Source organism: Diadema antillarum, unplaced genomic scaffold (genome assembly GCF_040938485.1).
Source record: "Diadema antillarum isolate AM-2024a unplaced genomic scaffold, OU_Dant_1.0 seq00001259_RagTag, whole genome shotgun sequence".
In the NCBI taxonomy this organism is placed as follows: domain Eukaryota; kingdom Metazoa; phylum Echinodermata; class Echinoidea; order Diadematoida; family Diadematidae; genus Diadema; species Diadema antillarum.
In genome coordinates this window covers 523,994-586,241 of record NW_027272042.1, presented here as the reverse complement: position 1 = coordinate 586,241, position 62,248 = coordinate 523,994, and the positions used below count along the sequence as shown (strand labels likewise).

Sequence of the window (62,248 nt, the reverse complement as noted above, 5' to 3'; positions counted from 1 at the left end):
AACGGGCAGGAGAGTGTGTTTTTTTAGCAGTTTATCTCGAACATTTTTGGTAGAATAGTGTGATTAGGTGTGTCTTTAGAATCACTTTTTCATTTCTGAAAAACCTTGTCCACACTCTTCACTTTCAACTCTAATAACTTTTGAAAGGATAGCACTACTGCTTTGAAAGTTGCTATTAATTATGGACAGAATGTGTTAATGAGGCATATTTAATTTCAGTTTAATCTGGTAATCCCTTCATTGTTGTTACTCTGGTGGTTTACTTCCTGTTTTTTGTCCCTTTTATCCCACTGCCAGCACGGTTTGGTAAAGATTAAACGCTTGAATAGACACTGTACTTCAGAGCCTCTTTTCTCAGTTCACACTTTTCCTGAGTTTGTGCTTTCTTTCCAATATTTAGATAGGTTAGGAGAGTCCATTTGATTTGAGTTATACATCATTTTAAAGCTTAAAGTCTGCTCTTTCAGAATATGGTCTTAACGAAAAATTCATTACTACTGTATAGATTGAAGCCAGTCACTTTACAGATTTCCATATAGGTGAGATAGATACTAGGTTAGTTAACATACTTTCTCACACTTATTAATCTAATATTTTATTGCTCATTGAGCAAGATCCTTTGGATAACACACAATTCACAGCATTTTTCATTTTGGGGGTTGTACTTTTATGGCATATATCCATGCTCATATGGGGGGGGGGGGGGTTCGACCCTACTCTTTTCCTTAGAATGAAAATTTAGATGTATGCAGGAATGATGTGTAGGGATAGTATTTTTTTCTTTTGATGTTAGCATTTATTTTGCCAATATCATGAGTTGAAAGCATTTTTTTAGGGGGAAGGGGAGGGGGGCAGTGATGGGGATGGGAATGGAGCTGCCAAAATGTTCTGTGCACCCAGACAAGGCTTGGTGATGAATGGATGAAGGCAGCTGCACAATAAATCAATTTTGGAATACACAGTTCATACTCTGTCATCAATGCAGAAGATTACTTTTTCTTTTTTTACTTTGCGACTGCAGCAGATGTTAAAGAAGATTTTTTTTTTTTTATCCGTCAACTCCTTTCAACGTGATATGTCTATCCAACCTTGCTCCTGGAACGAGGATAATGTCTTTTGTTTGGTTTCTCCATCACGGCCTCCTGGTGATAACCATATGCCATCAGAACATGCTCTCATTCTCAAATAAATGTGATCAATGGAAAAAGCTGATGCCCGAATTTATTGATTTAATTTGAACCTGGTTCAGCCATCATATACTGTATAAGTGGTTTCTTTCGCGTACAGAAACTTTCGCGGTTTCCATCGGTGCCGACTTTTTCGCGTGTGGTTAAATTCGCGGTCGGTAATGACAGCGTTGTACAAGCGACGAGTTCAAAACATTTTCGCGTGTGGTTAAATTCGCGGTTCAACCTCCAAGCGCGAAAAGCGCGAAAATTAAACCACCGCGAAAGAAACCACTTATACAGTACCTTGAGCAGCTCTCAGCCCATTCTCAGTACATGCCCTTGATCATGGAAAAGTAGATTTTTGAGCACTCATTTAAAGATAATAAAAAGTTTTGGTACCTCAAAAGTTTCCTTGAATTTCCTTCTCTTAGTTTGTGTTTCAGGTTAAAGTACCTTTCATATAACTAACACTGTGAGACTTACTCGCCCCAAAGTGCTCTCATGTCTTAGTAATCATGCAATTAACTGTGACCAGCAGCCCCATACGCATAGCGACCAGCAGTCCCATACGCATAGCGTAATCTGGCTTCGCATTGTAGCATTCAGGATCATGACAGAATCAAGTATCGCAGGGTAAATGTCAACTTAAAATCCCAAAAATTCTTCAATATGAAGACTTACCAATTAAGTTGAAGTATTGAAAACAGGCTTCGGGCAACGTTTGGTTCTGCCTATAGTCCCTTTTTGTTCGAATTGATGACTGAATGTGACTCGGTCGACAGGACCTTGGGAGAGCTACATACACTGAATACTACAGCCAGTGCATGCGAACACATCACATGCGCACAAATTTCAAATCCATGAACGGATAAGATGTTTGTGTGCGCATGCGCTGGCCATAGTATTCAGTGTATGTAGCTCTCCCAAGGTCCTCTCGACCGAGTCACATTCAGTCATCAATTCGAATAGAAAGGGACTATTGGCAGAACCACACGTTGTTCGAAGCCTGTTTTCAATACTTCAACTTAATTGGTAAGTCTTCAAATCGAAGAAATCTTTGGATTTTAAGTTGACATTTACTTGCGATACTAATTCTGTCATGATCCTGAATGCTACAATGCGAAGCCCCATTACGCTATGCGTACAATGGGCTGCACGCCGCTGGTCGCAGTCAGTGGTTTCGTACAATAGTTATCAACGCGGTACCACGACGGCTCTGGTACGAAACCATTATTGCATGATTACTAAGACATGAGAGCACTTTGGGGCGAGTAATTCTCACAGACAACGTACTTTAACCTGAAACACAAACCAAGACAAGGAAATTCAGGGAAGCTTTTGAGGTACCAAAACTTTTTATTATCTTTAACTCTTTATGTGCCATGGTGGAAACCCCCCGTGTGCCACGTTATTCTGAGACACGAAGGTAGTCAGAATTGAGAAAGAATTTTGCTTTTCCGATTTGTATAACTTCTACAAATTTCTGTTCAGATGGGCATAATAGTAGGCAAAGTCAAGGAGGAATGCCAAACTTTGTTACGTTATAAATTGTATGACGAATCTATTTTCAATTTTTCGTTTTAATGACCAGTTGTTACATTACTGTAAAGACATGACTTTTGCACACAAAACTGTGACAGAAACTTAGAATGTACGAGCAAATCTTGTTGGGAACATCGATTGATAGTCGACCACCACATAGAATACAAGTCGTATACGAGAGGAACAAAAGCACAAGAAACGTTTCATTGTGCCGCGGGATTAGCAGTATTTAGCGGTTTATCGATCGGTCTTGGCGGCTTTGTTTGTTGAGCAGAATATGCGAAGTTGGCACGCCGTCGACTGAGTCGGACGTGCGAACGTGGCACATAAAGAGTTAACAAACACACACACACACACACATACACACACACACACATACACAAAAATCAAACTAAAGCAGAACAAAATATCTGAATCCACTTTGATGCAGAGGAATTCCTCGAAGTTTTGTCATTAAAGATTTGAAGGAAAGAAATTCAACATGTGATCCAAATGAAATACTCTTTTGTAGTTCCCAAATATTGATTTTCTTTCTGTTCTGTTTGCATTCTTTATTTACCAGACTCATAGCTACAATGTACCCTTTCCTGAGACTTTAGACTTTTGACAGAGCATAGGCCTATAGTTACAATTTGAAACTTATTGGACAAATATTGGACAATCCACTCAAACGCTAAAAAGTTTTCAAATGTAGGCACTGCCAGTACTGAATACCAAGACCACAAATAGTTTATGTGATGTCAGAGTATAAAACGAGCATTTCTGCAAACATAGTATGAGGAGAATTTCACAGCTGGAGTAGTTTTCCTAGCATAATAAAAGAGTTTATAAAATGGGTTCAAGAATGTAACCAATTGGAAGCGCTGAAATGAGTCACGTGTGCTTGTATTAATTTCTCACTGATATCCACAGCCGACGTCACAATGTTTGCACTAGCAGTGCGCACTCAAATCAGTTGTTACAAGTGCGTCGCGTGCTACTGTACGCACTGTCAATCCTGTAAACAACTTCTAGTTCGGGCTGCCGGTCGGCCTTTCTTGTGTGCATAACATGTGTGGCGTACGTGTACTCTTATACGTACAGTACTTATATGTGCGGGATTTCCGAGTGCGACGTGCGTAAATGTTTGGGACGAACATCTTCAGACATCTTGATCAACAAAGGTACGTGAAAAATGCTGTTAGATTTCGACCCATTTTATAAAACAAATGATGCACATGATTATTTCGTGCTCTATCCTGTGCATCATTTGTATAATAGGCCTACTTGACATACCTCCTCTGAAAGCAGGGGGAGTGATATGTCCCTTGAAGTAATGTCAGAGATACTTAAAGGGAGCATTCAAATTCATTAAAAGAATTTATATTTTGTGGAATTCTCTCTACATATTCTTCATATTGTGCTGTGACATAAATCATTTTCAGCCTTATATCCATTGATAATGTTGCATGTCAAAAGTTTTTGTTATTGCATTATTGTTGAATGAATGGTTCCACTTTTCCTCTATGTTTGCTAATGTGTTCTCCTATTTCTGCATTACGTGAATACACGGGTTGGACTATGTTTGGGGATGAATTCCTTAACATGTGAATTTGCAATTTTCTGTGTCTGCATCTTCAATGAAAGTAACATAATCATGGACCTCAAATTCCAACATGTAATCTCTGAACTGCTGATGTTGTCGTACAAAGCTCTGTCTTGCTTGTTCCAGAGGTTTTCAGAACCTGCACTTTTCTGATATCTTAATATGCTGTCTACTCAGCATCATTGCTGGTCCAATTTGTAGTCATGACAGACCTGGTCAAAAGTTCAACAGAAAAAAAAATACACCTGGCGTAAAGTCAGACTCGAAGAGCTTTAAGTGCAACAGGAAAAAACACTCATCAGCAATCAAACCGGCAAGGAAACAAACATTTCTCAATGGATGAATCACTAATTGTGACCCTGCACCACAAAACCAACAAAAAAGTCACCAGACAAGGATTTTTAGTTGGGCAGATTCTGAAATAGCAGACTCTAAGCTTTAAAATGATGTATAATGCAATTCAAATGGATTCTTTTAACATATATAGATATTGAAAAGAAAGCACTCACTCTGTAAAAGTTTGAACTGAGAAAAGAGGCTCTGAAGCACAGGGCTCAAGTCAAGCGCTCAATCTTTACTAAGCCGTGCTACCTGTGCCATGAATGGAACAAAAAAAAACATGATGTAAACCACTGAAGCAACAACAATGAAGGGATTATCAAATTAAGTTGAAATTGAGCATGCTCTATAAACACATTCTGTCCATGATATGCTAAATCTCAAAGCAGAAGCATTATCCTTTCAAGAGTTATTAGAGTTGAAAGTAAAGAGTGTGCAAAGGATTTTCAAGACATGAAAATGGGCTTCTAAGAAAAACCTGATCACACTACTCTACAAAAAAAAATGGTTTAGAAAAAATGTTAAAAACCCACTTTCCCATTCAATTTATGAACCCAAATTCAAGAAAAATGTAGGAGAAGAATTATAGCTCTTTCAGAAAATATGGAAAACTCAAAATTGACTCTGTTGACCCATTTCACCTTTCTTGAGTCCTTACATAAAATCAAAAGGTGCGACTTTTTGTTTGTTCTGTGATGCACGGTCACAGTTGGTTGTGAGATATTAGGATTGTTGCATGAAACAGATCAATAGGCACAATGAAAATCAAGTGTTTGTGAGAGAGAATATTCATATCAATTTAGTAGGGAGAAAATGACAACAAATATGTAACTCATTGAAGTAACAACACTACAGATTTACTTTTTTATATATATCAAGATATGGAATTGGGCATGGAGGGTATTAGATACTTGATGAAAGGTGTACAGCAATCACACTTCGATGTAAAAAAAAACAAACAGAAATACCGCAACTTAAGTAAAAAAAAGGCAGTCCTTTTTTATTTTGCTGAATGTTAGTAGCTAAATTTGTCATGCAGTATCAGTTCTTTTTGCCTTTATAAATAATTGACAATGACGGAATATTCTAACTTTGATAGATAAAAGCTGACGTATGAATTTAAGGGCAAACAGACGGGTCCTATATAGCCACAAGCCGTGGCCTGGAATTTCAAAGGGAGACCCACTGAATCTACGTCACAGCTGCTCATCTCTTAAGATTTGAGTACCGTGATGATTGTTCTCTTTCAACATATTTGACAATGCAGTACTGCCTCGAGGGCCCGAGATCTTTCAGTGTCGCAGTAATGACTTTGCATTGGTCACGTGTGAATGGAGCCGACTGCCAGAAACCCACCTCCAGACTGACGTGGAGTGTGAATTCACAACAGAGTAAGCAAAACTCAGGAAGTATGAGGGAGGGGATGGATGTGGTTCACCAGTTTTAGGGACGGCTGCAAAGTTTCAAGAACCAAGAATTTTTTCTTTAGTCTTTGCTGAAGAAACAAACAGTCACGTCAACCGTCATTTCTTTGTCTATTAAGCATGACATGATACATTATGTCTTGTGGAGACGGAAATGGCATGAAATTTGTGTAGAGTTAGAGATTTAGCATTAGAGTAGAAAACATTTATAGGGCTGTTCCTTCTCCTTCTCTCCCTCCCCCTCTCTATTTCTCTCTCTGAATATGGAGCATGTACCAGTGAAATGTTTCTATTAAGTCTTTCTGGGTATATAGCATAAAGACACATTTGATGTAACATACAGTCAAACCTGTCTTAGTGGTCACTTCTCTGTAACAACCACCTGCTGTATGTAGTCACCTATCCCCCTTGAGAGAAATATCGTACTGTGTAAAGACCCTGAACATGGGGACCACCTGCTGAATGTGACCAGATGCCACAAATTTGCATTCTGTGGTGGCTATTTGATTGTCTCACTTTTTCAGTACAGCCAAAAAAAAAAAAAACTAGATAAACAATAGTGCAACAGAAATGCTTACTTTTATTTTCGTCTGTTAAATTGTTTAAATGAAAATGTAAGGACTGTTTAAATAACAGACACTACATTTATTTTTTATTCAACACTTCCTGTCCATGAGTGCATGCAAAATTGAAATGGCCACTAGTGCCTGTCTGCAGTGGCCAACTGCAGTGTCTAGTGTTGCATAGTATGAAGATACAAAACGGGCACTTCTTTATCACAATCCTTCACATCTTTGATGTGAAAGTTGTGATCTTATTGCTCTTGTTTGTTTGTTTGTTTTTTTGCTTTTGATTCAAATGAAATCAGGGCTTCCTTCTGTGTTTATTTCAGCATGAGAATTGATAACAATTTAGTCACTATTGCAAAAGTTAAAGAGATCAAAATTTGACTTGGATTACAGAATTTCAATAATGCATCTTTGTGTGATATAAAATTGATGGCACTTGATGACAGACGAATTGCTTTTGGCTGTTTGGTACAGTCATTAGATATACCAGAAAAAAAAAAATCTTGGGAAAAGCTTAGGAGCTGTCATTATTTGAATAAAAAAAAATGTGATGAAATACTTCTCTGTATTATATTAACAGACGTGACATCACAAACAACACCACTTGGACCAAGTGCCTTCATTTCAATGCGAGCAGGGGACTGCAAGAGTTTCATGACCTGCCCCGGTTCCACGTGCGGCTTGTCCTGAAGAATGCTCTGGGAGTGTTGGTCCATACCCCGGAAGATGGCGAGTTTAGGATTAAAGACCATAGTAAGTCAGCAGCTATCTATTCAGCTAGGGAATGTGATATTAAGGACATTCCTCACTTAAAGTGAAGTCCATGTCATTTTCTTGTACAGGGAACTTTCCATACCGTAACCTTGACCCATCCGAAGCCCAAATATGTAAATAAAACCATAATATGTTCATGTGCTTGTTTTTCTTGTACAGGACTTTGAAGAATATGACAATCTGCCGTCCAGTACCAAAGTGATAGCGTTACAGGATTAAGACCGTGATTGGCAACAAAATCTGCAATGACAAACTTAAATCCCCATAATTCTTTCTAAATCCACGTTATTTTCTCCAAATTTGCAAGAATTGCAGAAAACGGTACCCAAAACAAGGAAAAGGTTTTAAAGTTAGGGTTTACACTCTCATTCTTGAGCAAGCAGTGCCCTCATGCGGCAGAAAACACCGAAATCTCTCAAATCTTTCTCATCGACATTTTCTGTTAGGGGTGAGCTAAAGGACAAGGTTCATATTAAATGTCTTGTGTGCTTTGTACTGTTTGTATTGTGATTGAATTTGGGTGCACCCATTTTGCGTTGCTTGGTTATTGGGTCTGAAGGAGATGAAGGATTGATTACTAGTATGTAACACACAATGATATAAAGAAAATATAAAGAAAATTCGCAACCTATTTTCACTTTTCTTACATAATAAAAGAGCACTTCACTTGCCTCTTTCAGAAGGCAGGGGAAATAATATGGCTCTCAACTTATATCAGTAACAAGTTATGGGAATGAATGTGTATTTGTGACCCACTACAACAAAAGGATCCTAAAGTCGCTGACGGCTGAGCCGAGAAAACGAAGTTTGAAGTCACATCATCAGAATTGGTCATAACAATCGGATTTCCGTTACTTTGCTTAGTTTTGTAGTCTAATGTTTTGTCTATCATCTGCCGAAATTTCAAAGCTAAATGATCAAAGGAAAGGAAAGAAATCAGCATTTTTCTGGACCATGATTTTCTGACTTTCAACGTTACAGAAATGTGTCCGAAGATTTGGATTTAGCGCCGCAGCTAGGCTCTGCCCCTAGCAACGATAGAGTGATCTTATCGGTCAGTAGGTCGCATCCTGATTACCGATTTGTTGTGCCTGGCGCTAAGCTTGAATGAACATCGTGGAGGTCGCTAAGAGCATACCTTCTATTGTTAAATGGTGAAAACTGTCTCGCCTCCCCTTTATCATGATAGCATCGCAAGGATAACTTTGAAGGCGTTTTTCTCGAAACTCAGATTTCATCAACCACTTGACATGCGCTAATAAAATCTTCGATATCTCCGCAACCCAGTACTTTTATGAGTTTTGCTACATATGAAATTAGAATATAAGAGTAAGCGAATAATGTCATGCTTTTTCAGAAAATTGTCCTCCCCTGACTTTCGGATCCTTTTGTTGTAGCGGGTCACATTTTTTTCCCCCCAAAAAAGAATTTTTGTGGTATTCTTGTTTTAAATATGAAACATCATAAAGTGCTGCAGCCTTCCCATCCAGCAGTGACTGGGCAGAAATTTGGGAAATTCATAACTTTTGATTGGATTCTCCGATTTTCCTCAAACTTTCACTTATTGCTGCATTCACTCAATCCTCATGAATATCAACCCTTTGAGGACGGGTTGATATTGCTACAATGCACATTTTTTTCATAGAAACTCGCCTGTGTATACTTGCAACTAGTCCTCAACAGGTTAAGGTAAACTTGTCCTTTAAAGGGATGTGTAAATCCCAAATGCACTTTTGTTCATTTGTTGTTGTTTTTTAAAGGTTTTGTGTAGAGATGCAAGACAGAAATTTAGTTATGCAGCCAAAGTCATACACAAACACACAAACACAGATATGATCAACCATTGCCTCTAATCCCCAGCAGTTTATACCAGCTTTTGATTAATGTACCCCACACAGAAACCACCTGTTCACAGGTCTCCTGGTCTTTGGGGCTGGGTGCACTTTTTATTGGCAATAGTGATGTATGTGAAATTCAGTTGGTTTTACTCCATTATCATTCATGTTAGCCACGCCTCATCCACCCAGAAATGTGGAGATCAAGGCGACAGCAAACTGCCATGGGAAATCACTCCTGAACGTGACTTGGCAGAACCCAACAGACATCACAGAAAACTTCAGCAACAAGCATTTCGGTCATTTTGAAGTGGAGCTCACACCAGGATCTGCCATACCCTGGAATTTGGTACTTGTATATCAATGTGGTTGCTGTAGGCCTACTTATCAATTGCTGTACTAACCAGCACCTAATATGGTTGCTGTATCCTCCAAATTTGCATAAAAATCAGAAACTGGACTTGAAACTTATGTTGTGCGATGTTTCTTCTGGCATCCTTCCAGTATGGAAGAATGGTCCTTTATATACAAATGTATATGTGAAGTTGGGCAGGAATATTACACACTGTTGCGCTTTCAGTGCGTAAAAGATGGCTCAGAATCTCTCAGATCACCTGGGAGGCGTTTCATCAACGAGTTCGTCGGAGGTTTTCAACGACGAATTTGCTATCAGCCAATCAGACGCAAGGATTTCAGTAGCTTTTAACAGTTGTCAGTGTAAATCACTGACAAAAAGTTTCATGAAATGGTCCCCTGGTCCCATTAGGCATGTGATTGGATGAATCAGAAGCCCCCCTTCCTGTTGAGACTGGGTTCCTCCACACGTTCCCAAATAGATTCCTTTACGCCTCGTTCGAACCAACGTGCCTCTCTGACCAGCACCACCATGTCTTTGTTGTTATCAAATCGATGGTTGGTCTTTTTTAAGAGTGAGTAAACAGCTGATTCTGGGATGCTGTGGGTCTTCTGTGTTGGCTCATATGATCCATCAGGGATTATTGAGTTTATTGCGTTGACTCATAGCCATCAGAGATTGTTGAGTTTATTGCATTGACTCATATCAGCCGTCAGGGATGGTTGAGCTTATTGTGTTGACTCATATAAGCCAGCAGGAATTGTTGAGTTTATTGTGTTGACTCACATGAGCCATCGGGATTGTTGAGTGTATTGCATTGACTCATATCAGCATCAGGGATTGTTGAGTTTATTGCGTTGACTCATACGAGCCATCAGAGATTGTTGAGTTTATTGCGTTGACTCATATGAGCCATCAGAGATTGTTGAGTTTATTGCGTTGACTCATATCAGCCATCAGGGATTGTTGAGTTCATTGCGTTGACTCATATGAGCCATCAGAGATTGTTGAGTTTATTGCGTTGACTCATATGAGCCATCAGTGACTGTTGAGTTTGTTGTGTTGACTCATATGAGCCATCAGTGACTGTTGAGTTTATTGTGTTGACTCATATGAGCCTTTAGGGATTGCTGAGTTTATTGCATTGACTCATATGAGCCATCAGCGACTGTTGAGTTTATTGTGTTGACTCATATGAGCCATCAGCGACTGTTGAGTTTATTGTGTTGACTCATATGAGCCATCAGTGACTGTTGAGTTTATTGTGTTGACTCATATGAGCCATCAGTGACTGTTGAGTTTATTGTATTGACTCATATGAGCCATCAGTGACTGTTGAGTTTATTGTATTGACTCATATGAGCCATCAGTGACTGTTGAGTTTATTGTGTTGACTCATATGAGCCATCAGGGTTTCTCCAATGTAGAATTCCTTGCACAATTTTCTTCTTGGTATCTGAAACTATTTACTATATTTGTCTTTTTCTCCTTTGTTGTTTTGTTTTTGAAATGGATGAGTCTCTGTCTTAATGAATTGTGAGGTCTGAATGCTGCGGAGACACCATGTTTAGCCAATTTTCTCCTGATCTTCTAGAAGAGGTCAGATATGTAAGGGATGGTGATGGTGATCTTCCTGCTCGGGCTGGTTGTTGGTTTGACCGTTTCTTGCTCAATTTTGTCTGAGTCTTGTTAAAGGCATTCAGCTTTGGTGAATGACCAATCTGGATACCCACGTTTGGCCCGAATGTCATACCAACATTCAAACATACGTCAAAGAATCCATTGGGGAATTAGGGAAGGAACCTAGTATATAGCCTCAACAGGAAGGGGCCTCTGTTTCAACCACATGCTTGGGGCTGGAAGATCAGAGAGATTCCGAGCTGTCTTTCACGCACTGAAAACACAGGACCATTCTTCCACTGGAAGGAAGGCGAAACATCACATATTGTCTGCACTTTGCTTTGTCTGCACTTCAGTGGAACACTAATTTTTGTCGACAGTGTAATAGGGCCTAGTTTATATCACACTCTTCAGTGTTGACACCTGGGGCCCGTTGCATAAAAGTTACAATTATGGTAACTTTGCCATCCAATGGTAACTTCCATGGAATTCTTGATTTTGATTGGCTGTTGAGTATTGTTGCCATGGTAATTACCATTGAATGGCAAAGTTACCATAATTGTAACTTTTATGCAACGGGCTTACAGGGTTCTGAATTGTAATGTTTAGCAACTCATGATGAATATAAGGATAATCTTTCATCATCTGACTGTTTGTCTCTCAGTGTTGTGATCATATTAATGTACACTCTATTCTTATATTTCTATAAATATTTGACACTTGTGCCTATATTCTAGTATTTGTAGACACCTTTTTTTCAACTGAGAAAATGAACCAGAGAATTGCATAACATTGAATTGAAATGGATTGATTTAGATTTTATTTTATTGAATTGAGTGTTTAACACATGCCAGATATATTGACGGTGCAATAAAAACTTCATGTTTCCTCCATTTAGAATCACCTTTGAAAGGTACTTGACAAGAGTTAGCTTCAAACAGAGAACTTAGAGGAGTACATTATGCTTTTCTGTTTGTTTGTTTTTTCAATCTAGACTCACAAGAACATGTCACCAACGCAGTGTATGATGTGGTACCCAAACATGCCGATGAATGAGACTTATTGTGTTCGAGTGAGATTCGTAAGTCCCAAGAATGGGTCCTGGTCTGAGAGAGCATGTTCCCTTCGTTCACCTGATGGTGAGTATTTGATTCTGTTTATCTCTTAACCAATTGCATACTGAATTCTCATATACCATTAGATTTAATACACAGGTCAGTAGGTTCCCGTACGGAACAGATTAACTCACGTACGTACCTTTAAAGGCTGATACACTCACCAGACATCTATCTATCTATATATCTGTCTATCTATCTATATATATATATATATATCTGTCTATTTACTGTCTATCTATCTATCTATTCATGTATCTATAGCTATACCTATCTCTTTCTCTCTCTCTCTCTTTCTCTCTTGTATATATATCTGGAGAGAGAGAGAGAGAGTGTGTGTGTGTGTGTGTGTTTGGTGAATTTATCAGGCTTTGAAGGTATGCAGGCTTACTTTATACATTGTTTTGTAGTTTGAGGTATGTTTACATTCTCTAGACGAAGGGTATGTGATATGTCCTACTTTAAAAAAAATGCTTTTGTAGATGTGAGTCTTGCCAATGAATGGCTCCTATCATTGATTCTTTGTGATAGAAAATAGTAAATATTTAGACTAAAATGCTGAACACAACAAATCTGTTACATGTGAGGATGAGAAACTACTAACATATTTTATTCAACCTGACATGATGTTAGAACCATAGTTTAACCTCATCCCAGCCAAAGTAAGATCATCCTGTATAAAATCAATCGAAACCTGCAAAGGCCATCTTGACAGTGTTTAAGGAATGCTACAGTTTTGGTTGAGATGGGGCTTCATGTTTCCAACATTTTTTGATGATGATTTTTTTTGATATAATGAGAAACCTCTTATGAATTATAAAACAGCCTACAATTCTAGGAGGAATTCAAAGATTATTTGATGAAAATTGGTTCTGAAATGGCTGAGGTATCCAAACAAAGGGATTGTAATAAAAGGTGGGAGCTACCTTTTATTAGGATCACTTTGTTGTACTTTGTTTTTGGATATCTCAGCCATGTCGAAACCGATCTTCACCAAAGAAACTTTGAACTCCTTTTAGAATTGTATGCTCTTTAACATTTCATAAAATAGTTTCTGAGCATGTCGCAAAAAGTTAAAAGCGAAATCCTCACCTCTCCCAATACTATACCACCCCTTTAATCTTTTGAATAAGGTACTTCAGCTACTGGACAAAAAATAACAGCTTACAAGTGCATTTAACAGGTTGTCTGTTTGTTTTTCGTGGTAATTTTGCAGAGATTGCCTGTGAGAGAGGTGGTAGAGTACAGCTGGCATGTCCCGACGTCGGTCAATCTAGTGCCGCCGCAAACGAAACTGCTGTGGCGTGGTACCACAATGGCATCTTGATGCCAGAGGAGACGGATACACTCTTGTCCATAACAAACATATCTTTAGAGGAAGGAGGAAACTACTCATGCATGCCAGGAGGCGGTGCACAAGTTGCTTCATACAATGTGATGATTGGCTGTGAGTGTGACTGTTTAGATTTGTTTCCAACCAATAGGGAGCTTTAGATTTTCGCGCCGGGGATGTTCAGAGGGAAAAAGCATATTCTGAGCATGTGCAGAATTGCGTATCAAAGTCCATCTATTTATAGATCGCGTCGTCTGAGGTTTCACTGCGGGTTCTGCGCTAATTTTATGTCCGCTCAATTCACAACGTAGAGAGCTACTTGATGCACCTATCATATGGGGGCGCTATTTTATTTTTTATCGGTTGCGTCTCGGCTTAATCTAAAGCTACTTTTCAACATGACGCAGGGAAGAGGAGAATGTCCAGCTTTGTCTCAAACGTCCGCACTGCAAATCTAAAGCTCCCTAATGAATCATTCAAGTCGAAGAGTATCATAATTTTGATATGAGCAGTTATTACTTGTGAATGGAACACTGTATATAAGGAGAGCAGTAGGCCCTGTAAAGAAATGATCTAGAATATGGTCAACCGTCACATCCTTTAGATGAGCCCAGAGCTAGCAATCATACAGAGTTTCCTCTATATTACCAAGAGCATGTTTGTTTGTTTGTTTCTTTGTTTGTTTGTTTGTATGCTTCTTTCTTCCTCCCATTTTTTCTTTCAGTGTTGTCTGTCTGAAAGGATATTATATACTAGGGAATGGAGAACTTTGCATATACATTAATTTGATATTCAATTTGTGGAATACAGGACTGTAAATGATAACCCCATTGTCTTTTTAAAAGCACTTATGATGATATTTGTGAATCAAATTTTTACCTGATGGATACAATAGGTAGTTCCTTTCATATCACAAACATGAATGTTGACATCATACAAAACATATTATATTTTCCTTAACCTGAATATGAGTATGTTTCTAACATGCATAGTTTTTTCATTCTTAATATGGTTTTCCATTTTTGGGCATTTGTAAACTAGTTTTCAGAAAGATAGTATGCAATGAAAACTTTTTAAATACAGTTTTGCCATATTTTGCTCGAATAAAGATTTACATGAATTTAATAGTATTATTACATCATTATGAACTACACTGCCTGTTGAGATGATTATGGAAATTGCTCACATTTGTGAAAGAAAATGTAAGAGCATCGCAGTATATGTATGGAAAGAAAATGATGTTGCAATGGTTGCATTTCACCATGCATCTTACAGCAAAACCTCAGGGAATATCTCTGGAATGCAGCAGCAATGACTTTGTGAATATTATCTGCAAATGGGATCCTATACCAGACACCAACCTGCCAACAAATATTTTGTGCGAGTATGCTGAGGGGTAAGCATAATAATTGGCAGCGTTGCAATTTTCTGCCCCCAATCCTTTCTTCATGGCCAGTAGAACCACACATTCACAGCTTGTTGGTGCAGTTAATGGAATCATTATCATGTTGCTTGCCTACGGTTTGTAGTTATTTTCTGGAGGCAATGTTCTGCTCCATCTTAACCTTCAAAAATAACTCTATAATATTGTGGCAGTAAATTTCAGATATTTTTTGACTTACTTTGTGATGATGTCCAAATGCATCATAAAATCCTCTGGTATACAAAAGTTTTGAGAACTATGTTGTCATAATGAAGAGATCTATGAACTAATACCACCATACTAATGGTCCATTTACTGAATGCTTTATTTTGGCACTGCTGTGTGAAATTTTGGTTACAGTTCATTATCAACGAACCTTATGTAATAACAAACATCAACCCAGATATCAAGTATGTTGAGTGTGATATATGCAGTAATTCACTGGTTTTATTTTTCTGATGCACTAAGCATTTAATTTCATTTTCAAATTTGTAACTCATTTTTTTTTTTTACATTAGATGTCAGGTACTCTGGTTCCATGCAGAAATATGCAGCTTAAATTTTTCAAACTCAAAATTTTGTTCAGCAACACCCTTGTTATGAAATGAATTTCTTCATTATGGGCAGGATTTACCCTTGAGTGGTCCATGGAGCTACGTTTGTAGCTCCATGAGTGGTCTAACACTATATGTTGCTGCGACATAATGTGACTGCCCAACTCAAGGCCCAAAAATTGTAGGTGAAAATGAATATTCACTTTTCTATTCTATACATAGTTAAAGTTGAAAAGAAAAAAAAACAACCACCTGCTAATATATCAATATCTGTTTTGTTTAAAGCCACTAAATTTTGACAGTAGGTAGAAAAAAAAAACAGATTTCTCCCCAAGCTAAGACAAACTTTGAAAATTTGAGATGGTCAACCCAGATGGCATAATTTGGTCCTGTACGGAGAATCCTAATTGGTAACCTTTTGTGGGTCTTGAGATGGGCGGTTACGTATGTGAATATATATTGAGTCTTTAAGCAGGACATACACTGTTTTTATTTTTCACACTATTGCTAAATGCATGTTCCTATAGGCCCATTCTCAGTAAAAGCGTTCAAATACGGAATTTTGGTGTCGCCGACATTCCATGACAGTTTGCGGTTCCCTGAAACCTATTAGATACTATTTAAATGTTTATAATATATCACGAGGACTTTATTTGTTAAAAATAAACACGATCAAATGCGGTTGTCTGCCTTTTTGTATAAAATTTTGCTGTTAAACTTCGTTAAGACCCAAAAAACGCAGTGTCGCCGGCTATTTCAGAATTATGTTTTATTGCTCCTCTCCGTCCACAAACACACATTCCAAATATCATTTTCATGGACGATGAGCATATCATATGTGCTAATCACAATACTCAAAAAGTTCCAAAATTTTTATTGACTTCTTTTTTTATAGCCTTTTAAAACCTGTCGCCAAGTTCACCGCCAGATACGTTACCAGTTTCTTTAGTGTTACAGCATTGCGAAAATAACAAGACTATGCAATGACCCTGTGTATATGAAACCCTGAGGATATACTTCATACATTTCAAGTACTTAGATTTTTTTGTGCAACAGCTCTTTATTGAGAATACAGTACAATGTTTGAAATATCGGTTTTCTACACTTTTATTTGGACAGATACGTTACATACTTTTCATGCCACCCACTGCGACAGATATTGCAATGTCAGACAAATCGTATATTATATATTACTCCTCGGAATGACGCATCGATTCAACATTAAAGTTTAGTACCGGTGAGAAATATTTGGTAGATATCGCTCTCATAATAATATGATCGACCATATACGTTACCACAGATACGTTACCCCAGATACGTGACCGAATTTTGCTCATTGGTCTTGTGCTTTCTGGGGATCAAATCTGGTCAAAATTCATCCCTACAAAATCACATGCTTCGTTGAGTTGGACCTCAGGATTATATTCTTACACCAAAAGGACAGAGGGGTGAAAAAGAGCAACACTTCCACATGGTTTTTCTTTCTGCGTCAGTGTCTCACAACTTAATGCCAAGTTTTCCGACAGATACGTTACCACATAATCAAAATGCTGAAAAGAAATTGTAAATGTTTTTACAAACAAATCGTTGTGTGCTCATAAACTCCAAAGTTCTATTCTATAAAACCCAGCCACTTTCATATTCTATGCAACAACTTTGAACGTTTATTTTACAAGACGAAGCTAAGATTCAGCATATCAGTTTTTTGCTTTTCAGATTTAGCAGATACGTTATACATAATTCAGGGCCCCCACGATGACAAATAATGTTATGTAAAACAAAGTGTTCATAAAACAATTCTGCATAGAATGACGCTTCCATAAAAAATTAAAGTTATGTTCAAATGAAGAATATTCAGGAGAAATTGCTCTGTAACTTCACCGACAGATTCATTTACGGTACGCCAGATACGTTACCAAACTTTGAAAGAGTAAAAAGTAGTTTATGAAACGCTTCCGAGAAAAGTTTCAGTGTTCTGTTGCATCTAGTGTTTTTCAACATATGAAGAACTACTCAAGATTCATCGATAAGTTGAACAATTATTTATTCATTTTCATTAAAAGGGATGAGCCAAATACGTTACCATAGGTCAAACAACTGTTTAGCATATCGAGCTCATAGAAACTGTACCTACTTCCTTCTAAGTGCCTGCAAAAATATATTTTTCAAACCTTGTTTGCATTATCCATCAAAACTTAATGAATATTTATAGTCAGATGGATAAATACATTCAGACGTAAGATGAGAATATTCTGTGAATGAAGAACTCAGCTTTCACATTTAGGGCTCTTTTCCACTACATTTCATAGTTTAGATATTACGTACAATGTTTAAAATGGTTAATTTGGGCTTACATCGTTCATTTTTACATCAATTCATGAGGTAAATAATTAAACAGGTGATATTTACTAATTCATACACAACTAAAATTATTACTTATATTTTACCAGATACGTTACCAAAGTCGATTCGATGTTTTTCAATAGTTATTTCCCCAGGAAAGCAATTCATATTTGTTTCCTGTGGAAATTCCAGATCGGATCGTTCCCTTTGCATGATTTGTGGGATTCGAAACTTTATTTGTAAGCGAAATTTGCTAAAAATACAAAGTGAATCTTAAGGTTATATTTCATTTCAGCAAAAAGCATATTTCAACCTACCACACAGAAATAATTTCTACCAATTAGCAAGGGATGACAACATCTTTACCTCTTGAAAAACCTCAATATCTTTAGGGGGGACAGATGTCTTTTCCTGAACAGAAATTGGATCAAAACAATAAATTTAATTCAGAGTTAGGAGTCCATTACAACATGTAAATTTGCGGTAACGTATCTGATTGGTGATCAAAAATCATATATGATGCTCTATTTCAATTCATTTTTACTCAATGAATGGCCATCATTTAGAATGTTCCACTTTTTGTTTCGTATTTGTCCGGTTTTGAAGTTTCCGAAAACACATCTTTGAATTTATTACTTTGTGGTTGATTTTTCGGTTTTACTCACATGTAATTGAACACTTAATCTGAGAATGGCCCTATAATTAATCTGGAGTCTGCATTTCTCATAACCACTTTGTTTGTTTTTGTTTTTTTCCTTTTTCCAGAAATGTGCCGGAGCTTTGGTCATATCACGTTTGTCCAAATTTCAGTGCCGGAAGTGGTGTTCAGCATTTCACTGGCATTAGGGTGTTAAACATGCTTCTGCGCTTTGCAAATGCACTTGGCACTCAAGATGTTCCAGAGTCCAACCAGATATATTTCAATTCCTTATTACACAGTGAGTGTAATTATATCTTTCCCATTTTTTATGATGCTATTGATCAGGTTAGGTACACAAGCAACTCAGAAAAATTGTCTACCCTTCTTGATACCATTGTTCTTTAGATTTAAAGGACGGGTTCACCTTCATATACATGTGGCTTGAGTGAATGCAGTAATACTAGTAGGACACAGCAGTGAAAGTTTGAGGGAAAATGACCAGCATTTCAAAAGTTATGATTTTTTTTAATTTCAGTGCAGCCATCACTGGATGAGAAGACTAACTACAGTTTGTTATGTCACATGCATAGAACGATATAAGCAAAATATGAAGAAAATTCAATGTATTATTTTCACTTTTCTTGCCTAATAAAAGAGCACTTGACTTGCCTCTTTCATGAGGACAGAGGAATATAATCCTTACTATACGTCAGTAAGAAGTTGAGGGAATTTGTAATTTTCAAAGAAAAGGAAATTTTGTGGAATTCTCTTTATATTTTCTTTATATCGCTCTACACATGTGACATCACAAACTGCTGAAGTTCTCTCATCCAGCGAGTCAGCAAGTCCATCCAAGTTTTAGTGTTGTGTAATGTTTGTTTCCTTACTACTCAAGCAAATACAAAACATGTGTCATCATGAATAACACTTTATCAAAAGTACATTGAATATTCAGAATATGCATGTAATATGTTATTTTTCAACAGAGCACAAATTAACAAGTTTTGCCAGCTGAGATGATGATACAGTGAAATCAATTGGCAAATATCTTTCTTTTTGAGCAAATGTGCTTTCCTTGAACCTTGAACAAATTCAGGACAGGAACAGTAAAATGAGACAGGATTATGCAGTGCATTCTTGTCATAACGAACACAGTTATGACAAAATTCCAGGTTTCAAAAAAAAAAAAAAAAAAAACCAAGCCAAGAACAACTTCAGCTCTAAAATTATAATCTAAACTATATTACACCCTATTTGTTCAGTTAGAATATAAATGTTAATAATATAAGTAAAGAAAACTGTTGGTCCTGATATTTATTATAATGGGAGCCTCCTATACTTGGAATGTGACACAAACAGTACCAGGACAACATAAAGACATTAAGTTGCTAGTTCAATATTAAACTTGATTTCAAGATTCAACAAATTCAGTCAGTTATGCATGATTCAGAAATAGTAACTTTTATTTCCAGCAGAACTCAACTTAGGATGCTACTCTGTGGCTCCACATGTAAAGACGAATACCTCTCTACCGCAGATGGCAGCAAATCTATAATAACTAGAGAAGCACTCTGAGAGCGCAGACCTAGCTCCACCAAGTGGTTAATTTCCACCAATAATCTTGCTCTTCCGTAGAGATCAGTGATTTCCTCCCATATGTATGCATGCTAAAAATCGCCCAAATTCCCAATATAGAAGCCTTTTGTTACGTCATCAACCCTCAGTTGCGCTTATGAAAACTTCAAAAATGTGCAGCTAGAACTCCCAAGTTCATTGACCCTATAACCTGCCAAAATATCGAAAATTCTTTATAAAATCCATAAAAAATTCTGGATTACTACTACCAAAATTTAATCATCTGTTCCTTGTGTCATTCTCAACCTTCCCTGCAAGTTTCATCTAGATCCGTTCACAACTGTTTGAGTTATTTTACACACGGACAAATGAACAAACGGTAATGAAAGCATTGTACCTACTATGTCAATTGTTCAGGAGAGAAAAAAAAAATGGCAGCCGAAGCACTACATCAAATGGGAGAGTCCTTTCTTTGACATGCTGTGGTGGCTTTATTTTTGAAGTGTGACAGCTAGGATTTGGACTGGACATCACTAACAAGTGATTATCTGACCATTGATCCACAAAAGTCATTTTCACGAAAATTTCAGATACGGTACGAGGTCTTGTCGCCCCAGCGACAATAACTTCCTCTCTTGGCGGAGGTAGTGATGTGTGTCTTTGCCATGGCGTCATTACATAATAGTAATAATTCTTCTTCTCATTACCTGTTCCCATGGCACAGCAAAGCCAGCTGCTCCCATCTTTGATGTTGACGTCACATCAACATGTCAACCAAGCTCCTTGCTGAATGTGGTTTGGACTCACCCCAGCTTCAAACGTCGTGTGCAGAGCTACCTCTTGGAAGAAGAAAACAAATTTGAAGTAAGAGCTGGATCTCGATCCTGATGAAAAATGATTAAGTCAGAGCAAAATGGTCATGCTTCATCTTTAATATACCACATAGATCTTAGGAGGGTATCAATTGCTTCCACATTTGCTTTCGTAAGTCTTTTTTTGTGTGGTTATTTTTTATTAAAGGCATAATTTACCATTTGCAGATGAAACAAAAACCCAGCATTAGTGCTTTACAATAGATCTAAAATATGAGTTAGGGATAGAAACAACCACTGTAAAAATTTGAATCTGTATGATTGATGTTAAGTATTTCTAAATACACAAAATGTGAACAATAGTTATGATAAAAATGTTTCCAGACTAAACCGTCTACAGTTATGGTTCATTGAGAAAAGTACTGATATCTCCTTATATTTTAGGCTTTATTGCAAAAATTTTACATGGTATAATGTTTTGTGATGCAATTAACTGACCTACACCTATGCATCAAATGTAATATCTTGAAATTCTTTTTTAAATCACTGCTCCCAAAGGTAAACAGGACCTTTAAAGGAAAAGATAACTGGCAATATGATTTGTTTCAAGAGTGAATGAGCTTTAGGGGAGGCAAATAAGAAATGGAGATAATTCAAATTGTGAAATGAACACAATTTAAATCCCAGGTTTATGATATCTATGATTAAAGGGAAATGTATAATGTGATTTAAGAGGTTGCTTACAGAAGTCAAGATCCACATTTCTCAATCCTTTTTTACCCCAAGACCCACTTAAGTGCATATATGAATATTAATGTGGAAATTGCTACAGGTGTGTAGATTAAATGCAAATTGTTTTTATTTAATTTTTGGTCAACATCATAGCCCACCTGTGAGAGCTTCGCTGCAAACTAATACGTGGGCCATGACCCGCTTGTTGAGAAGCACAGGACAAGATAATACAAGCAAACAAAAACTCTCTGATGTCACGTAATGTTAAGTTTGACACAGTACATGTATGTACATGTTAGGTGACAAACAGTCTGAATCCCTTCATAGTGGTTAACCTCACCAATTTCTGTACTTTCGGGAGGGTAGGAAAAATGGTACTCGACAGACGACTAAAAGATTTGATGAACAGAATGTGCTCAAATCTGCATATATATATACACACACAAGTACACTGTACAACTACTGCTTGTCACCTCGTCAAGGGCGCGTGGAAAGCTCCCATTGATAGAAGACTTTGATGTGAGTGATTTGAGCTTGACCCGTTGAGGACAAACTGATTTTGCCATAGCATGCATTTCCCATAGACACCCGCCCAAGTACTTTAAAGGGTTAACAGCAACACTAAAGTTTGGTGCAGTCCAAACCATTTTTCAGGTTATCTTGCATGCGGTGATGTTCATATCCCTACCTTCATGAGAATATTAAATAAACGTAAAGTGACCAATATTGCAAATGAAGATTAATGGATATAAAGGCTTTATACTGAAATAATTTGTTGGTCTCTCTCTCTCTCTCTCTCTCTCTCTCTCTTTGTGTCTTTCACACACATACACACTTTCTTCCTACACACATACACACTTTCTTCCTACACACACACACACACACACACAGAAACGTAACTACACAGCTGTACGACTGGACTCTGATTTGGAGTCCACATCAGTTCTAGCAAGTGTCTGCAACACAGAGTACTGCGTGAGGATGAAGACAATTACACACATCATTGTAGACGAAGAGGGACCGTGGTCCAAACGAATTTGTGTCAGAACTCCCCCTACTGGTAAGTCTGTATGATGAGTACTAAATCTCAAGCATGGAGATGTACATCTGTAGCTAGGGCAAGTATTGTTATTTGCCTTCAGCGAATTACCATCACACTCTGTTAGAGTCTTAACCCTAACTAGGCCGGGCTATTTAGGTAGTTGATAGAGCCGGGGTGGCCTCCCAGGCCCCCCCTCCAGATCTCGGCCGTTGACCGCGCGATCGCGACGAAAATTGGCACACACATTGCCTATGATGTAATCTAAAATACCATGAAGTTAAATTTTCAAAAAATTTTCATTTATACTAAATTATGCTAATTTATGCATAATGATGCATGAAATCAGACTATTTGGTATAAATCACAAAATAAAGCTCAAAACAGGCACATTTTTTGTGTAAATATCCTTTTTAGTGTCCTGAGCAAATGTAATAAAAAAAAATTGTGATATCAGAAAAAATTCTTAAGTATTTTATTGTTTTTTTAAATTTCTTATGTATTTCTTTGTTTTTTTACTTTATGTTTTTCATTGTTTTTTCGGTGGGATTTGTCCGCGACATCTTTCCGAACAAGAAAATATGTTATTCATTGATTTTAATCAATAAAATACCAAAATAATCGTGCTTTTATGAAATTTGCCTGTAAGCACAGTTTGCATTGAAATTGTACACGAATTCACGTTTTTGAGCAATTTTTGGTCTGACATGCATGTACATATTTATGCGTAACTTCGGAACCGCGAGCCCGGGCGTCGCAAATTTGGTGTCAAAAGATGCGGGAGACTCGAAAGAAAAAAGTCATGAAACGGCGCGGTGATAGCTTTTTGCGATTGCGATACATCGCGCGAAACGTCGAGGGGGGGCCTCGGAGGCCCCCCCCCCCCCGGCCTAGTTAGGGTTAACAAGGACGATTGTACTTGAATACATACATCGTAATCCTCATTAGAGTGAGGTTATGTTTGGTATTAATAGTCTGATATATTTTCGCCCTGATACAATTACATAGTGTATATTCATGTTGAGAAATAATGAAATGAAATTAAACAATAAATGACAATTCGGTGTACCATCAATGTGCTATTGCCTAGAGCTCCCAGCCAACCCTATTTCATATACATTATGGGATGGCTGGCTAGCAAAATTAGCTATCTTTAATCACTGTAATCTGTTGATTTGTACTTAAAAATTGTTGTGTTCAATTTGTTAACACATTCAAAGTGATTGCATAAGTTCTATTTGCATTATGGAATTAGAAATAGAAAGACGTTACATGATTAACACCACTCATTGGCAGCTAGCAGAGAGCAGCAAGTTGGCAAATAAACTCCTTCAGTTCATTGGGCAAGATGTTGGCATAAATTAACTAGGTTTGATATTACGCTGATGGCGACAAGTGGGTTAAGTGCTGACATGGCTTTATATCTATGGACAATGCACTGTAATTGAGAGTCTGTACTCGACTTTGCTTACCCAAAGCTGCTGCACCCACATACATTTATACTGGCATCTATTTATAAAGCCCTTGTGTGCTTTGAGAGCGGATTGGCACAGAAAACCTCATAGCCTTGTACACACTGTCCAAAGTACCTGGCAGAGAAAGGGGTAAAATATGCTCCTCTTTTTTAAATTGAAGCTTTCAGCAAAGAAAGAGCAGAATATGAGTGCTAAATGAATTATATCCACCTTGTCAATTTTATAAGAATGGTATATATAAAGTCTTGTGCAATTGATGGTAAAATGTTGTGAGTATAATGTGTAAATTTGGAAGAAGCAGGGGTGACTTTATGGATAACACCAAGGACTCTGAATCCTGAGATTCCAGGATCAAGTCTCATGGTGGCAGCCCAAGTTGTGCCCCCAGACATTCAAGGGAAACATGATTATCATCTTTCAATTTTAGAACCTCCAGTACATTTTGCTCCTAAGGACTCGATGTTATCATTATTTGTCCAAGGTTTCAACCATCTGATTTAATTTAGTTAAAAGAAAAAACAAATCTCTCTTGCATGTAATAATATTGTGTACTATTTCTTATCGTGTTCCTTTTATTTTTTGTTTTTATTTGTGATTCATGCCAATACTTTGGAATGTGTTATCTTGCAGTGCCCAATGTTGTAACGACCCACGAAAACTATACAGACGAGATTGTGAAGGGCAAGGAGTTGAGACATGTCAACGTGACGTGGAATGTAAGACCCAGTTCTGATTCTATTCATTTGTTAGGTTTAGGTCATTTCAAAATTAACCTGTTCCGTACTAAATTCTGAAATCCCCATGAACTTAAAACGCAGGCCACCAGGGGTGATATTCTGAAAATTTAAAGTTTTAGTTTCTTCCTAAGTGTTTCCTATAAAGTCAGAAACTTAAGAAGTGCCCAGGAAAGACGGAATTGGTATTCTGAAATTTCTGCCTAGGAACTTCTTAATACAAATTAGGCCATCCTTATCCCCACCCATATCCTTCCTTTAAGCCAGTACGAAATGCCGTATCTTAAGAAACCAACCGCTGACAATCGCGTATTACCGTGATGTAGGGTTAAATACACATGTGTGCAGCATGTCCCCTTTCTGATGCCCATTTCGCGCATCAAAGTAAATGTTGCGCTCAATGAATGACAGCATCTGTCACGTTATTTTGCAGCTTATTGCTATATCTTAACATGATACTTAGGACAGGGGTGGGGCGTTCCTAAATATCTTCCTAAAATTCTTTCCGAAGTGCACTCTGGAATACCAACCTCTTCCTAAGTGTAAAATTTGCATATCTCATCCTCATTTGCATATCTTCGTAAGTTTCTTCCTAAATTTTAGAAAAACTTAGAAAGAAACTTAGGAAGATTTTCAGAATACCACTTACAAAAAAATACTGACTTAGGAAGAAAATTATTCCCAGGAACGATTTCAGAATACCACTTACAAAAAAATACTGACTTAGGAAGAAAATTCTTCCCAGGAACGATTTCAGAATACCACCCCATGTTGCGGTATGGAATGGGTTAAGCATCGTTGAAGACAAAACAAAGACAAAGATTAACCCTAACCAGGCCGGGCTTTTTTGGGTGTTCTGTGGCCGGGGAGGGGTTGATTCAACCCCCCCCCCCCCCCCCCCCCCGAGATCTCGGCCGTGGCTCGCGCAATCACCATGAAAATTGGCACATACATTACCTGTTGCGTAATCTACCAAACTATTCAAAAAAAAAATGGAAATTTTCCTCATAATGATTAATTATGTTAATATATGCGTAAAATAATACTTTTTGCTCTAAATCAGAAATTAAAGCTCCTAGAATCCTAATTTTTGGTGATAACATTCTTTGTAGCATTCCTAACAATGTACATGAAGAAAAAATCTGGTATCAAAATCAATTTCTTATGTATTTTATTGTTTTATGAATTTCTTATGTATTTCTTTGTTTTTTCGACCTTTTGTTTTATCATTTTTTTTTCTCAAAATTTATGACAGAACCTATTTCAAGCATAATTATGCTAAAATTAATTAGTTTCGGCCTCTGAAAGTGAAAATAATCATATCTTTATGAATAAGAAGAGAAAACTCCATTTGCATAGACTTTATACACAAAATCACGTTTTTGAGCCATTTTCGGTCTGACAGGCATGTATAAAAGGTCGCGCAGCGTCGTAACGGTATGCGCGATTTTCACGAAAATGGTGTCAAAAGATGCGCAAGACTTGAAAGTAAAAAGTCAGCGAACGGCGCGGTCAAAAAATTTTGCGCGGCGGAGTAGTCGCAAAAAATGTCGAGGGGGGGGGTTGATTCAACCCCCCCCCCCCCCCCCCCCCCGGCCTTTTTAGGGTTAAGTTTGATCAGGTTACTGAAATCAATTTGAAATGTTTGTATTAAATGCAATGCTTAATCATATCAGCTCTAACTTTGTTGTGCTCATCATGTATCCATACAGGCATCATTGCCAAGACTTGTAGGTGATGATGATAATGCAAAATTGAATTTTTATCAATTAGTGAATATGGAAAAGGGGAAATAATTCTATTAATGAATATTCCACATTTATTTCACATTTTAGTTTGTAATTCAGTACATTTTGTTTTCATTAGTCAATACAAGAGCAAACCAATTGAAAGAAAAAAAAATATCAAAACAAATTTCAGTTTCAGTTTCGTTTATTCATTCCAATAAAAAATCTGTGGTTACAAAACACACAAAACAATCAATCGAAAATTGACATAATACAGACAAACAAAGTTCAAGTTTACTTATTTGCCAAAAATCAAACAATTCATGGAAATGAAAAAGAGAACTAGAGAAAGGCCTTGCGGCCTTGTATGAAATAAGTTCCCTCAGGTATGTAGAGTACTAGATTATGGAGGCACACTGAGTGTTTTACAGTTTCGAGACAAGAACAGAACAAAAACAACAAATGTGGTACTTTTTCCTCTTTTTTAGGGGGGGGGGCTTAGTCATAGCAGAGTGGTTAATTTGATATCTGACCAAAATATTCAATGATCTGCCGTACAAAATGAAACTATAACCCTGATTCTTCATCCTTCATTGACTAGGTCACGGAGAACAAAAATATGCCATACCAAGGACTGAGCGGCTTCCGTCTGCAGATAGTTTCCTCAAGGTCCAACCACACGGCCTTCCTGAACCTTTCTGAGCAGTTTGCAACGAGCCTCGTCCACAACAAATTTAGCATGACGTTGCCAGGTAAAGTCCAGCTGACTTAAATGAGTAGAACATCTCAATGGCAAACCTAATGGTAGATGTACATACACTGTGATTGAGAAAAATGCTGTAATGCAGAAGATGAAAGAGTGCATTTATAGCCACCAACAAATCAGAGTTATCCAAGTTCCCATGGAATGAAGCAAAAAAATATTCATTCATTTATTTACATATGAAATTCATCTATTCATTTATTCATGGTTTTCCATTTCCAACAGAAACATGTGAATCAAAATCAAAAATGATTAACGTTGTAATGTACAATAAACAAAAACTTAAAAGCTTGTAAATAATTCTGAGTATATTTTTCCAGATTACCATATCCATTGCTTCTTTTTTGTTGTGTGCTTCTCTTTTGGTTGTAAATAAAGTCTTTCTTATATTGAATCATATAATTTTGTGAGAGTGAATTCAGAAAGGAACGCGTGAGATATCGGTGCACCTTACATGTGAGCATGTTGGTGTACAGTGTAGGTGATATGTCACACACATTTATGTAGTCAAGCTTTGCACAATCCATGCACTGTTCAGGTTTGAATTAAACCTTTGTGGATTCCAGCTTTTGTGTTCTGTTTTCACTTCAGAGAGAAAAACAACATCAAAGCCGGGAATAGTCTTTGATAGGTTTTTGCACCAATCTGACGTACATTCTACATACACTTAACCCATTGAGGATGGACTGATTTTGTTACAACACACATTTTCCCATAAACACCTGCCCGAGTATTCTCGGGACTCGTCCTGAAAGGGTTAATTTCTTATACTTACTTTAAAAGAGTAGACCTTGCAATAAGCAGCCTAAATATACATGTACTCTCTAAAAAATTTCGAGTGAATGATTCACTCCTCGGAAGGAGTGAATAAAATTTCACTCAATTAAGAGTGACTTTCACTCGTTGTCGAGTGAATTTCACTCTTGTAACTAGTGAAATTTGTGTGAAACCCATTCGCCGAGTGAATTCCGAGTGAAAATTAAGCCGAGTGAATTCCGAGTGAATACATAATTAAACGCATTTGGCTAGGCCAATAGAAATTGAGAATTCCCCTGTCATGTGTTTACTCTAAGCCAATCACCAGCCGCAATTTCCCCTGGCTTGGGCGCGGGCAGGTTTACCTGAAGAGCGACGCGTCGCCTGTGCGTGGACTGTGACACTGTGTGCAATTGCGTGCTGTGTGCTAGCTGTGCGTGTATTATGCATAGGATCACAGATTTACGTGCGTGTAAGTGCAATCGTGAGAATCTGAGCCTGGATGTCGTGATGGACGGGAGAAAATGTCTGTCTTCAAATTGAGTGGGGCGGAGATATTATTCACATTTTTGAAGGTAAGCAAACCATAGATCGATCTAATTATATACCTCTCCGTAAACGACCATTTATGTAAGTTACCTTTAGGGTTCTATACGAATAACCCCAGGCCCGTACTGGCGCTCCTTCGAACAATTAATGTACAATGGTTTGTACACAGTTAGCTATATGGGGCTGGTCATACCATAGAACACCTTACGAACAGCTAGAATCCGAGGCCGAAACTCAGCTGATGGTACACGCTAGGTGTTGGGATCTAATAATACATTGAGTCTTTAGACAACACTTTAATTAAAACTGAAATAAAAATAAAAACTGAACTGAACTGAACTGAATTGTACACGTTGGGATCTAGGGCTTGAACTATTAAAAAAAAACAACAAACAAATGAGTGATGAATGAAACGTTGGTCGTTAGTCATTGAATTGACATTCGTAAGCATATCATCACACAGAGATTACTGTGGTCGAGTGTAGAGATCGAACTTATACTATAGGGTCCTGTTACTAAGCTGTGCTAATTAAAGCAATACATTAGAAGCGCCTAGCGCCAGACACGTACATTGCTATTGTTGAGTTGACAGCCGAATCACTGACACTGGTCTGTGTTGCCAGATGAGATGGTGATCTCGATCAGTACGGTAATAAAGAATGGTGAAATTTGGTGAGTTATGATTATTGTTCATTATATACACTGTATGTAGGCCCTAGTAAAAAGGACTTTTATTTGCCGCTACATTTGAGCATCCAAACAGCTGGGAGAATACCACGTACACTAGCTCCCACGTAATGTGTCGTGATCATCTACTACTGTACTAGGTAAGAAGTATGATGCGTGTACTGTTCGTGTTTAGTGTTGGTCCACGGTGACATCACACTTCTAGCTGAAGATCAGCGTGCTCACACATCATGGAGATCGATCCCCCTTGTAGCAGACGATGACTGGTACTATTTTCAACATTGTTTTTTATGAAAGTTACAGGTGACCTTAGGTATTGAAATTTGGCAGAGATCATCTTTGGGTCTTTAATTCTAACATTAAATATGCTGATGTAGCTAAAAAGTAATTAGGCCTACTAGCTTTTGTATTGGTGCTCACTTAGTATTTGTGTGGACAAAACAACTGCATATTGTCTTGTGGAAATGAGTTCTAAATCCATTTCTGAACCTTGTGTTTTCATACTTTCCTCCAGATATTAAAGGACGTAGACATGACAGCTCTTCGGGAGTGATTTTAAAGGAACTCGGTGTAGGGGTCATCATTTGGAGAACAAAGACAGATATTGATAGCTGTACAGTCTCTGTCACACGAAGAGGGTGCAGATCACCAGATTGCAAAGTACCAGATGTGGTCATACAACGACTAGCCATTGAATTCAGGGTTGACGAATGCTGGAAACACCGGGCCAACATCAGCGACGGAGCCTCTGAGATATGGACTTCCATTGCATTAACCCTGCTGTAAGCTATTCTGTTGTTTTCCACAATGATTAATGAAGGGAGACTAGTTTGAAATTGATTTATATTTATTTTACATTCTAGAGTCTTAGTAATTACATAAGAGGCTACATTAAGAGACTGAATGCTTGGTTGGTTTTATTTTGTTTGAAGAAATGATTTTCAAGATACTTCATGGAGCAGTTTTGGAGCTGTCCTTCCCTCTGACAATGAATGTCTTGACAGGTTAGTACTTGTATTTACAGTGTAAGAAAAATGTGTACCGTGTACTTGCCGTATCGACAGAAGTGAAAACCATATTATGGTCAGTCTTGAGTTGTGTAAGTAGAGCTGTTGCTTATGTCAAATATGTATGTTAAATGATTTTGCTCTTCAAGTTTATAATGTAAACTGGAGGAACCTACTATCCTCATGCCATTTGTATTATTCATAAAACCATTAAATTTTACTTATTTGCCCAGGAATTCAACACACACATCACTTCAAGGGGGAAGAGATACTTCAAAAGCTGAGGGAAGGAGGTCTGACTGTTCCGAGGAGACATCTGCACATCGAGATCATTGCAGCATATTTGTTGTTGAAAATGGAAGCAGAAAACTGTACAGTGTAAGTTCAATTATTTAAAATATTATTATTATTCATATATCATTATTATAATTTGAAAATTGGTCTGGAATACCAGTTTCCCATTGTCATGTCTTGTACTACAATGTACATTTCCATCCAATATATAACCATGTAATTTGCCTGTGCATTTGTTTTGTTTTGTTTTTTTTGGTCTTCCCAAGTATAGAGAAAAGCAGACTAAAATTTGCTCCCCCCCAAAAAAAAAAAAAAATAGAAATAAAAAAATAAAAAAAGGAAAGAAAGTAGAAGGGACCAGTAAGTATAACATTGTTAATGAAGTGATGGTTATAGATTTAAAAATAAAGACTGGTATACTTGTATGAAACATGTAAACAGAGTGTACGTACAAGACTCCACGCTGACTTATTTTCGTGGTAGCCCCATCGGGCCACATGTATATTGATTTGATAATAGTCCTAATACTTATGATTTAATCATCACAATGATTAATAAAAAAGTGGGAGTTGATGTGCCATGAAGTTCAATGGATAATCACATCTTGTATAAATTTTTTCTGCTAACTGTGCACATTCACACTTAACCTATCTGCATGAAATTGTCATATGTATTAACTGATATCTAGTTAAGTAGCAATAAATGTATTTGAAACAGTGGTACTGAATAGCAATAGAAATTAATGCCAAGAAAAAAAAAACATAAAACTAGTTCAGCCCCTTAAAAGATTAAAATGAGGGCCACATTTTTGATGTTTGCGTCGTAGAATATGATTAACATTTTTCTTGCTTTCTTTTTAAATTCAGATACCAAGTAGTGAGCAAAGGATGTTGGAGCCAAGGCAGTTGCGATGCAGTACCCCACTTTGTGAGACACCACACAAGGTGCAAAAGGACATGTAAGTTTATACTCGTAAGTTTATGTGATCTACAACTTTTTTTAGCCCTCTTTAGCAGAAAGATTAAGTGACATACATGGTATCTTATTCATCTAGCTTCCAAAAACTTCAACATTTTCAACTTTTCTCAAGAGCTAGTGGACAGAATTAAGCAACCAAACGAGGAGTTGATCATCCTTGTTTAGTTAGGGGGCAAGGACCCAAAGTTTTTCAGATTATGGGCATGACCCCCCCCCCCCCAAAAAAAAAAAAAAAAAAAAAATGGCCTTTACAGGGAAATTGCATGTATTTCTTAATTAACTCATTGTGCAAATATACAGGCAATGTGGGGATTGTGATGTACCTTCTCATAGATGTCTAATAAAGTTGTGTGCAGATTGGCCTGATTCCATGACTTAGGTTCAATGAACGTTAACTTCAACGTAACGTAATGTAACTTAAGTTCCAATATGCCAGTTGCGCCGTTCATTTATAATAAACCTATTCTCGTTTTCTTCCATAAGAATGCCACTACATGTATTTCTACTGCTATCAGATCTTCATCAGTTATAGTCAACTCTGTGCCAAAGTAAAATTTTTTGAGACTCAAGAAAAAGCTTTGACTTACAATGCATTTTTATATTTCAGGAGTATACCTTTATGGCAAGGATCATGGATTCATTGAGTATCGTTTGAAGACCTTGAGGAGCTATGACACCACACATCACCTCAGGCAGAGAGAGAGAGAGAGAGTAGTTGCAGCTCCCACCAAGCCCCTGACCGAGCACCATTCCAACGTTAGATTAGAAGCCCAATGAGAAGAGACAGCTACCATCGGTGTATAGGTCTAAATACCCTTGCCTTTTCCTCTTTTGAGATACAGCATATGCTCCTCTGACGTTGGAACTTACATTCTTGTTGAAGAGTCAGCCTCATCAGGCTCAGCGGTAGTTTAGCATGAAGCTGTTACCAGGATGTACTGCAGCACTTCAACATTAAAAGTAGAACAGGGCTCGCCGATGAAAAGAGTTTGTTGCATAGAATGTGTGATTGTTAATGTTTTAAATTGTTGATTGTGGTATATACTAGTAACTGGAAATAGTTTTGACTTATATAGTCAAAAAAATCTCCTCTTCATGGCCACATGTTAATCAATACATTCATCTGTGAGGTGTTCCAAGCATATCAAAGAATGTTTGGCCACACACAGCTTGGCATTCCGCATGATACGAATCTGGCTGTGCTCATGATTAAGCACCCCCTTCTCTCCAGGCAATTCTGACTTGCTTTAATAAAACCTTTTTATAGTCTAATATTCAAGAGAGAAAACTGTTGACAGACACTCGTATGTAATTTTTTTTCTTTCCCTCATTTTTTTTTTTTTTTTTTTGGGGGGGGATGCTACAAATAGCAGCTAAATAGTAGAATCTTCCAATGGTCATCCATGCTCTTGGGATGAAGATCATGTCTCCATGGTGTGATTAATTTACCACATACCTTTCTCCCCCTTTGATTAGCATTGATGCAGTACAATATGCATGTGCTCAAATTTATTGCATCCATCTTCTTTGGAGTAGGGGTAAAAATCTTTAAAAAAAATAAAACAAAATTGATGGGAATCATTGATCCCTAGGGTTACGGGACCCAGAGTTATTTTGTACATTTTCACCTTTATGTAATTGATGTACTGTACTTTGAAAAACTTGTGGGTAGAAGCTCAATTGGTTCAACTTCTTTTTCCACGAAACATCTGCAGCCCATCATTGATAAATCCACGGCATTAGAGTAGATGGAGTTAAATAGATAAGTTCACTAATTTGCCAAGTCAAACTTATGGATAATTCTTCCCTTGATCTCGTAACAAATTATTAAGATAACCTGCAACTGACAATCATATTTTGATATAGAGTGTTAGCAGTGATGTCACAATTGCCCACCATAAGGCTGCGTTCACATAGAAGTATACTATTTGGGTATTTGGGGCTCGTTTTCGAGGGCACGCGAATAGCTTGAATCGAACGATAGGATTTCCTAACACCGGTTCACATAAGAGGGCACTATTTGAATGTACCAAATAGCATAGAATAGTATAGCAAAGTGGGAAATGAGCTTGTTCGATTTTCTTGCAGTGTATACCGTCTCTCGTTTATGAAATAATGACAATTTTGGTCTGGATTTGCCCTTTAGCAAAAATAAGCATGTAGACTGACATTCTGATGCAGTTTAGAAATTGTTAATAAGATTTGGTGGGATGTAGGAGGAAGAAATCCTCACTGCATGGGATGGCGAGTTGACGGTGCGGGTGATGGTGTACTGGGTGCCCGAATAGCGAATACCGTATACCGTATACTTCTATGTGAACGCAGCCTAATGAAGTCAATTGCCTAAACCGACTAGAAATCAAGACTGCATACAAAAGCTGCAGCAATGTTTACTTCAGGGAAACCTAAGGCAAAAGAACACCTTTGTTAGAGAGGCATGCATGAATGAATATTGATCGCCTTTGCTATGGAAGCCACCATTATGGTGGCCAACATGACGTCACATGAAATCACTCTATAAGAAATTCAGTTTGCATGCATTAGTTGTTGCTACATCTGGCAAAAGGATTACAAGTGTTCAATATTGTACAATGATGCCTTATTTAGGTGAAGAAGATCAATGATATGATACATGTTGTGTCAACTGTATTGATTGCAATTCTTTTTCCATAAATAGTAGGCCCGGTTGAGGGGGGGGGGGGGGGGCTACGAGCCCTCCTCCCCTTTGACATTCCATGCCAAATTTCATGAAGGCATGATTATTTTGGGGGGTTATTGATTGTAATCAATAACATAAATATTTTCATGCTGGACGTGTTGCTGACAAATTTCATTGAAAAGGCAATGAAAAACACAAAGTAAGAAACAAAGAAATACATGAGTAAATAGAAAAAAATAGATACTTCAGAATTTTTTGATGGCACAGTTTTTATCTTTCATTTGCTATGGACACTAGAAAGAATATTTACACAAAGAACAAAAAATGTGCCTTTTTGGAACTTTATTTATGGCAAATGGTCTGATTTCATGCTCAAATTAGCATAATTTAGCCAAGTGACTTTGTTGTTGTTGAAAATCAACATTACCGTTTTATAGATTATGTCACAGGCAATTTGTGTGTGGATTTTGTAATGATCGCACGGTTGATGGCCGAGGTCTGGGGGGTTCCAGGGAGGCCCCCCTCTGGCTCTATCATCTACATAAATACCCCACCTAAAGCCTACTTAAAGTCAAGACCATGCTTCTCTGATCGAGTATGTTTAGGTATTTGTACAATGTACTTGTAGAGCATCACTGTGTTACATGACAGAGGATCCAAACTTGATTAACCATGCAGTATTGAAAATTTCTGTATTTTTGTCAATTTTTCGAAGCAATCACAATTCCTACTACATGTGTAATTGTTTTTGTATCATAATATAGATAATGGTGACTATACTTTGCAAGTCTTTTGTAGCTTATCATTGAACATGCAATAATTACATTCACTTGTAGTCGAAAATTAAACATGTTCAGGAAGGGTACTTGTAAAATTTTTCACTTTTGCACAAACTTTATGAATTTGGCATATTTTCGGGGAAATGTGTGATGTTAATATTTGAAGAGTTTGTTCACAAAAAAACGATATGTCCATTTTTGAAGATTTTGAAGTACGGTCTCTGTCATAAAGTACAAAATAATACCTTTTAAATCATATATTGGTCACTACATATAAAGGTACATTTTTGAAGTTATGATCAAAAGAAGCAAACATTTTCTTATTATTCTCTTTATTTTTCTTGACCTTTAGTCGCAAATATCTCCATTTGGCACATATGGACTTACCAGTTTTTGCAAACAAACTCTCCATTTGTAGAGCTTTGGGAATGACAGCTAGAATAGCATATTTACAGGGATCTTGTGATGATTATGGTGACAGTTGTTCTTAAATGATAAAAATATGTATAATTATTATTGGCTACATAATTCATGGAAAACCAGATACTCAGCACATGAAGACTGTTTGTAATGGTGTACTGCTCTGCAGTTGAAGTTTAGATATTTCAAGAGGTACATTCCTTTTTTTAATTTCAGGTGATCTAGTGGACATCACACATTATTTAATATAGAGAATCAGCTCATTAAAAAAAACCATAACATGCGTAGCATTTAGTATATTATCTTCTTATATCCCCCTCAATGCTACTTAAAGAAAGAATAAATTAATAAGAAAGAATGAAACAACAGCCATTTGGATTACTAGCTTATATTTATTCAGTTTCATGTATTGATCCAGCTCGGGTAGGAATCACTTTCAAAACTGGAACACAAAGTTGGCAATGCACTGGGCTACCAGTGGTGGATCGTTGGCTTCTAAATACATGCATTAATATTAACAAATATCTATATTATGAACGTTGCTTGCTGTTTTTGTTTGTATCGGTTTGATTGGTATTCATTATTCCAAAAATGACTCCAGACCACCTAGATTATTCCCAAATTCATCACCATATTGTCACTTTTTCTTCCAGGGTTGAATAACTAGTGCACTGAGTGCTGTGATCAATGGTGATAGAGATGTGTGCTCATGTGAAGTGTAATTCCGTTTGGGATTGAAAAAAGATTGAAAAAGGATTGAAAAAAGAGTGAAAAAGGAGTGAAAAACCTCCGGAGTTAAAGAAGAGTGAATACAATAGGAGTGAATTGAGAGTGAGAAAGGAGTGAAAAACGACTGACAAAAGAGTGAAATACGTCAGGAGTGAATTTAGAGTGAGAAAGGAGTGAACATCCCACCAAAAACATTTCCGTCTTTTTTCACTCTCTTTTGGAGTGAAATTTCTGTTCACTCGAAATTCACTCCACTTCTAGTGATCCTTGACGTCACTACCAAGGGGAGTGAAAATCGAGTGAAAATTCACTCTTTCTTTTTTAGAGAGTAGCTATAGGCGGAGAACCATTCTCGACTAGCACTTGTGCTAACTTTGGGTTCCCCCTTTAACAACATTACAGTGTATCTTCTGTTTTTCTATTATTATTTTTTCGATTATTTTTTTCAGAACCTCTGTCTATGCATATATGTCTACATTTCATTTTCTTTACCTTTTCAGTGATAAATGTATCACAACGAAACTAAATCTATTATAACACATGTATTCTTATGTATGGTAGATATAAAGTATGTAAAATATATATGCTTGCAAAGCTGTAAGAACCTTGTACAAAATCATTGTATTCTCATAAAAATTTCATGTTATTGTATCTTACACTATGGAATTTCATGTTATCATGTTATCATATTCACATGTATGTTGTTGATAAACTCAACTCAACTCAACTCAACTTACTTTCAGGTCTTTCTGTGAGAGAGAAGTATATAGTCTACCTGACACCTTTCAACGCTGCTGGCTCATCGCGCACAAAGGAATTCGCCATTGCTTCGGTGAAGATGGATCTGCAATATGGTAAATTTGATGACACTTCACAATCCTTTCACTCTTCAGGCTGTAGGCTCTCAGACATGGCAATAATGTACAGGCATTTGTTATGCAAATTCTCGGTACTGGCAGCTCTCTTTCGTCCTACAGAAATTTCATCGTATCCAAACAATAAAGTATGTACAGAGATACAGGTGATAATTTGGGGACCTGAATTTCTCTTCTTCATTGTAACAAGAATTTTGCTATAATCGTGTTCATTATAACAGGAGTGCACTGAATGTCTATTAAATGCATTTTTTCCGGAAAAAGTATGATTCATGTAATTCTTTACTCTGAGATTGAAAATGTATAACAGACACTTCAGTATGTGCATATCTACAGAATTTGTATTGCACTAACACTGTATGCACACATGCAGAATGAGATATGAAAGTGTGGTATAACCACTTTGTCTTTATACACATATTATATAGTTAGATAAAAATATATAGATAAATTTAGATATAGACACAACATTAGATATTGCAGCTGAAGATTTGAGATACTTGATCAAGTGATGAAGTTCATTTGATTTAAATGAGAAGTACAAATGTTTGGTGGGGGTTTTATAATTTTTTTTTTTTCTGAATAGCCAGAGGCACATAACATTTTACCTTTTCCCCCGTATCCGGGCAATTACCCCCAGAGGGCAATTACCCCCCGGCCAAATACTGGTTAGTGTTAAGGTTAGAGTAACGATTAGGGTTAGGGTTAGGTTTAGGGTTAGGAGTTTGGGTTAGGGTTAGGGTTAGGTTCAGGATTAGGATTAGGATTAGGGCCAGGGGAAGGGTGCGGGGTAATTGCCCAGGGGGTAATTGCCCTAGACCCAAAAATTATCTATTATAAAGGACACAGAAGTATTTCTGTAGACAGTGAGTCAAATTGTGATAATAATCTTGGGGAGAACAGATAGATGTACCAACAGACAACTCAACAACAATTTGCTGAGCGCCCTCTGGTGGTGGAGCATACTAATGACTGATAATGATACATGGGGAAAAGGGGTCTAGGGCACAATTTGACTCACTGTCTACAGAAATACTTCTGTGTCCTTTATAATAGATAATTATTTTGATCAGAAAATGAGGTGAACAGATTTGACTCTCGCTAGATTTTGTTCGTCCTCATTACTTGCAGTAATAACGTTGTGAGTACAAGGTCTTGAAATCAAAGGGCAAAGGTCACAGAACTTTTTTCTAGGAATTACATTTTCCTGTCATAACTTCACCTATGCAAGAGAGCTAAAAGTGAAATAGATAAACAAATGTTTAAATTGAAAGGATAGGGAAAAACAGAGGCAAAATCCTTAATATATTATTTCATTTTCATTCTTAAGCAAGAATTTTCAGTTGGATTGTAATTTGGTAACACAGACAAAAATGAGGAAATACTTCTTTTATGCTGAGTACATGTAGGTAAAAGTTTATAATCATTATTGTACACTGGAATAAAAAATAGGTTCAAATTTGAGCCTTTATGCCAGACACAGACCTTTCAGACCTGAAAGGTGCAAAGTTGCACTCGTAAAGGTGCAAAGTTGGACCTTTTTTCTTAGCATGTAGATTGGAATTGAGAGCTGTCAAGATAGTCCAAGTACACGCATCCAGTGAAAGGCCACATTTATTTATCTATCGAGGGGGTGGGGGGATATAGTGATCATATGGAAAGGTTTTTGGCCAAAAGTCTACTAAAATCATTCTACAGCTGAGAGCGCACGCTGCCCGCACACACAGAACGCCAAGGTGCACGCTTTGAATTATTCATGAGCCTACACGGTCTGCCACACACGTCGTGCACACAGCAGTGATACGGACTGGTCCATTGTCGAATATGGGTAAAATGCTGCAGAAACAACATAGGGGCAGTCATAAACATAGCATTATATGGGTTAAATCTACATTGACAACATGAATTACATGCTTTTCATGAAATTGTTTACATTATCTGCTTTTTAACTGACCACACACTCACACACACACACATATACGCACACACTCACTGAGGTATCAATCTTATATTGCTGACAGTCGCTTTCTGGCCATGTGCAGCAACTTCAGTAAATTAATAGCAAAACCCAAGTACACTCTAAAAGATGCACAAATAGAAACTGAAAGCTGATGTAGTGTAGATTCACAATCATGTTGGAATGTTGACCACTGCAAGTTCCACCGGCACTGCACTGCACTGTGCTTCATGCTCCACTCGCGGTTACCTGGGCACGTTCACCCCCATTACACAATGGTGCACTCTGCGTATATGTGCTTGCCGAGAAAGATATGATCATCGAACATCATCGAAGAAGAAAATTCCCGTTTTCTATATCTTCTCAGCAACATATAAAGTCATAACCGGTACAGTAGGTGGTCAGTTAATACAAGGGTTCACCGCTGACTTCAGGAAATTTAGAAATGAGAAATACATATCCAATTTACGTTATAACTCACGGTATATGAAATCATAACTCGTCCAAATGCAGCCACGAATAAACAGTGACGTCATGTTTCATATGATAATGAGCTTCTCTGAGTCGCTGATTGTGATTGGATTGAGGACGGGACCTTCTCAGTTTTTTGCCAATTCCGACAAGACCTACAATCCAATCACAATGAGTTTGACATATATGATAGAGAATTTTTTGGCGCGTAATATGGTAGAAGCCACAGCTTCATGTGCCATTCGGTTGCGGAGATACAGCCTTTCAAATAGGGAGGTATCACTGCATCACACGGCGAATACTTCAGGAAGTGTGTACAATCCTATGGGGCAGTTATTCTGAAGTGAACTCACAAAGCTGTTTTTGAGCAGCCAGTCCGACGTTATTAGAAGTCCATTTATCTTCTAATTTTAGTATTCTACAGAAAAATGTCCTAAGACTAGAAAACCGCTAGCCACAAGTCCACGGACATTACTTACTTTATGATATTTTTCCATTAATGACAGTAAGTCGGGTTTTGCTTGTGCGTCTCCATAGGTTATAACACAGGGCGCGCGCGCGCGTGTTCTGTGTGTATTAAAAGAGACAACCTTTCCATATGGCATCATGGTTGAAGCATTCCAGCTATCCTTCCTACACCGCAAGTAGATTGCATAGGTTTGTGATATGTGTCATGGAAGCCACTGTGTTCATGATATTAGAAAGTGCTGTTCATTATTATAAATGGTTCAGTTGTTTGATTGACATTACATGTACATGGCTAGAAAGTCATAATGCAATGAAATTAGTTGGAAGTCAACCCTATGACATGATGATGAAGAAAAAAGTGTCTTTCAGCGCACTTCCTCTGTCTTCATGAGCTTTCTCAAGATCAGCATTGCCAACACTGCATCAAATATGTTGAATTCACTTTTCGTTCTTAATATGGTTCAGTTTGCTTTCCTCTTTAGAACAAGTTTTATCTGTATGATACTGTGAAACGAGGAATGTTCGCATGCATTTTAATTTTGGGAATTTCGTGAGTGCCAAGATTCGCAAAATTAAAATGCATGTGAAAGTTCTTGTCTACACTATATTGAAAAGCAGTTTGCGAAGATTTCATGCCGCAAGAAAGGTCATCGGCTCCAATTCGCAAAACTTTCATGCCGCGAATATTATCATGTTTTACCGTAATCAGTTTGTAAGTGTAGAACTCAGTTCCAGAAGATATTTAGTGGTTTGAACAGTGCCATTTTCAGACTAAAATGTGATGTTACCCCTTAGTCATATCCTTCACTAACACAGGGCACAAGAAATTGCTAGTGACCACCATCCCCGTGTTGATTCTCCTGGCGTTTGCATTGATTTTTGCCCTTCTGGCATGCGGATACCAGCGAATCAAGAAGGACTCACAACATTTTCCGGATCCCGTGTATCCCAAGGTAAGTAGGGGCTTACCCAAATGTTTAAATGTCTTCTATCCTTTTTGTCCCAATGAAGGTAAGTCAGGGTTTACACAAAGGTTTAAATGTCTTCTAGATGTCCTTCTGTTGGTGTCTACATAGACATGTACATGTCTAAAATTAATGTTTTTACATCTTTTCCTGTGAATGTTGTGGTGTAATTAGGTATTCATTCATCTTGGGAAATGTGTGTTACTGTTTTGAATTCCTTATTTGTCCACTATATTTGGCTATCAAGAATAGGGCTGATATTTCATTTCTCTTTAATTGTGTTAAGTCTGTGATAAATGTCTGATTTTGAATGACATTTTCCAAGAAATAGAATGTGAAAACAGTTTATGATGGGTTAACAATTGTTAAAAATGGGAAGGAATATCTGTCCTTTGTTTAATGTAGTTTTAGGTTTTTTGACAAGATTTCTGAATAGAAGATTATAACCCAACTATTTTGGTTGACCAATCCTATGTAAACTAAAGCAAATACGACAGTTAATTTGGGACTGCTTTGTTAGTCATCGTTGTTGTAAGATCAAGATAACTTCTATGTGAGGTAGTGTAGTTACAGCGTACGATATAGTAGGAAAATTCTGAGCAACACAAAGGTGATAATTGTAGTGTGAGAAAGATATTCTGCTAAATGAATGTTGTACATCTTTGTCGATCAGATATTCCAGGTTAAGCCGCCCGCATGCCCCGAACCTGAAGTCTTTGACCAGCTTGTATGTTCTCCGGAGATCAAGGAGAAGCGTTCAGCACAAATCTTGGGCATGGTATCTGAAGACAAGGAAATGTACCCACTCCTTGACCAAAAAGATCTTGACATTTCCCTCGACAACCAGACATACTGTAAGCTGTCCTTGCGGCACCCTGAAAGACCATTCAACCTGCACATGGCTACCGATGTGGAAAGCTGTGACTATTACCCCTTTGTTGCTGAAGTGAGGGTCAAAGAGTCGTCTGTTGATGAGGGTGTCTGCGTAGGTTACTCGTCCAGCTGCTCGCAGAGGTCAAGCGACGAAAGCAGTGACCACGACCAGCAGAAGTTCCTCTCCCTTGAAGGACCTCCTCCAGGGTTTGGCGGTCAGCATGATCTGGATTGTAATCATGGCAGTCCAGTCGGGGACAGCAGAGAAGGGGGTAGGGACTCTGGCTACATTTACAGCAGCCTAGCCCAATGTGCAGATGGGGAAAGCTACGTGTCAAGCAGCTCTGTTGATGCGGATGATGAGGGTAGTCTACCGTCAATGCAAACTACCCTTGCGCGTAGTTCTCACCAAGTATCCGACACAGTTACTGCAGATCCTTTCTGGATGGCCAATGAGCCAGGGCCCTATGTGATGGCCCCTAGTAGACAGTGGGAGGGACCAGCGGTCGAAAAAATTTCAAGACCCAGCTTGGGCCAGGACCACGGTATGACAGCCTTGATTTGCAACAAGTTTATAGTCAATGAAAAGCATGGTCCCATCTCATCTCCTCCATCGGAAACCATAGCGGATTATGTTACTTGCGATGACATTGCTGCAATGCATGTCGGTGGCAAGGCGGAATCAGGTGATAGCTTACATCGCAAACCGCACTCGTTGCAGTCATCTCCACAGCATACCATCAGAGATCTCCCTTACACTCGCTCATCAGCTGAGTTGTCCCGGACTCCCGCTGCGGCCAGCTCCAAAATGCCTCCGAATCTTCAGGCAGTCTATGTGGACAGCAAGGACATTCCTCCACCCCCTTCTCTTCGAGGGTCATCCTATGAAGCCAGAGGTAGTCAACATTCTGAGATAGATCTCACTACCTTGCTGCAAGATGAAACTACCTCAGCAGGATTTAGGGCGAGATGCGGATCCCTACCCATTGCAGATGAAAATTATCATGCAAGCCCAGGGAAAGTCCACAAGATGCTAAGGCCATCTTCAAGTGGCTATGTTAGCAGAGATTCTGATACAGTGGTCACATGAAGTCAGCAAGGGCCACAACTGACAGCATTTTCAACATGCTCAGACAAGTAACTCTTTTACTGTCCCATCTTCAACAGCTCCTGATTAGCAATCGATGTTGGCTCACCCACAACTCAGTCATATTCCTTGCCCAGTGATAATGCAGTGAGAAACTCAAATCACATTCAGAAGAACCAAAGGCATACAAATGCCAGTGAGTGCAGCTGAAGTGTTGGATTTGGGGTATTTGGTGTTTTCGTGGTTATGTGACTAAAAAATAAATTGTCACATCTGTTTCTCAACATCATTTTGTGAGCAGTACAGAGTTATACCTCCTCCCTGATTGAACTGTTCCCCAAAGATTTCTGAAGTATCCCCTTGGTGGAAACCAATGGGTTTCCACATAATAGGTTGTCAAGTACTGTAAATGGCATCTTGATTTGCAGGTCACAAATATGGCTTGGACCGCATATCACATTGTTCCCTCTGCTTTCAGTCCTGTGCCTCCCCCCCCCCCCCACCAAAAAAAAAAAAAAAAAAAAAAGATAATAAATGCCAAGTATGAGAAAATGGTGAACTCTATGTGCCTAGGCACATGGGTGGTAAAACTTGCCTTGTATTTTTTTTATCTGCATTCAGATAGTTGAGTATATTTATGAGACATTTAATGTCTATTTTAATATCAGAGATTTTTTTGATATAAGTTTTGAAGTTATTACAGATTGTATATTGTAAATCATATTAAAGTGGGTGTCATGTACTGTAGGCTGAAACCGTTGGTTAGAAGCTAACCAGGAAAAAAAGAAATTAATATTTATCTTAAGCCCTAGAATATTTTGTGTGTATAAACTGTCATCATTAACCTTGAAAAGGATGTGTGATGCAAAACGGAGATGTAAATGTCCAAAATCTCGGAAATGAAACTAGCAGAGGGGAATAACTACAGATCACAGATAAAGTTGTGAAGTACTAACAACCGATACATGTACTTTTCTCCAAGGGGTGTGCTGTATGTATCAAGGTAGAAAAGTGCTGCATATGTATAATGAGGGTGAGACACTCAAGTCTCTTTCTCTCTCTCTCTCCATCTCTCTCTCTTTCTCTCTCTCTCACTCTCTCTCTCTCTCTCTCTCTCTCTCTCTATATATATATATGAATAACAGCAATTAGTTTCTGCTCGGAGTCCTAAGAAAGTAGGTCATTATAAAAACTCCATTAGAGACGTAAATTTGACGAATTTTCGCCCATAGGGCTTTGTCAAGTCAATACATTTGACATTTTATATATATATATATATGTATATATATATCACTATCTATCTATCTCTCTCTCTTTCTGCAAAAGATGCTGATGAGCAACATTTGTAAATCAACATTATGCTGAGAATAGTGTCTTACATTTGAAATGACAGAATCACAGTAACAATAAAACATGAACTATTATAGAGGAGATTCTGAGATGACATAAAATCTCATCGATCTATCAGTGTCATACACTTCAAAATGTATTGAGCATAATCAGAAATTTCACTCATTCAATTCATCATTTTCATAATGCTTTGAGTGAATGACTTCACCTTTATGATTATCTGGAGACTAGTGAAAGTAAGCCCAAACTTCCTAAAACCTACTACATAGAATGTTTTGAATTCTCTAAAAACTGTAGTCAATGGGCCAACACACTGTAGCACATCACTCTGGTGGCTGAATAGGAAGGTTGATTGTAAGAGGATTGTTATGTGTGCATGTAGGTTCAAACGATTGATGATAAGCAGCAAATATTCCCATCAAACCCTTAAAGCAAATGTTGCTGTATGTTGCTGAATTTATCAGCTTTTCATCATTAAATTAGTACCTCTAAGTGAAAAAAATGAATTGAATTGGTTATAGTAAATTGAATCAACACAAATCAGAAAAAAAAGAATTACAAAAAAGATTGCCATATTTTATAGAGAAACAGAAAAAGTATTTTTTTTGTATATATATCAATTGTCAATTTTCTGACAAGTTACATATCTTGCTAATAGGATGTTGTTGAAAGCTTTCTCAAAATGAAACAAGCAAAGATGCACAAAAGAAGGTCAAAATGAAAGATGATTTTTTTTCTATCTTGTAATATAAAATGAATATATGTATATATATATATATATATATATATATATATATAATATATATATATATATATATATATATATATATAATAATATGTACTCAGATTCTGCCTGAATTTAGGCTGATATTAATGTAATTGGCGATTTATAGTTGTCAGTGGAGGTGAGTGTGAAACCAGTACTTGTCTATTTTGATTTGTGCAGCCGCGTCATTTTGTGTTTAACTTTCGCGCCGAACTGATTTCATTTCACTTTTGTAGAATTGACATGAATGCAGCTGAGATGTTGTGATTCAATGTAAAAATATTCTCTCTAATTTTCTCTGTTCTGCCATCATTATATGTATATATATATATTTTTTTTTCATACAACCATAGGCCTACTGTTCACAGAATTCGATAAAGCTGTACAGTTTAATGAAATATTAGGGCGGTGATATAGCTCAGTCACACCGCATCTGCCTTCCGATCTAAGGGACCGGGTTCAATTCCCGAGTCTCACTGAGCAACGTTTTGTGTAAGCATTCCACCCCCTCTAGTAAAGAAGCAAAAACCCTCGGATAGGACATTTATATAATGAAGGTCCCGTGTGTGAGATAGCCACTACTCACGCACGTAATAAAACCCACTTCATTTATTCATCGTAAAGAGGAAGGTGCTAACCTGGTGAAGTGGTCCCCCTAACCACCCACACAAGAAAAGCAGGCGAATGATGCCAACCCCTCGTGGTTTGCCCAGGTGACAAGCAGTAGTCAGCAAAATGGTATCTACCAGGTACATTGATTGTGCCATACACTTGAATGAATGACATAATCTATTGGGTTTGATGATTTGTTTTGTTTCTTGTCCTTGTGAATCCTATTAAGCTGTTTGATTTACAATGTTTCTATCATTCTGTTATCTCTTTGATCCAGTTTGATTGTATAAATTGATGCTAAGTTACCATCTCTTTGATCCAGTTTGATTGTGTAAATTGTTGCTAAGTTACCATAAGCAAGGCTGAGGCAAACTTAATGGTTGTTACAAGTAGGAACATAAACTGGCACTCTTTATCATATGAAGAGTTTGATCACAAAAAGTGTGAACTCCATTCATGCTGATTTGAGATATTTGCGATTAAAGCTGCTAAAAAACAGAAAATAGTAAGAAAATATGAAATAATCTTAATCATAACTTCAGGAATATGCCTTGTTATGTAACAAGTGAGGTGTCACTGGAAAGGTCTTAAGTCGCTCTATCTGATGATGGACTTACTTTATTTTTTTTTTTCAAAACGGCACTTAACTCGTTTTGCGACCAAACTCTTCACTCACAGCCTTTCCATACTGCACGAGACACTCTCTAGTTCCATCCTCACTAAATCCACAATAGGAAGCTTTAGATTTGCGGCGCGGACGTTTGAGACGACGAGTGCGCTGGACGTTCTCTTCTCCCCCTGCGTCGTGCTGAAAGGTAGCTTTACATGTAAAAGCTTATACGCAGTGTATAAAAAAATTAAATGGCTCCCCCAAAATATGATCGGTGCATGAAGTAGCTCTCGACGTCGTGAATTGAGTGGACGTATAGAAATAGCCCAGAACGCGTAGTGAAAAACTTAGACGACGCGAGCTAAAAATAGATCAACTTGATGCGCGTTTCTGCGCATGAGCAGAACATTTTTTTTTCCCTCTGAACGTCCCCGTCGCGAAAATCATAAGCTCCCTGATGGTGGATCTCTTGAGTAATGTTTAACAGCGTAGAAGAACAACCTTTATTCCAAAGGTATACATTACATTAGGAAATATGTGCGTATGAAATGAAAAATTTACTTCTAAGAGTACTAGTGGTGAACAGGCTCTACCTGTTCTATTTAACATTATTTCGATGTGTGTGAATGTGTACAGCTGAGTCAATATAAAAAAAAATGAGTGTCTGTACAAAGTATAGTAGTTATTTATCTCAGGTTATGTGGATCTGTATAATATTAAGGGCTGCCCAATGCGCTTGTCATACTATGTTTTAGTAATAGCAAAAATGTAAACTTGTTTATCTTGGGGCTTTCCTTTTTTGTATTGTTTTGCTTGCTTTCTTTTCCTTTTTTTCAAACATTATAATTATGCTGTATGTGTATTTGGTGATTGCAGCTTAATATGGTTAAATGTCATATTTCCTGTTCACTATACATACAGAAACTTCAGCACCCCCCCCCCCCCCCCTTGCAGAGGAGAAACCATATTTTGCACAAATTTTGACATACACAACTACTTTCACAGAGAGCAATTTGTAAGACAAGACTGGAGTGAAAAATGTATAATTTTTAGACTTGTAGAGGTGGAAGTTACTTGCTCTCCCCTTGGGCATTATGATTTTGGTTTAGAGGTTCACCATAGTACCCAAGAATGTTGATATATATATATATATATATATATATATATATATATATATATATTGTAGTTGCTCCGCGTATTGGCAGTACTAGAAATAGCAATAATAATGTCACAATAGAGGAATGCATCAAATGCCAATTGCCTTGATTTAACTCAAAATCCGAATTTTCGGGGGCCTCCCCCTTCGTCAGGGATGACAGGGCTAATGAATTTCCACAGTGATATCAACAGTGATATTAACAGTGAGGTGTTACTATCACTGTGGAAATTCATCAGCACTGTCATCCCTGACGAAGGGGGAGGCCCCCGAAAATTCGGATTTTGAATCAAAATCAAATCAATTGGCATTTAATGCATTCCTCTATTGTGACATTATTATTGATATATATATATATAATAATTATCTAACAAGGCTCAACACAAATTTTTCTATAGGTGGCCCAACATCTATTCTTGGTTGCCCTGGGACACCGGGCCTATATATGTATATGTATATTAAAAATGGGGGTTTGGTAAATTTTATCTTATGCACACATTTTCAAGTGCCCTTTATACTGAAAAGAACTAGGAGAGACGAACTTTTCCCCCCAATGGAACAGTAATCTTTGGTGCACAAAAATCTCGGTGGAATTGCCTTGGAACGCGGGTGCCTGATCATTCATTTTCTGTACATTATGTGTACGCCTCAGGTGCAAGTTTCGAGTGGTCTTGTGGCCTTTTTGGTATTGTGTGCATGAATTAATATTTTATTGTCGATACCATAATCATATTGTTATGACATAGGGTTTAGAATTACTTTGTTGCAATTGCAAGGATATCGAGGTGTCTTGCCGATTTTGTCATTATTGTTATGTGTAAAATAAAAGTTCGTCGTTACTTTCTTAAATGACCATTTCAATATCTCAGTCGCCAGCGTATTTTGTTTTTGTATTTGTTTTTTTGAAGATGTCTTCGGTCAAAATATCCAATGTCTTTTGAAAGAGCTTATATATACATCTTTTGTGCTATTTTATTCCCTCTGTAGGTCTTATGACATTACATACATCCATACGTTCATATAGTACATGCATGTATAGGCCTACACCAACTCGTACAAACGTACCAACATTCATATAGATACATAAAGTCATATATATATATATATATATATATAATTACTTTATATAATATGCACGTAAATACACACAGACAAACATAAACTCATACATACACACACAAATATACTCTCTAAAAAAATCGAGTGAAAATTTTCACTCTTTAAGGAGTGAATACAAAAAAAGAGTGAATTTAGAGTGAAGTTGGAGTGAATTTTGAGTGAAAATGTTCATTTTCACTCGTTTTAGAGTGACCTCAGGGATCACTCCAAAATCTTCGAGTGATCCCTGAGGTCACTCCAAAATGAGTGAAAATGAACATTTTCACTCGAAATTCACTCTAATTTAACTCTAAATTCACTCTTTTTTGTATTCACTCCTTCAAGAGTGAATATTTTCACTCGATTATTTTTAGAGAGTACATACATATATGTATACAATTACGTACACGGGTTGTATACATACCTTTGGCCATTAATAATGATAAAATTGTACTCCTGTGTGCATTCCGTGTATAGATGTGTGAACGTGATGAATAAAACGTCAGAACTTTGACAGAATCTCCACCGGTGTCCAGTCACAGCTTTGATAGAGAGAAAGAGAGAAGGACACCAAAATTATTTAAAATGCTTACGATGCTTTTTCAGCACCTAAGTGGAGACTACCACAATTATCACCACCAATAACGTAACAGCATACTTCCTTGCCGCAAAGAAATAATCGCGTGCAATTAGAATTCTCCGTTAGTATTGGAATTGTTTCCCCTAGTTGATTATCATCTGTTAGACACCTGGTTTAATTTGTTTGTTTTGGTTTGCTTTACTTTGTCCTTTTATTCCTTATGTTATTGTTGTTGTTATTATTGTCAAGGCCTGGAATCCTGTGACGAAGACACCAAAGGAGTGTCATTATTTTTCGAGTACCTTCCGCAGATGCTAATCTCACTTCCTTAATTCGCTAAACTGGCTCACCACTCCATAATTGATTTTGCACACGAAGTAACATCAACACGTACAATGTGAAATCACCTCCCTGCTGAAATCGAACCTAACTCAAGCTACAGTTTCACATGAAGTTGAATATTTGATTACATACTTAACTTTACTAACTTACTAACCTTAATTACTTAAATCCATTCTTGTTAAGTTGAGATATTTGCGATTAAAGCTGCTTTAAAAAATAATAAGAAAATAGAAGATACATGTATTTTAATCATAACTTCAAGAATGTTCCTTCTTATGGCACAACTCTTAGTGAAGCATCAGAAAGGTTTTATTTTGATCGAAATCTGATGATGGACTTTCACATTTTTAAAGATGGTGCTTGATCCATTTTGCGATCAAAATCCTCACGTGATTTCTCAAATTATAAAGTGACGTCAGTCGCAAGGATACTGCAGATTTGATAAGGTGAAGATTAATACCAGTCTTTACGGCCAGATTGGCTGATACCCAGGTTACCAGGGCCCTGTTACATGAAAAAGCTGCAATCAAGCATAAGTCAGAAAATTAAACATAAATCTGCTATCAGCCAATCAGATTCGAGTATTCAGACACTTAAGTTCAATTCTCTGAATTATGTTTGATCTCAACTTTTATAATCGAGTATTCAGATACTTAAGTTCGATTTTCTGACTTATGTTTGATCTCAGCTTTTATGCAGCAGGGCGATGCACAATATTCAAAATGTTTTCATATCGGATATAAAAACACGTTCTCACGATGGTAATAATCTCGCTCTGATGACTTTTAGGGGTGAAATCATCAACCCAAAACATGATTTAACCGTTGTTTTTGTGTACACACCATGGGTTGAACAATATTAGGAAGATATAGCATAATTACCTTACAATTAGTGTGATTTGCACTGTATGGTTGCGAATAATATCACTGTCCGGAGAAACTACTGTAAAACATGATATATTCGCGGCATGAAATTTTCGCGAATTGGAGCTGACAGCCTTTTTCGTGGTATGAAATTTTCGCGAATTGCTACTGGCATTCAATGCATGTAGTGTAGACAAAAGCTTTCGCGTGCATTTTAATTTCGCGAATTTTGGCGCTCGCGAAATTCGCGCAATTAAAATGCACGCGAAAATTTCTCGTTTTACAGTAAGTGATTTCCAAATGATATGACACTCCTGTCAGTATGTCCAATTTTCATGAAACATTTACATATCTATACTCATAGCTTGATCTAACTCTATTTTTCTACTGAGATCGAAGATCACTTAATCATGATTCATGTGATTTTGTCGACATGAAAACAGAATATTCTCATAGTTACAGCACACTAAATATGGATTATGGAATCAAAATCATACAGGAGGTGATACATATATATATATATATATATATATATATATATATATATATATATATATATATATATATTTGTGTGTGTGCGTGTGATATACGTACAATTTGAAGTTCGTTCCCAGCAGGCATTGTTTCAAGCATTCCTTTTTATACGTAGATTCGGCGATGTAGGCCAACAAGCCAGCTGAGAGTTATCGGATATCTCAAAACCAGAAACGATTGATTTATGTTTTCCTATATAGTCAGATAATCAAAACAAGACCGTCAGAACATAGCTATTATGCTGATGTCAGCGATCGAAAGATTAAAACTCATGTTCTACATTAATTGACTTGTCCTGGCGTGTATTATTTTGTTGAAACATTAAAGGTTTGAAAAAAAAATGCTACTTGTAGAGTTATATTCATGGAACTGAGTATCATTATTGATTTTTTTTTTTTGGGGGGGGAGTGAGTATTTTCTTAAATTTGTTTCCTTTTTGTCACTGTGTTGATATTTTCCCAAATGTTGTAATTGACCATGGATTGAAATGTGTTATCAATAATTACGTTTCATTAACGCCTTGAAAGAGGCTAATTTTAATCCTCAAAATAGAACACCAGCTCCAGGTATCAAAAAATATTGTTACCTCTGCACAGTTGGTCCTCGCGCGTGAGGGCTTAGCGAGCACCGATGTGCGTGTGATAAAGACTTGCAGGGGTGCCTCTGCATGGGCCGGGGTAAATGAATCCCATCCTTTGTTTAATTTCTGAGGTGAATCTGATTCGTCAGAGATTATTTCCTCCCGCCTTTCAGCAGGGACCAGATTAAGAAGTTCTCACCGTAAGTACATCTTGAAAGACCGTTTATTATTTTCTTTATAATATCAGTGTTGCAGTATACGTTAAACCGGTTTGAAAGGCACTGAAAGGTCGGAACTATTTCCTATAAAGGTGAGTCGAACATATGCAAAGTACATTTATTGCTTTACTGACCACTGCTTGTGCTGTGTCGATCAAGAATTAGAAGTTAATTTCATGACACGAGAATCGCTCTTTCTATAGCGACCTTTTCTTTCTATCCTTGGTCCAAGCATTCTATTGTGTCCAATTGGTTAAGTCATCCTATGTGTGCGATAAGTCAAAAAATCATAGAATTTATTTGTGGAGGTGGATTTTTTTTTCGACCATGCAGTAAAGATATGTGCTCCATTCCATGCTATACAGGAACCTATCATTTATACATGTATGTCTTTCGGCTTTGGGAATTTAGGATTCTTATTTTGGTTTTTTGTTTGTTGAATTTTCTGTATTTTTGTTTTTATTTTGTTATTCTTTTTTTAGTTTCGGCGATACCACGTAGATGGTGTATATATGAAACATTCTTCCGATCTTGAGGTTATAAGATCAAAATCAACAATATATATGGAGTAATTCTAGCGAAGAGTGTGCCCTTATAACATGGCTAACGTCCGTTGGAAATTCAAGATTGATGATGTGATTTTATTTTGTAGGTAGGCCTAAATGTGCTGGTTTTATTATTGTGAAACAAAAAGAAAAGTAGGGGATGATGAGTGCAATATGCGTGGAGCTTTAAAGGGATGATACGGTATTGGTGGAGAAGAGAATTGGGCTTTTAACTTTTTGCGAGATAACAAGAAAACACTTATTAAATAGTACAGAGCATACAATGTACCATGTTAAGAGGAATTCAAAGTTTATTTGATAAAAATCGGGTTTGGAATGACTGAAACATCCAAAAACAAAGTAAAACAAAGCGATCGTAATAAAGTGTGGGTCCCACACTTATTAGAATCGCTCTGTTTTGGATATCTCAGCCATTTCAAAAGCAATTTTGATCAAATAAACGTTGAATTCCTCATAGAATTACATGCTCTTTCATATTTCATAAGAGGTTTCTCATTATCTCACCAAAAAATGTTAGAAACCTGAAATTAGGTCTCAACCAAAACTATACAATCCCTTTAAGCTTTCACTGTATTGGTGGTGGTACTGATACTGCTTCTCCTTTTAACAATTTTTCTCTGTATATATTATGTTCCACTTCTGTTCTTCCTGTTCATTTCACTCTCCTCTTATATTCCATATATTTGTATATCATCATTATATATCTATATTTTTCTGCACCTCCTCTTTGCGCTCGCACTCTAACTTTTCTTAAAGGGAATGTACAGTAATGTTATATTAAACCTGAATCCTCATCTTAACCAGTACTCTACAGTCCCTTTAAGCAACCCCTTTTCTTCTTCCTCTTTTTTCTTCTTCGTCTATACATCGCGTACTTCTTTTGCCATGTAAAGAAAAATTCGAGAGGTCAGCTTTCATTAGCAATAATGTGAATTACGTGCTGATACATGTTGTTGTTTTTTGTGTAAAGTGAGCAGTACGAGATGCGATAGAGCTATATAGATCTACGACAATTTAGCTCACAAAATAGAATACCATTGTTCAGTGACGTAAGAGCATGATATGGTGCAGCGTACTATTCGGAGGAAGTAATACTACGATTGCAGGAAGAACGGGGGAGTGGAAAGTTTCATAGGAGCAGCGGAAGGTCCCGGGAAACTGTCACACCAGTGCCAATCACACCTTATAACGTGGTACTGTCTGTTATACAAGGGAAGAGGGAAACTGTCAGAGTATAGTGTCAATCACACCTTGTATGGATGTCCGTTATACCAAACTGATATACCCTGCACTTTTAAAGCTCTGGGCTCATAACTAATAGTCTCAATCTTAGGTCTTATGTAGTTGAATGGAAAGTGCGGACTCCCGCCCACCAACGGGAAAAGAAATGAACATAATGCAGAATCCCTCATATTCTTTTGTAACGTAGAAAACTGGATTAAAAGAAACGAGTGCACAAATTCAAAATCAAGAGTTGCAGCGTTTTCAATGAAAGTTTTACTGAAAATCTAGGATGCAGGCCTGCCAAAAAGCACTTCGAGGTTGACGTTTCCTGTATAATGTGCGGGTTTTTATATAAGATTTCTTTTTAATGAGATACTCATCACGTAAAAATATGTCCATTCGCATATAATACTGCTTAAAATCAAAATTAATCTATATCGTGGTATACCTGTGTGTTATACCTAAACATTTCCTTTGGCGACTTGTGGTAACAAAAATCAACGAGAAATTGGCGTAAAAAGTCCTGTATAGTTAGTTTGATTTGTCTTCAATGCAATTATGTTACGATCGAAATTATGTTATAGATGATCTGGTCAACTATTCATTTTCATAACGATTTGACACTTTTGATATCTCACATACCTAATTGGAACAGCACACACAGTGAGAAGTCCTGCCCCCCATCGCCATGGCATACCTTATCGTCGTAACCGTATTAGTCGTCTCCGTTTTGTCCTGCTTCGTCCCCGGGAATCTCGGCTGCGCCTCGCAGCAGGGGCAGGCATGGGAGGTGTCGGGATCAAAGTCCTTCTCGAGGGACCGGCCTTCCAGGCCATTGAACCAGGGTGGCGTAAGTATCAAAATCAATGTAAACTGGCTGGAAATCATGCACGTACTTCAGATATCTCATTATCTATACAAGCTGTTCAGTTCAATTCAGTACAGTTTTATTTCTGCATTCTACTGTCAATACAATGAAAAAAAAAATTTGGACGGACATGAATTATGATTTGCTTAATAATGTGACATTATGTGTTAATGTCATATTTTAATACTATATGTTAATATGATAATTATGTATAAATTGCTCTTTTGTATGATATGTTTTAAAAATGAAAATTAATAAATGAAATGAAATGATATATGATATGCCGGCATAAACGCATGAATCCATTAATCATATATGCATCAATTATACGTTATGATTAGTGTATATAGGGAAAACTTATAAACAAAGCATTTTACTTCGTATAGGCCTACATGTATGAATTTGAAATATTCTTACCTTATGAATCATTACTTTGCACTAATCTATTGCTTTCTATTTTTAGTGATTGTCGACCACTAGGACGATAACGTGAGGTATAGATTTTTAGATTCAAAAGACGACACATCGTTTTCAAGGAAGGAACCATAATGGCAATTAGTAATGAGAATTAGTATTTCGTAGTTTCAGTAAAAGGTCCTAAATTTTTGCGGTATTTCCTCCTGCGCTTTGTTTTTCTTGCGCTTCAGTAAAGTGCAATTTTACACCATGATGACTAGTTTGAAATATTTATATTGTATTTTCATAAAGAAGCGATAATTGTAGCACACAGCAACTGAACATGCGAAGATAACGCAATATGGTCTCCCATTGGTCTACAAACAATCTTCATTATAGATTCCACTGAGGTTTTCACACAAAATCAATACGCAGATCTTAATCATAACGGAGAACATCGGAGATCTTACAATTTCACCCCAAAACTGAGTCACATCATTATCCTTGATAACGGTAGTTTGTAGCTATACACTACTATAAATAGCCGCGCCTGTACGTCTGAACCGTCTTGTGTGCTACAAGATAATTACTTTCGAGATCATGTCTCTTACATCCATTGCACTGTACTGTGGGTGCGATGATGATGAGTCACTGGACTATGATAAAAAAAGAAAAGATAAAGGACCAGATTTTGATAGCGTGCGGCAGTTTCGTTAAAGTGACTTGTCAACTCAACACGCGATATACCAAACACCTGATGTCAATTTGGAGTAACTCCGAGCGTTTTGGAACATTCACCAAGACATTTGGGTCAACACTGGACACGGCTGTTTTACGGAGAAAACAAAGCAACAGAAACAGTAACACAGAAAAAAAAAAAGTAATGATTGATTAAACCAGAACAGGCACGCTCCATTATAACCACCTGTCAATATCACATGCCCTTATGTGATCACCATGGCAACAAGGAGGAATTCTAATCTCTGATTGGCTGCTGCCACAGAAAGGGTGTTGGAAGTTCCCGTCACTGCACAATCTGTCCTGTAATGTACATCACGCAATGGGTCCCCTGGATTCTGTGTGATACATGTAATTGTAATGTATGCAAAGGAAAAGAAGTTGTTGGGAGAAGGAAAAGGGAGGGGAAAACAGGATCCACACGTGCACAAGCACTATTCTCCGTGAAGAATGTAAGATAGATCGTGGATAGACCGAGCCACAGATGAAGAGCATTAAACTTTTGGGAAACATTTTTTTTTTTTTCAGATTACTCAGGCCAATTAGAAGCGAGCGGAGCATATCTATGGCAATTTCAAGCGAATCGTCTGTCCCCCCACCCCCCCCCCCCCCCATCCCAAAAAGTTCGTTACACCCAAAATACCTAACCAGTACGAAAACACAAGGGTATTAGTAGGGCCTACTTGAGTTGTTCGTACGCAAATAATTATGTCCAAAAGATCGAAACTTCGCAGCAGATCGCAGCGAGCTTAGGTCTGCGCTGCTTATCCTATGACGCTGCTATTAGGCAAAACAAAAACAAAAACAAAACAAAATAAAACAAACATATTGTTGTGCACATGCGCGTCGAGACATCTGTTTTCATTGTCCAACCAGGTCCGAGAAAGCGTAGATATAAGCGTGGCAGATCTAAAGTTTGTTATTAAGCCCTACACAATGTCATGAACAACAAACAGCGTTGTCGTGATGGAAATAAACCAAGGCATAAGATGTATAGTAAGCGTCTTTGAGTGGTTAGAATATCACGTTCACGGCACGATGAATCATGATTACACATGTCGTCTTTCTTTCATCCGTCATTTTCTCTTCAAGACAGGAGAGAACATGAAATCGCAGGTGTTATACCAATGTCATCGGGTTGACGCCAGGGCCTCGATCGGTGTCACGTGTCATAAATAGTAGCCACAAGTTAAACGCATTAATCTATGACACGGTTGGGATAAGTGCAACATCCGCTATGTGTTGGCGTTGTTTCTCTAGACACGTAATGATAAGAAAACTCGGCTTACTTTGACAAGCTGCACACACCCACACGCACACAAACACAAACACGTACGCATATGTCATAATTATTATGCGTACCAATGTAGGCCCTATAAATAGAATACACATTACATGTATCACAAACACACACACACGAGACACGACTGAAACTTATTTAGTCCTATCTTCTATGCCAGACGAGATGAGAGATGACACACACATAAACAAACATACACACAAACAAAAAAGTGATCCGATTCGAATCCATTTCGTTCGTTCGTATGTTATTGTTGTTGCTGTTGTTGTTGTTGTAGGGGAATGGTCTAAAGTTTGTGTGATATGTGCATCTGTATATAGATATTGCCATGTTTTATATGCACTCAGAATATGATTACCACTGTAGTACCCCATATCTTTTTAACATGTGTTTCATTGTTGTTGTTTTCTTTCTATTCATTGCGATGACCTTCAAAGTCTGCGTAAGTATATAATACGGAGTAACAGAAATTAATATTGATAAATTTTTATCATGATTTAATTTGTATAATTTCTGATAATCATGTATATTTTTATTAATTTTGTCATATGCATCATTACCATGATTTTTTTTAATCTCCGATATTCATGAATATTCATTATTTCATGATAAGCATCATTAACATGATTTTATTTGCATTTCTGATGATCATGAATATTCAGTATTCTATGATGAGTATCATGATTTTATTTGTATAATTTCTGATACCAATGAATAATCAATATTCAATACCTCGTGATCAGCTTGACTACAGTTCTCACGTTATCAATTTTCTATTTGTACAAGATGAATACAGAATAATGCCCGGGATGTCATTAAAAGCAATCGAGCAAGCACTGATTGTCAAATAAAACTACAGATACCTTACTTGTGTAATGACAAAGTAAATGTAATTGCGTTAGGCTGCGTTAGGCCATATTAGGCAACAAAAACGCAGGCAGATTGTATGTTCTGATTATGTTCAAATCATTAAAATGACATATTTGTAAAATCGTATCCTCGATTCAACATTTTACGTACACGTGATTTATTTTTTTCTTGGCGGAACGAAATCAAATAAAGAAAGAATTCGTACAGATACAGAAGGCCAAACAGAAGGTGATCAGAGAGGATACTCGGATCACCTAAATAAAAATGATTTGCGATTGAAAAAAGAAAACCACTTACTCTTTACCTCCACAGCCTACCTGACACTTTGCCTCTAAGTCAAACATTCGACACCATTGACACAAATGATGACGGCAAGATATCGGTGGCTGAGTGGGCGATACTCTACCTGACCTTGCTAACAACGTTCGACGCAAATGGTACGACTCGATCTTCTCGATAATTATGTCAAAGGACTAATTTCATCATTCTCACCCCCTTCCCCTCTCGTTCCCTGTCTGTCAGTTTGTCTGTCCCTGTCTGTCTGTCCGTCTGTCTCCCGTTCTCCCTTTTGCTCACTCTTTTGCCCTCAACTTTCTCTGTCACTATTTTTCTTTCCACTATTCAGAATGAATACAGATGATTGTAAAAGATGAATGAGTGACTATGCATGAATGAATGAATGAATGAATGAATGAATGAATGAATGAATGAATGAATGAATGAATGAATGAATGAATGAATGAACAAATGGGTACACAGTAAATGAAATACATTTAATGAATGCATAAGATAGAAGCTCTGTTACTAGTATTCGGCTATCCAAAAGCCTTCCTATGTGAATGAGTGTGATTGGTTGATTGATTGATTGATTAATTGTTTGATTGATTGATTGATTGATTGATTGATTGATTGATTGATTGATTGATTGATTGATTGATTGATTGATTGATTTTCATCACGGATTTTATCGATCGTTCGATCCATCGAGTGATCAATCTGTTTAACCCCAACCTTCCTCCGGATAAAGAATATAATAATTATGCTCATATCATATCATGAGTATAATGAGTATCATATACCGTGTTACATCAGCTCCTTTTCAGGACCATCCCCGTTATGAAGGAAATCTTGAATTGACATTTCACATGCTTACGTTTCATCTTAAAATGATCTTGAAGAATATAATAAATCTATCGTACTTGTATCCGAGGGGAAATAAATGGCAAGATTCCTTTAAAACCAGATTGAAAAATAACAATCTTATAAAGCCTATATAATGTACATGTATTGTACATAATCATGACCTGACAGGAGTAGAAAACTACTTCACCGTTTATCCCAAACCGTGCTAGCAATGATTCTGTCCTCGTCCCACTTTTGTTTGTTGTTTACAAAACATTGATTTTCAACGCCCAGCTTGGTAGGCAGGATCTCAAAAAATTAGGCATTCTGCATTTTACTGATAGTATTACGCGGACCCTATTGTACCGTCCAGTTGAAAACGCACCTTCAACTTTACACACTCACACCGTTTCCTAAGGCATTATATTTTTATTTAGCGTGGCATATTATTAGGCAATTGGCAGCGTGCCAGTAACGATGATAATGATAACAGTTTGAAGAAAAAAAAATGGTATCAAAATTGACATCTACATGCTTCTTCCTTCCCTCTGCAGACGACGGACAGCTGGCGCTGTCAGAACTTCGGCCTTCCCAGTCACAGCGAGTAGCCCCATTACCAAGCCGGCTGGAGGTGGCGCCTGAACGGATCGTGGAGCGCCCTCTGACGAAAGTATCAAGTAAGGGAGTTTCTGTGATTCCTGCTTGTTGGTGTTTTAACCTTTTGTGTGCTTTTAAGTGCGGATCGATACAGGCAAGGAGGTTTAAAAAGGGATAGTACAGTATTGGTGGAGATGAAAACTGGGCTTTTAACTTTTTGTGAGATACCAAGAAAACACTTATGATATAGTACAGAGCATACCATTTTAAGAGGAATTCAAAGTTTATTTGATGAATATCAGGTTTTGAATGACTGAAACATCAAAAAACAAAGTAAAACAAAGCGATTGTAATAAAGTGTGGGTCCCACACTTTATTAGAATCGCTCTTTTTTGGATATCTCAGCCATTTCAAAACCAATTTTGATCAAATAAACGTTGAATTCCTCATAGAATTACATGCTCTTTCATATTTCATAAGAGGTTTCTCATTATCTCACCGAAAAATGTTAGAAACCTGAAATTAGGTCTCAACCAAAACTACATGATCCCTTTAAAGGGGAAGGCTAGTAACTGATCAGTGGGAATCAGTGGAAATGCTGGGAGATGATTGTTCCAATCCTTATGGGATTCATTCAAGAGTTCATTGTATATCTATTGTTGTGTGAAAATGATTTGCTTCAGAATGGTCTCATATTCAAGTAATGTGCAGTTTAATGCTTCCAGGTTAGCGTCCCTGGTCAGTGACGGAGCATTAATCTGCACATTACTTGAATATGAGACCGTTCTGAAGCAAATCATTTTCACACAACAATAGATATACAATGAACTCTTGAATGAATCCCATAAGGATTGGAACAATCATCTCCCAGCATTTCCACTGATTCCCACTGATCAGTTACTAGCCTTCCCCTTTAAGAGATGGAGTTCCAACTGGCTGTAATTATTCAAACAGATGTCACTTTTCTATTGATGTACAAAATAATTCCACCGGTGCATCTGTCCCTTTGATGACGGGGTTTGATGCCGCCGTCTTACTGAGCAATCTGAAGATTCATTTTGAACGTTAACTTAATGCTGGCTATATTTGCTTGTTTATCTATTAAAAATGAAACGAAATCTCACTTAATGATAAAGCACATTGAACAAAGGTCAATCCCTTCCAGAAATATGTGCAAAAGTGTAAATCAGAGCTGTGTCATGTAAAAGTGTTTAAAACTACCCTCCTGGAAAACCGGTTTTATCACTTTTCCACTTAATTCCGACAAATAAAACTGACATGGAATGATCTTTAAGTATAATTCTTTATTAATAGATATATCAGATTAGTGTCCGGGCATGGCCAGTCGAGTAATTTTCATTTTCATTTCATAATTTTTTGCGCAATTTCTATTCTTGCATCCCCGTGTCTTTACCATTATATATCACTTATCTTTTATAAGTAGGGATGGCGAAAAGTAATTACCATCACAAAGACATATCTTCCTTAGAAAGTGGCTGATGATTATGCAATGAGACATGAGTCAATTGTCTTCCCATCTGCGCGGCAAATCCAGTTTGCCACATGCTTCATCATCGAACCTGGCTTCAAAGAAAATACGACAGTTGTGACTCCATTCTCTTGAACCTCCTTGATACAGGAAACCCTTTAACTTTGAACACACTGCCAAATGTCCTTGGCACAAAAAGGGTCAATCATGTCAATGGCATGAATAACAATGACGTGTGTTCATACTTTCGTATGAGGCTAACTTTTGAGCAAAATGTCATTTACGTGTGGATATATCATGATGAACGATTTCTCGATGCGATGTCACGGTGCATCCCTTTCATTCTTTTACACTCTTTAAAGGAGAAATCCACCCCAAAATAAATAAACTTCAAAAGAAAGAGAAAAACATTCCATACAGAATGATGCAAAAGTGACAAGAAAAAAATCGGATAAGAAATAAAGGAAGCTATGACATTTTGAAAATTTCAATTTTTTTTTCCGGAAAACATTTCTTGACCAGTCTTACGAGTATTGGAATTAGTGAGTTGATGATGTCATATTCTCACATTCTAATATCATAATTATATGAAATTCGAGAAAAAGCTGTTATTTTCAGCTAATACAAGTTAAAGCATGTTCCCATTCCAAGATATAGGTGTTATTTCAGAGTTAACATCCGTTCTTTTTTATTTTAGGTGGTTTTAAGACAAGTTTTATATTCATACGGTTGAAATATGAGATTTTTGTTATTTCTGTATATGTAATGAATGAGAAATGGTGAGAGCATGACATCATCAACTTGCTGATTTGAGTATTCATAAGGACTGGTCGAGAAATGTTTTCCGAAAAATGTGGAATTTCAAAATGTCATATATTCCTTATTTCTTATCCGATTTTTGTCATTTTTGTATCGTAATTCCGTAGGGAATATTTTTCTCTTTCTTTTGACATTTATCTATTTTGGGGGTGGATTTCCTCTTTAAGGCAATCTTAGTAGGGCTCTCTAGATACTGAAAGGATTTGTTATTTTGCAGCACGCATATCATATACATTCAGTTAAAGTACAACATTCATCCTGATATAAATTACAGAGATATCGACAATATTGATTGAGGTAAAGATTGAGCTTTTCACTTTTTGCGAGATACTTAAAAAACACTTTTTGAAATAAATATGAAAGAGCATGCAATTCTGAAAGAAATTCAAAGTTTATTTGATGAAAATCGGTTTTGAAATGGCTGAGATTTCAAAAACAATGTACATGTAGAACAAAGTGGTCCTAATAAAAGGTGGGACCCACCTTTTGTAAGGATCGTTTTGTTTTGGATACTCAGCC

General features: G+C 37.3%; 1 protein-coding gene and 1 long non-coding RNA gene across 2 annotated transcripts; both read left to right on the top strand.

The window, feature by feature from the left end:
* The first annotated feature begins 5,902 nt into the window (after window positions 1-5,902).
* Window positions 5,903-9,558, top strand: LOC139745362 (uncharacterized). Its single transcript, XR_011711887.1, has 3 exons — window positions 5,903-6,026; window positions 7,209-7,381; window positions 9,411-9,558. It is a non-coding gene; the product is annotated as an uncharacterized lncRNA (long non-coding RNA).
* A 2,696-nt stretch (window positions 9,559-12,254) lies between these two features.
* Window positions 12,255-43,034, top strand: LOC139745373 (uncharacterized). Its single transcript, XM_071655766.1, has 11 exons — window positions 12,255-12,351; window positions 13,544-13,774; window positions 14,936-15,056; window positions 18,746-18,918; window positions 20,920-21,059; window positions 22,631-22,799; window positions 24,884-24,969; window positions 27,316-27,466; window positions 37,079-37,189; window positions 40,923-41,059; window positions 41,745-43,034. Exons 1-11 carry the CDS (start codon window positions 12,255-12,257, stop codon window positions 43,032-43,034), a joined length of 2,706 nt encoding a protein of 901 aa, XP_071511867.1.
* The last annotated feature ends 19,214 nt before the right edge of the window (window positions 43,035-62,248 follow it).

What these genes read in the sequence shown, in the direction of transcription:
- LOC139745373 (XM_071655766.1), top strand. Translation starts at nt 12,255, where the DNA reads ATGCCGATGAATGAGACTTATTGTGTTCGAGTGAGATTCGTAAGTCCC. An exon ending in AAGAAGAAAACAAATTTGAA is followed by an intron (nt 21,060 to 22,630) that starts GTAAGAGCTGGA and finishes ACACACACACAG; the next exon opens with AAACGTAACTACACAGCTGT. An exon ending in ATTTAGCATGACGTTGCCAG is followed by an intron (nt 27,467 to 37,078) that starts GTAAAGTCCAGC and finishes ACTTACTTTCAG; the next exon opens with GTCTTTCTGTGAGAGAGAAG.